The sequence below is a fragment of the Melanotaenia boesemani genome, chromosome 8, assembly GCF_017639745.1.
Source record: "Melanotaenia boesemani isolate fMelBoe1 chromosome 8, fMelBoe1.pri, whole genome shotgun sequence".
Classification (NCBI taxonomy): Eukaryota; Metazoa; Chordata; class Actinopteri; order Atheriniformes; family Melanotaeniidae; genus Melanotaenia; species Melanotaenia boesemani.
In genome coordinates this window covers 37566485-37627432 of record NC_055689.1, presented here as the reverse complement: position 1 = coordinate 37627432, position 60948 = coordinate 37566485, and the positions used below count along the sequence as shown (strand labels likewise).

Sequence of the window (60948 nt, the reverse complement as noted above, 5' to 3'; positions counted from 1 at the left end):
TGGGAAGCTGAGACCGAGGTTTATGAAACATGAGTCAGCTCTGACACGACTGCCTGAAACTGTGGAAACACGGTGAAAGAGCGCCCTCTGCTGGCTGTGGGCGTGTGATGCATCAGAGGGAAGGCGTTGACATGGCTTCCTCCCTGCACGTCGTCTCATCTCAGTGCTGAATAAAGGAAACGTTTCCTGCCAGATGTTCACATCTGCTTCTGTCGCTCATAGAAACGATGACAGGCCGCAGGTAGCACTGGTTTAGGGGACGGTGTGGTTTAAAGCTGACCATCTTTAATGACAGTAGTAGCTACTCGCAGCCAGCGGGACGGAGCGTATGAGGGAAGGTGCAGCGGGGTGATGGTGGGACTGACTTCATGCAGCTGTATTAAAATTCATTCTGAGACAAACGCTTGTGCGACTTGTGTGTGTGCTGCAGAAGGTGGTTCACGTGGGAGTGGGAGTGTGCACGTATGGAAGTGTGTAGAGGTGCGCACCCACCTGTGACAGACAAGTCAGGGTTTGGGCAGTAGCCATAGTTTGTTGAGCGCTACTCGTTTATTCATTCATCATTTTCTCTCTTTAAATCGCTGGTTTTCATTTTTCCATGTATCTCTGCGCTGTGATAGCGCTCCGAAATGCATCCTTGGATCTCAGCGTGTCCGTTAGCCTCCTGCTGCGTCACAAAGCTGCCAACCCGAGGACCCGACCTCCTCCAGTCTGCAGCTAAAAGGCTTGTTTTTAGAAACCGCAACAGAATATTTATGGATGTGAACGGGTAGATGTATGTGTATGTCTAACCGTGCAGCCTTCAGTCAGGCCGCGCAGCCTTCAGTCAGGCCGTGCAGCCTTCAGTCTAACCGCGCAGCCTTCAGTCTAACCGTGCAGCCTTCAGTCAGGCCGCGCAGCCTTCAGTCAGGCCGCGCAGCCTTCAGTCAGGCCGCGCAGCCTTAAGTCTAACCGCGCAGCCTTCAGTCAGGCCGTGCAGCCTTCAGTCTAACCGCGCAGCCTTCAGTCTAACCGTGCAGCCTTCAGTCAGGCCGCGCAGCCTTCAGTCTAACCGCGCAGCCTTCAGTCAGGCCGCGCAGCCTTCAGTCAGGCCGCGCAGCCTTCAGTCAGGCCGCGCAGCCTTAAGTCTAACCGCGCAGCCTTCAGTCAGGCCGTGCAGCCTTCAGTCTAACCGCGCAGCCTTCAGTCTAACCGTGCAGCCTTCAGGCTAACCATGCAGCCTTCAGTCAGGCCGCGCAGCCTTCAGTCTAACCGCGCAGCCTTCAGTCTAACCGCGCAGCCTTCAGTCTAACCGTGCAGCCTTCAGTCAGGCCGCGCAGCCTTCAGTCTAACCGTGCAGCCTTCAGTCAGGCCGCGCAGCCTTAAGTCAGGCCGTGCAGCCTTAAGTCTAACCGCGCAGCCTTCAGTCAGGCCGTGCAGCCTTCAGTCTAACCGCGCAGCCTTCAGTCTAACCGCGCAGCCTTCAGTCAGGCCGTGCAGCCTTCCGTCAGGCCGCGCAGCCTTCAGTCTAACCGCGCAGCCTTCAGTCTAACCGCGCAGCCTTCAGTCAGGCCGCGCAGCCTTCAGTCAGGCCGCGCAGCCTTCAGTCAGGCCGAGCAGCCTTCAGTCAGGCCGTGCAGCCTTCAGTCAGGCCGTGCAGCCTTCAGTCTAACCGTGCAGCCTTCAGTCAGGCCGTGCAGCCTTCAGTCTAACCGTGCAGCCTTCAGTCAGGCCGTGCAGCCTTCAGTCTAACCGCGCAGCCTTCAGTCTAACCGCGCAGCCTTCAGTCTAACCGCGCAGCCTTCAGTCTAACCGTGCAGCCTTCAGTCAGGCCGCGCAGCCTTCAGTCTAACCGTGCAGCCTTCAGTCAGGCCGCGCAGCCTTAAGTCAGGCCGTGCAGCCTTAAGTCTAACCGCGCAGCCTTCAGTCAGGCCGTGCAGCCTTCAGTCTAACCGCGCAGCCTTCAGTCTAACCGCGCAGCCTTCAGTCTAACCGCGCAGCCTTCAGTCAGGCCGTGCAGCCTTCAGTCAGGCCGCGCAGCCTTCAGTCAGGCCGTGCAGCCTTCAGTCTAACCGTGCAGCCTTCAGTCAGGCCGTGCAGCCTTCAGTCTAACCGTGCAGCCTTCAGTCAGGCCGTGCAGCCTTCAGTCAGGCCGTGCAGCCTTCAGTCTAACCGTGCAGCCTTCAGTCAGGCCGTGCAGCCTTCAGTCAGGCCGTGCAGCCTTCAGTCAGGCCGTGCAGCCTTCAGTCAGGCCGCGCAGCCTTCAGTCAGGCCGCGCAGCCTTCAGTCAGGCCGAGCAGCCTTCAGTCAGGCCGTGCAGCCTTCAGTCTAACCGTGCAGCCTTCAGTCAGGCCGCGCAGCCTTCCGTCAGGCCGCGCCGCCTTCCGTCGGGCCGCGCAGCCTTCAGTCGGGCCGCGCAGCCTCGAGTCTAACCGTGCAGCCTTCAGTCTAACCGTGCAGCCTTCCGTCAGGCCATGCAGCCTTCCGTCAGGCCGCGCAGCCTTCAGTCGGGCCGCGCAGCCTTCAGTCGGGCCGCGCAGCCTCGAGTCTAACCGTGCAGCCTTCAGTCTAACCGTGCAGCCTTCCGTCAGGCCGTCCGTTCCTCTCCAGGCTAAAAGGTTCCAGTCTGACAGATTATTGATCAGCTGATCGACTTTATTAAAACATCTTGACACATTTACATGTTTACAAGGACGCGCTCTGCAGCATGCAAGCAACAACTGATCAATATCTAATCAATACACATCAGCTGGAAAATGCAGCATGGTTACCATGGCAACAGCAATGATGATGATGATGGAGACTCGTGTTCCGACAGAAGAGAGTCTCAAACAGAAGTTTGTCATAAATAAACATTTATTTTAAATCCAGTGTGTTTCACTGGTTCTGCACAAGAACCACGTGAAGATCCAGATCCAGCAGAGTCCAGGTTCTGCCGGTCTAAGGTGAGGCATGTTAGGAACCCTGTACTGGAGTGAGCCAGAGAACCGGGTCTTCGTAGAACCAACAGATCAGGTTCTGGTTAGAAACTTCAGACCAGTAAATGGTTTTCTCTGGGTCTATGAATGATCCAGAACCCAGAGGTTTGTTCTCAGTCAGAATCCAGTGAGAGGTTCTGAGTCTGAGTTCATCCATGAGGAACGCTGGAACTCTAAAAAGAGCCCAACATGAAGAGCAGAACCAAGCAGAACTGAAGGGTTCTGCAGGTTCTACGTTCTCTAAGTGCAGAACATCTGTGGAACTCTCAGGGTTCTGGAGGAGGTGAGAGAACCGGCATCTGCTCCAAACATAAACTAAGATGTTAGATTAGCAACATCAATGTGTTTAAATGTGCTAGAGGTTCTACAGCTGTTCTGCGGGTTTGGACTGGATGCTGTGGTTCTGGAAGATCAGCTGGTTCTGTGGGATAGAACTGAGCAGAGCAGAACGTCTTTGGTTTCTCCAGCAGGAGGCTGACTGAAGAACGTCGTGTGGAACGGTTCTAGATGTGAAGCAGTACAACCAGAACCCAGCAGAACATCTTGTGCAGAAGGAGAAACGGAACCCTGACCAGAGGAGTCGGTTATGTCGGGGTTCTAGAAGGGCATTCCTCCAGAGATCTGGCGGGCCACCTGATCCTCCGGGCTCTCCTCCTTGTCCTTCCTTTCCTGGTTCCAGTCCTTCAGGCCCTCCGGCAGGGACGTGTCCTCGTCCTCGCCACCGGTTCCCTCCACAAACTCCTCATACGTCGACTTCTCTGCGAACGGCCGCTTGCCCAGCAGCTCCACCATGTCGTTTTTATCCAGAACCTCCTTTTCCAGCAGCCGCTGAGCCACCTGGAGAACGCCAAAGGAGGAGACGGATCAGAATCACAACCCAGAACATCACGTTGTTCCAGCTGGTTCTGAAGGAGAACACAGCCTGCAGAACATCAGCTGGAGTCTGAGAACTTATCTGCTGAGAACCATCAGCTCCAAAGTTCTGGTTCTGATTTGAGAGGAAGAACCAACATTTTTACAGATCTGAAACTTTCCAGCGATCAGTTCCACCTAGCTCAGGTGGAAGCTCAGAACCCAAACCTGGACCAGGGTCCAGCCTGTTCTCCAGCTGACGTTCTACCATCTACAGACCAGGATTCTGTTCTAGAAAAGCTCAGGAACATTTCAGAGACAGTTCCTTCTAGAGAACACCTGCAGGGAACCACAGAGAACACTGAACCACCCGGCTGAAACGGGTCCCACACAGAACCCACAGCTGGGAACCAGATCTGAACTGGATCTCGGTACCTTCTCCACCTCTGTCTTCTTGTCGTTCAGCAGCTTCTGGGTTCTCTGGTAGGCCTCGCTGATCAGGGTTCTGACCTCGGTGTCGATGAGGCGGGCCGTGGCCTCGCTGTACGGTTTCTCCAGGACCATCTCACCCTGCCGCGGCAGATCGAAGGACACCTGGCCCACCTTTGGGTTCATCCCAAACTGAACGATCTGCAGGAGGACACAGAGAGCGGCGAGTCAGGCGACCAGAACTGACAGGAACCAGTTCTGCCCATCTCCAGCTCACCTGAGCGTAGGCGCTCTGCGTGACCTTCCTCAGGTCGTCCTGAGCTCCGGTTGTGATGCGTCCAAAGAAGATCTCCTCAGAGACCCGGCCTCCCAGGGTCATGCACATCCGGTCCAGCAGCTGCTCTTTGGTGTACAGGTACTGCTCTTTGGGCAGGTACTGGGCGTAACCCAGACCCTTCCCCCTGGGAATGATGGACACCTGGACAGGTAACCAGGACACACAGACACACCTCAGGATAAACAACCCCATGGTTCCATAAGAACTGAGTTCTATGTGAACCAGGCCCTGTAAGAACTGGTTTCTGTCAGGACCAGGTTCCGTGAAAAACAGGTTCTGTAAGAACCGGGTCTTGTGAAAACTGGGATTTATGAGGACCAGGTTCAGTGAGGACCAGTTTCAGTTCTCCAGTAAAGTTATAGCACAAAAGGTGAAACCATGAGGTCCAATCCCATCCGCCCCTGCAGCCATGTGACCCTTCAGTTGGACTCTAGGGGTCATGTGGAACCTCCTCGGTCCCTGAAAGGAGATCTGGATGGGACTGAACCTCCTGCAGACCTTAAGCAAAGGGTCGGCGTGCTCCAGGAACCACCCAGCAACGGCATGACCGGCCTCGTGATACGCCACCGTCTTCTTCTCCTCCGGCTGCAGAACCTGAGTCTTCTTCTCCAGACCTGAACAAAGAACACATGAGATCACAAAAACCAGTTCTGCTGGATCTGGTTCTGGTTCAACTGTCTCACCTCCGATGACCCTCTCTATGGCCTGTTCAAAGTGTGTTTGGCTGATGGCGTCGGACAGGTGTCGGGCGGCGATCAGAGCAGCTTCGTTACAGACGTTAGCGATGTCGGCGCCTGGAAGACACAGAGGACGGAGAAATAACTTGGGTGGGACAGACAGGTGAGACCGGCAGACAGGTGAGACCGGCAGACAGGTGACACCGGCAGACAAGGTGAGACCCGCAGACAAGGTGAGACTGGCAGACAAGGTGAGACCGGCAGACAGGTGAGACCGGCAGACAGGTGAGACCGGCAGACAAGGTGAGACCGGCAGACACCATTACCTGAAGGTGATGTTACCTGAAAATCCAGGTGTGAGGGCGGCCATCTTTCTTGCCAGACCATCTTTGTCCATGTCCGTCTCCAGCTTCAGAGGACGCAGGTGGACTTTAAATATTGATGCCCGTCCTTTGATGTCTGGAGGACCTGAGGTGATGAAACAGAACCTGAGCCTAACTGGACCCTAGAACCTGCAGAGCTCACCTGAGCAGGTCCACCTCCAACTTACCGATATAGATCTGTCTGTCGAAGCGTCCGGGTCTCATCAGAGCCGGGTCCAGAATATCCGGTCTGTTGGTTCCTGCCAGAACCACCACATTGGTGGCAGTATTGAATCCTGGAACACGGAGAAGCAGAACGTCATGATCTGTGGTTCTGAGTCCAGAACCTGACATAAATGTTCCATAAAGCAGAATCTGCAGAACCCCCCGAACTCTGCAGAACCCCCCGAACTCTGCAGACCCCCTGAACTCTGCAGAACCCTCCGAACTCTGCAGAACCCTCCGAACTCTGCAGATCCCCCCGAACTCTGCAGAACCTCCCGAACTCTGCAGAACCTCCCGAACTCTGCAGAACCCTCCAAACTCTGCACACCCCCTGAACTCTGCAGAACCCCCCAAACTCTGCAGAACCCCCCGAACTCTGCAGAACCCCCCTGAACTCTGCAGAACCCCCCTAACTCTGCAGAACCCCCCTGAACTCTGCAGAACCCCCCTAACTCTGCAGAACCCCCCTGAACTCTGCAGAACCCCCCTAACTCTGCAGAACCCCCCTAACTCTGCAGAACCCCCCTGAACTCTGCAGAACCCCCCGAACTCTGCAGAACCCCCCTGAACTCTGCAGAACCCTCCAAACTCTGCACACCCCCTGAACTCTGCAGAACCCCCCAAACTCTGCAGAACCCCCCGAACTCTGCAGAACCCCCTTGAACTCTGCAGAACCCCCCTAACTCTGCAGATCCCCCCGAACTCTGCAGATCCCCCCGAACTCCCCAAACAGAGGTGACGGAGTGACGGAGCCATGGAGCGCTGTGCTGCTGGAACATTAAAAACCACTTAGAACCAGCTCTAGAACCAGCAGTGGAACCACTTTGGGAAAAAGTACGAATCATTCAAACCCCAACAGAACAGAACCTGACAGCATGATGAAAACTCACCGTCCATCTCCACAAGGAGCTGGTTCAGAGTGTTCTCCTGCTCGCTCTGTCCTCCAAAGTTTCCTCTTCCTCTCTTCCGGCCGACGGCGTCGATCTCATCGATGAAGAGGATGCAGGGAGCGTTCTTCCTCGCCATCACAAACAGGTCTCGGACCTGGACAGAAACCAGGATATTGACTTTGTTTCCTCTGGAACTATTCCTCCTTATCCTCCACCCTTTCTCCACCTGTCCTACCCTAGCAGCCCTTCCTCACCCTGGCGGGGCCCACGCCTACGAACATCTCCAGGAACTCTGAGCCGTTGACGGTGATGAAGGGAACGTTTGCTTCTCCAGCCGTCGCCTTGGCCAGCAGAGTTTTTCCAGTTCCCGGCGGTCCGGTCAGAATAGCTCCCTGTAGGACCACAGACATGCCGGAACATGTCACCACAAACATCACATGCTGGATCTTGTCACTAACACAAACAGTGAGGTTTATTTATTGGGAGGCTTTAACATTGACCAGAGTTCTTCTGTCCAATGAAATCCAAACGAATGAGTCTGCTGCTTGTGGTCTAAATTATAAATGAACCATTAGAGTGTCTACCTGTACCGACCATATCTTCACAAACATGTCACATCTCTGCACTGACTCTTCATCCTCTCCTGCAGGCTTCAGAGACCATAATTTAATAACTACAGTAAGAAAACTAAAATACCAAGAACTGGTCCAAAGATTATGAGAAAAAGAACATTTAATAAGTTTAATCTGGATAAATATGTAGAAGAGACAAAAAAAGCCTAACATTCCTGTCGAGGAAGACCCAGAAGAAGCTTTTCAGACATTTGATAAGTTGTTAAGAGACAGTGAACAAACATCACCTGTAAAGACGTTTACTGTGCGTAAGTTAAACGACGGTGATTTAAAACAACCAACGCTAAAAAGAGCTCAGGCTAAGCTGACTGCAGTCACACTGGCTTAAATATAACTTATAACCAAAAAACTCTGTAACTGAACAAAACAAAGTACAGAAGAAAAAATATTATAATGACAACATAAACTACTAATGACAGTACACAATTATGGAAAACTCTAAATCCTCTCCTGAAAGGCTTTACTTCTATATCCTCCTACCTGGAGACAAACTGTGGATTTATAACTAAATCTCATGATATAATCATTTAAACAATTATTTTTAAATAAAACTGATTCCTTTAGAAACACCTTAAAATTAACCAAAGAAAATATGTTTTAAATTAATAAATAAAATCATAAGTAATAAAAAATGCAATTTTACTTTCAAAAATATAAATTTATCGCTTGTGGAACTATTACTGTTAACATAGAAGGATAAACCTCCTGGACGATAAAACCTGGAGCCTCTGTCTTCGTTCCGAGTGGAACCCACCTCGTCTTTCATGTCACTCCGCTGCTAATCGCTCTCCACTGGCTTCCAGTTGCAGAGCATCAGATTCAAAGCTCTGCTTCTGGCTTACAAAACAATAACCCAAACGGCTCCGGTCTACCTCCACTCCTTAATCCAGAGCTACACTCCCTCTCCACAGTTATGCTCTGCCAGTGAAAGACGCCTAGTGCTCCCACCACAAGGTGGCGCCACATCAGTAGCTAGACTCTTCTCCTCTGTTGTTCCCCGGTGGTGGAACGATCTACCAAACTCCGTCCGATCTGCAGAGTCCTTATCCACTTTTAAAAGCAAGCTAAAGACTCAGTTGTTTAAGGAGCATTTCCACACTTAGCTTAACTCTTCTACTCAGAATGAGTTAGAAAGATTTGTCCAGATCTTTGGTTCAACCAGGTACTGAAGAAGCTGCTGCACTTATGTCCAAGATGATGTTTGATGAAATCATGATGTCGTATTTAAACAAAATGACTTAAAAAAAAAACTATAAAATCCTTAAACAAACACAAAAATAATAATTAGCACTGCTTCCAGCTCTACATGCAGCACCTGGACTCCACCTGGTCCACCTGGACTCCACCTGGTCCACCTGGACTCCAGCAGTCTGACTAATTACTTAATTATGACGTCCCTCTCGTTTGAATGCATGCTTGTGTTGTTCTTACTCTCAAATGTAAGTCACTTTGGATAAAAGCGTCTGCTAAATGACTGTAGAATAGAATAGAATAGAATAGAATAGAATAGAATATCAGTGTTTTAATGAAAATAAATTTATTTCAGTAATTCTTCTATCAAAAAATTAAAAAATGAAATTCACAGAAACAGTCGACAGATTAGTTTTCTCCCAATTCAGAGTAAATTAATGGAAAAAATGATGAATGAACAGATTATTTGATATTTTAAAGACAACGTATTAACATGTTATCAGCCTGCTTCCAGATAAAATTATTCCACGGCGACTGCTTTAACCCAGCTGATGGATGACTGCTTCTGGACTTTTATTACTTGACTTTGGGCTGAATTTGATGTCCTGTGGCTTTGTGGAACCAGCGCTACAGTTAATTATTAGTTCTTTGTGGGATAAACAGCTGGTTTATTATAACGGCCGCTACATGTAAACATGGAGGCCGCGGGGCAGTCGTCTCGGCCGTCTTCTGTTCACAAGATTTACCAATGATTTACCATCAGTGTTAAGAAAAGACGCGTTTCAGTGTTTGCTGAGGACACAACTGTAAACAAAGTCAACAAATGACAGGAAAACAAGAACTGAACATGTGGTGAACTGGGTGGACGGTAACTCCTTTTAAATGTTTCTAAAACTACAAGCGTAGTTATTGGTACAAATCATTCTCTAAGAGATAAACCTCAACTTAAAATAAATCTGTAAAGCAGCTGGGAGTGATAATAAACCATCCTGGTAAAACCACATTCGGTCTGTAAAAGATGCTCAGAATATCTAAGCAAACAATTAAAGATTAAAGGATATTAGAAAGAAAAAGCAGCGTGTTGCTCTGAAATGTGGTTTCAGGACAAATGTTGTTAAAATGCTTCGAATCTTCTGGTTATGGGTGAAGGACAGATTTATTTTCACTGATTCATTTTTAAATAATATTATTATGACAAAAACACGTCAACATTTTACCAGAAACTTCCATTTAGCAAAGACACACATAATTCCTGGACAAGGCGCATGGTAGGCCGTGTTTCACCCTACCGAAACGTAAACCCAGGTTAGGCCAACGTACATGTTTAGAGCCATGAAGCTCACTACCACCAAATATTACACAACAACGTTTACGTTTTAAAACGCATCTGAAAATATAAAAATAATCAGATTTAAACTGAATAACGTGCGAGTGTATTTCCGTATGATAGTATATAAGTATGACTACTTTGTAAATGAATGTATAAATTAGGACAATGTTTGGAAATTAATGTTTTATTAGTCGAAAAAGTGAGATGATCAAAACATTATTTTAATATTTAATTTGTAATCTGTGAAAAATGTGAGTTGTGTACTTTTTCTACTGTAAACTGACCCCAGGAAGAACATCTGATGCAGCATGCTGCTGATAAACATGAACCACTCCCCATCCAGGCCTCGATGATCCTGACCTCCAGGAAAAACCGCCTCCTACCATCTGGGAAAACGTACCTTAGGAATCTTGGCACCCAGGTCCTGATACTGTTTGGGGTTCTTCAGGAAGTTGACGAACTCCATGATCTCCAGCTTGGCCTCCTCGCAGCCGGCCACATCTTTGAACTTGACATCAATCTCGTCTTTCAGGATCTTGGCCGTAGTCTCGCGAACGCTGAACAGCCCCCCCATTCCCCTGCCGGGCCGCCCCGCCCCCGCCGGGCCCCGCCGCAGCATGAAGAGCAGAAAGCCGATGATGAGCACTGTGGGAAGCATGCTTAGCAGGAACGTCCTGCGGAAGAAAACAACATCGGAGGAGGTTAGCACTGGAGGACTGATCTGATCCAAGCTAGTCCGGCTCAGCGCTCCTTACCCGTCGCTTTCGGTGGAGTAGACCACTGGCAGGCGGTTCTCCCCCTCGATGCCGAGCTCGTACTGGGCCGTCTCCAGGTTCCTCTCGAACGTGTCCACGCTACCAATGTTAAACCAGACGTACTGCTGCAGACGCAAAACAGAGGAGGTGTCACTCCCAGAACCAAAATCCGGTTCCAGAACCTAGTTCTGGTACCAGAACCAGGGTCAAACCTGACACTGGAACCATAACATAGTACTGACTACGCACCCCGTCCACTGGCATCTTCCCCGGAGCGAAGACCACTTTGACGTAACGCTTGTTGACAACCTCCAACCGATCAACCTGGCAGATGACACAGAGACATCATCACAGCTGCAGCCAATCAGAAAACACCACCTGTTGAGGTATGAGTATAGGTGTGTGCAGTTATGTGCCCAGGTGTGTCTAGATTAGGGCTGGGTGGTGTGGTCTAAAACTGGCATCCTGATTTTTTTTTTTTTGCCTTTTCCTGATACACGATTTATACCTCGATGTTTTGTCTCCTCTAAAACTCTGTAAACAAAGAATTCAACATCATCAGCATAAAAACACACCAGTAGCATTTAAGCAAACTGTTTATTTTAGCTTTATTTTTCACTTTCAACCAACTTTTTATTCTGAACCAGAGACCTGCTCTCACTTAAGCCTGCCGCACACGAGAGCTATCTACTGAGCTAAAAGTCATTTGAGACTGTTTTCTCAGCAGAGAGCTCGCCATGTGCGCCTCATTTTCGCCGAACTTTCTACCTCGCGAGGCCTTGAGGTGAAAACCAAACACGTTTGATATTTTTTGCCTCGCAAGGCAAAAAACTCACCGTGTGCGTGCTACGAAAGTTACGTGCTGAGGGCAGAAATTCAAGTGACCAATCAAGAAGCGCCCTCCGCTCACATGATTCGCTCACATGGTTCCAAGATGGCGACCCACAGCGAAGTTGTTAATGACTACATTTTGGAAGATAAATTGGTCGAAATGTGGCCAGACTATCCCTGTTTATATGCCATCACCTCGCCGGACTTTAAAAACAGGGACAAGCGCGAGCAGGCATTCAAGGAGATGGCAGCAAGATTAGACCAGACAGGTACGAACTGTGCAACGTCATGGGTACCAGCTAGGTTTTCCAACTGCCCCGTATTAGCCGGGAGCTTGAAACATCCTGTGTACGGTGTTATATGACTGTAATTTGACTTGCCGAACTACACATGCATATAGACGGAACAGCTATACCAAGGCCAGAAAACCTCAAACAAGTGGAAGTGCCAGGAAACACCTGACCAAACGTTCCAAATGGCTTTTGGAAAAACTGCAATTTCTTGCTCCCTACATCGCTGCTCGGCCAACAATAACAAACTTGGATACGGTAAGTATTTCCTCAATAATGTATTTATTAATCACAATATTGCAACATATGTGTACATAAAAAATACAGTTGGAAAGATTCACCATAAGAAATGTACAGTGTCTGTCTAATCAGCTTTTGGACTTGTTGGAGGAGAAAAGGCCTGAACTGATTTTTGCCAACTAGAAACATAGGGAACTCTTTGGAGACAAATGACATTAGATTCATCCTACTGAATTCACACTACCTTAGTTTTGATTTCCTGTCTACTTTATACCATCACTGACTGACCATGTCATGCTGCCACGGCACAGCTCCATAGTCAGAATTGAAATAGTCAGTAAGGAGCTGCCTTTGTAACTTTGCATCAGCTTTGGGGTTTCGATCAGTAGTTGGCTGCTATCCTGTCAGGGGGGATCATTCCTCCATGCTCCAGCAGTCAGGGGATGGTTAGCAGTGTCTTCACTATCACAAATGCTGATGTAGGAAAGCTTGTTGTTTTCCACCATATAGTTATGTAGACAACAGGCAGCCAAAATGACTTGATGCACTTTATCAGGCCTGAGATTGATTGTTGTCAAAAACACCCTGAACCTGTTGGAGAGAATGCCACATGCATTCTCGACCACCCGTCTAGCCCTGGATAACCCATAATTAAAAATTTGTTTTTTGGTGGTCCAGGTTTCTGTGTGGGTACGGTTTCATCAGTGTTAGTGACAGTGGGAATGCGTCATCACCAACTATGTGGTAGTTAATTTTGCTGCTGGATATTCCATTTATCTCTTCAGCTGGTGGCAAATTCAGGGAGTTTTCACTCAGTGTTTCTTTAATGCTGAGTTTGCAAAAATGCCAGCATCTCCTGCACGACCAGTTGCCCCCACATCTACATATGGGGACTTGTAATCTGCATTTACAAGAGCTAAGAGTACAACACTGAAGAAATGTTTGTAGTTGAAGTACTCTGAACCACTGTTTTCAGGCTGTTGGATGGCAATGTGTTTGCCCTCAGTTGCTCCGACGCAACAAGGATAGTTCCACCTCTCCTTGAATTCCTTGGCCTGTTCACCTGTTGTTGTCCGGACCTGAAAAAAAAGAGATATTTAATGTTTGCTTTTAATTTAATAATTTCAGCCATCACCATCTGATACAGCTGGCAGTGAGGACGCCATTGATGTGCTAGATGATGGCCAAAGCGAAGACCCCAATGATGCATCTTCTGTCTTTAAAAGTGAAGCCGATGAAGGAGAAAGCAGTACAAGCACATCTACCCCCAAATTCACAAAACAACCCATCATACGAACAAACCATCTGAAACAGCAACGAGATGCTGAAGAATATCAGTTGATAAAAGGGTTGGCTGAGTCAGTTACTCAGAGAAACAAGGCACAAAAAAAATCAGTGGAAGATGATGCAGTTTGTGCATTTGGTCGGTATGTCACACAAACGTTGTCTGAGTTTGATCCATACACTAGAAACATGGCGCAATTCCATATTAATAATATTTTATTTCAGGCACAAATGGGAACACTTGGCCAAATTACACACCCCATCCGCCCAAGACCACCACCAATGTTTAACCACCAGCCACAACCATTTCATCCCCGACATGAGTGGGTGGGTCCCAAACAAGCTGTTTACCAAAATCATGTCTCAGGTGACAACGACCAAGTGTATGAAACACTGTAATATTTTCATTGCAAATGTTGTGTATACATACAAAGTTTATGTTTTTTACTTTGAGTTTTTGTGTGTGTGTGTGTCAGTGCCACTTCACAGCCTCCTCACCAGCGAGTGTCAGTGTGTGAGTCAGTGTGAATGTATTATTTTCCTCACCTCAGCTTTTGTTTGTCTTTTGATTTTTGTCGACCTCCCTAAACAGTGTGACACAGTTGAGACCTCTAAAGAAATTAAGACTAGGTCCATGTTATTGTTTACAATTCTGTTCATTGTTTGAAATGAATGTTTACAAACATTTTTCTTTCATTCATAGATGTCTTATGTGTGATTCTACTGTTCTATTTTTGGAACATATTAGGCTAATAGAGCATTTATTTTTGTAAACTGCTTTATTTAATAACTTGTTGCATCTGTAGTGCATACTGTTGTGTTTGAATAAAATGCAGTTCATTACCTTCATATACTGCTCCCTCATTGTGCTGTACAACACCTGGCATGTCTCATCAACAATATTTCAGACTGTCCTTTCTCCAGCCCTGAATTGAAATGCCAGACTTCCAAATGTTTCACCTTAAAATATACAAACATTAAAATCTTATGAGCTTTATGCTTTATGAAAGCATAATGTAGTTGTGATGGCCTTGCTTTTTCTAACAAAATTGACATAATTCTTTTTGGTAGAGCTAGCTACATATAAACATAGTAAACTAGGGCCAGCCACAGTCATCCTGCATGTAATGTAATTTACATTGTAAAAAACATACCTGTAGCCAGGAATCTGAGCGTGATGGCAAGCCTCTCTCCGGGACTGATACCCTGTCGCATCGTGGTATCAACTTTGAGGATCGATGGACCCACCATTTCCAACACCCTCTCGAAGGATTCTCTGTCCAGGCGGTGGTATTGCCGGAAGGATTCTGGGTCTTCGAGTCGCATCTCTTGGAGAAGATTAGCATAAACTCCTTGCCCTGTCCTGCTTTGCAGCCATGACCTCACCCATGTTCTCCTAACTTTAGAACGCCGGCGACGACGGCGCCTCATCAACAGAAGGAGTAGCAATATTTCCTCCATATCCACCTCTGTCTCCGTTTCATTCATTTCTGACAAGAGGGGGCTGCCATCTTGGAATCATGTGAGCGGAGGGCGCTTCTTGATTGGTCACTTGAATTTCTGCCCTCAGCACGTAACTTTCGTAGCACGCACACGGTGAGTTTTTTGCCTCGCGAGGCAAAAAATATCAAACGTGTTTGGTTTTCACCTCAAGGCCTCGCGAGGTAGAAAGTTCGGCGAAAATGAGGCGCACATGGCGAGCTCTCTGCTGAGAAAACAGTCTCAAATGACTTTTAGCTCAGTAGATAGCTCTCATGTGCGGCAGGCTTTAAAAACCAGTGTTTCCCCAACATCAACCACCACCACCCCTTCATTTTCTGCACCGCTTCATCCAGTTCAGGATCGCGGGGAAGCTGGAGCCTATTCCAGCAATTAACAGGCAAGAGTACAGACAGGTACACCTGGACAGGTACACCTGGACAGGTACACCTGGATAGGTCACCAGTCCAACACGGAGAGACAATCAACAGCTCACTCACTCCTAGGGAGAATTTAGAGATTAACCTAGCATGCACGTCATTGGACGGTGGGAGAAAGCCAGAGTACCCATGCAAACTCCACACAGAAAGGCCAAGGACCCAAACCAGAACCAGCCTGGGCAGCTCTAATGTGAAATGGCTAAATGTTCCACAGCTTTGAAGCAGCAACCTAAAAAGCTCCGTCAGCCCTGGATCCGAGCCTGGAGGATCTTCAGAAGGAGGTGTGTAGAGGACCTCCAAGTCCTGGCTGGAGCAGAAGCTCTGACAGATGCGAGGAAGACAAACCAGACTTTAAAATGAAGAAATAAAACTTTTTACCGAGTCCTAAAACTAACGAGAGCCGATGCAAAGTAGCAGCAGGGTCATGTGATCACGAGGCCTCCTCCTGTCTGAGCTGCTGTCGGTGCAAAGATGGCTGGGCCCAATACAGGGAGCTGCAAGGAGGTGGAGGAGAAGCAGCTGGAGGAGAAGGAGGAGGAGAAGGTGGAGGAGAAAAAGGAGGTGGAGGTGAAGCAGCTGGAGGAGAAGGAGGAGGAGAAGGTGGAGGAGAAAAAGGAGGTGGAGGAGAAGCAGCTGGAGGAGAAGGTGGAGGAGAAGCAGCTGGAGGAGAAGGAGGAGGAGAAGGTGGAGGAGAAAAAGGAGGTGGAGGTGAAGCAGCTGGAGGAGAAGGAGGAGGAGAAGGTGGAGGAGAAAAAGGATGTGGAGGAGAAGCAGCTGGAGGAGAAGGAGGAGGAGAAGGTGGAGGAGAAAAAGGAGGTGGAGGAGAAGCAGCTGGAGGAGAAGGTGGAGGAGAAGCAGCTGGAGGAGAAGGAGGTGGAGAAGAAGAAGGTGGAGAAGGAGGAGGAGAAGGTGGAGGAGAAACAGCTGGAGAAGGAGGAGGTGGAGGAGAAGAAGGAGGTGGAGTTTCCTGCTCCAGTGTTCTAAGAACTTCGTGTCCATCTGGAAACATGAACAGCTGAACGAGCCGTCGTCTCCTCCTCGTCGTCGTCGTATTACTGATTAAAATGTCTGCCATTCAGCTTCAACCTCTTAATGCTAACTAGCCAGCTAGCTGCCTGCTGCTAACTAGCTAGCTGCCTGCTGCTAACTAGCTAGCTAGCTGGCTGAAAATCCCACCAAGACGTTAAAACGCTGCTGTGATCGTTCATCCTCCATGTTCACCTTACAGTTTTATATCCTTCGTAACACGTCTCGGACACATCGAGTGAATCCAATAGATCGTCCAGCTCTGGTCTAGATGTGTCCAGGTGTGTGAGTAGGTGTGTTTAGATGTGTCCAGGTGTGTGTGTGTAGATGTGTTTAGATGTGTCCAGGTGTGTGTGTGTAGATGTGTTTAGATGTGTCCAGGTGTGTGTGTGTAGATGTGTTTAGATGTGTCCAGGTGTGTGTGTGTAGATGTGTTTAGATGTGTCCAGGTGTGTGTGTAGGTGTGTCCTCACCATGCCTTTGGATAGGTAGTTATTGACAAAGTCCTTCCAGGTGACCTCCCGTCCTCCGTCCCTCAGGAAGAAGTAGTAGGTGATGGTGGTCCAGAACGCCACGCCACTCAGCAAGTACATCCGGAATTCCTTATCATCCCAGGGAATGTCCCCCTGGAACAAAGACAGGTGGACACTGGACAACCACACCTGTCTCAGCAGGTGATCCACACCTGTTCAACTCACATCAGGCTGCTCCAGATTCAGAACCAGGAACTGACCTTCTGCAGCCGGCTGTACCAGTGTGAGTCCTCCTTACGTCCTCCTCGTTTCCCACCTCCTCCTCCTCCTCCGCCTCCTCCTCCTCCTCCTGACCTCCCAGCTGCTCTCTGAGTGTTGGAAGTTTTAGATTCTGAGAGGAGGGAATGATCCAACACACCAAAAGCATTAAGGCCAGAACCAGAACTGGAACCAAGCTGAAATGTGGAGCTTCTCTACCTTTAGCTTCAGAGTTCTTCACAGGTTTTTGACCTTCTGGAAAATATTTCTCAAAACCTGAAAACAGAAAAAATATGTTACAGCAGGACCACCTGACCCGGTTCTGTGGTTCTGAGTCCAGTATGAGCAGACGGATGCTGGTGCAGGGTCATCCGGACCTCAGAGACTCTTCAAAGGTGAAAGAAACCAGCAAACAGAGCCTGTGTGAGGAAAATCCGGAGCGAAGGACAGAAGCGGAACAGTAGAACCGAGGTGGTCTGGCCTGGATGAAGAACTGGACGACTGCCAACAGGGGGCAGTACAATGGCACACAGGGACCTCCTCCTCTACCTCCACCCACAGCCTGTCTCCTGAGACCTCCTCCACCTCTAGCCTGTCTCCTGAGATCTCCTCCAACTCTAGCCTGTCTCCAGAGACCTCCTCCACCTCTAGCCTGTCTCCAGAGTCCTCCTCCACCTCTAGCTTGTCTCCAGAGACCTCCTCCAACTCTAGCCTGTCTCCAGAGTCCTCCTCCACCTCTAGCCTGTCTCCTGAGATCTCCTCCAACTCTAGCCTGTCTCCAGAGACCTCCTCCACCTCTAGCCTGTCTCCAGAGTCCTCCTCCACCTCTAGCTTGTCTCCAGAGACCTCCTCCACCTCTAGCCTGTCTCCAGAGTCCTCCTCCACCTCTAGCTTGTCTCCAGAGACCTCCTCCACCTCTAGCCTGTCTCCAGAGTCCTCCTCCACCTCTAGCTTGTCTCCAGAGACCTCCTCCACCTCTAGCTTGTCTCCAGAGACCTCCTCCAACTCTGGCCTGTCTCCTGAGACCTCCTGCAACTCTAGCCTGTCTCCTGAGACCTCCTGCAACTCTAGCCTGTCTCCTGAGACCTCCTCCACCTCTAGCCTGTCTCCAGAGACCTCCTCCACCTCTAGCCTGTCTCCAGAGTCCTCCTCCACCTCTGGCCTGTCTCCAGAGTCCTCCTCCACCTCTAGCCTGTCTCCTGAAACCTCCTCCACCTCTGGCCTGTCTCCAGAGTCCTCCTCCACCTCTGGCCTGTCTCCTGAGACATCCTCCACCTCTGGCCTGTCTCCTGAGACCTCCTCCACCTCTGGTCTGTCTCCTGAGACCTCCTCCACCTCTGGTATGTCTCCAGAGTCCTCCTCCACCTCTGGCCTGTCTCCTGAGACCTCCTCCACCCACAGCCTGTCTCCTGAGACCTCCTCCACCTCTAGCCTGTCTCCAGCACCTCTAGCCTGTCTCCAGAGTCCTCCTCCACCTCTGGCCTGTCTCCAGAGACCTCCTCCACCTCTGGCCTGTCTCCTGAGACCTCCTCCACCTCTAGCCTGTCTCCAGAGTCCTCCTCCACCTCTGGCCTGTCTCCAGAGACCTCCTCCACCTCTGGCCTGTCTCCAGAGACCTCCTCCACCTCTGGCCTGTCTCCTGAGACCTCCTCCAAGTCTGGCCTGTCTCCTGAGACCTCCTCCACCTCTAGCCTGTCTCCAGAGTCCTCCTCCACCTGTGGCCTGTCTCCAGAGACCTCCTCCACCTCTAGCCTGTCTCCTGAGACCTCCTCCACCTCTAGCCTGTCTCCTGAGACCTCCTCCACCTCTAGCCTGTCTCCAGAGACCTCCTCCACCTCTAGCCTGTCTCCTGAGACCTCCTCCACCTCTAGCCTGTCTCCAGAGACCTCCTCCACCTCTAGCCTGTCTCCCTTCGGACTGCAGTTCCAGATTCAGGGGTTCTAGTGCTCCGCCTTTAAACTGGTGGTGTACCTGTTTTCTGAATCCAGAACCTGAATAGATGATCAGTTCTAACCGGTCTTGCTCACCTTTTGGGGGTCTGGAGCTCAGCCTCCTGTAGGCCCCCAGCAGGTCGCTCAGCAGGCTCCGTCCAATCACCACCTGTCCTGGACCAGCTGAAGACGTGACCTGAGGAGGACAAACCAGGGACCACAGGTGAGTCCATGGAAAGCACGCCATGTTTCGTCAACTGGTGTCCACCCTGCAGGTACACCTGTGACCAGGGTTTCCCACAGACCAGCATGTGGAGCAGAGCCACCGATCCGCCCGCCCCTCCTTGAAGCTGCCTCCAGCATAACATCTGGAAACGTCTACATCCGCTTTGTTGATGACTCGCAACTGCTCAATGTGGGTCACCCCGCCATCACTGACAGCTGATTGGCCCACCCCTCCTCTCCATGCACAGTGCTCGAGGCCGATCTAAAGACACCCTGAAGCAGAGGGGCATTTAGTACAGAGAAGACGGTCCACCGCAGCTGAGTCTACAACAGTTAGCATGATATGCTACGTTCAGACACACCTGCCCAAAAGTTACTGTAACTCAGAAAGCTAATGTTAGCCTGATGAGCTACATCTGACACTGGTAGCAGTTTATTTAGTGTTAAATAATATTTCTTTCTAGTTGCTGGGTGGGGGGGGGCTCCAGCTGCGTGGGCGGGGCTCCAGTTTGGTGGGAGGGGCTCCAGCTGTGTGGGCGGGGCTCCTGTTTGGTGGGAGGGGCTCCAGCTGTGTGGGCGGTGCAGAGGGACACCATCACGCTATTAACCAGGTGGACAAGGAGTTGCAGGAAATAAAGACGTGTGGACAGAAATGAGGACAAGAATATAAACATTGTGTAAGAATTAATAAAGGAAATCCTCCTCTTGTGTGTTTCGTTAGCGTAGCATCACTTCTGGACCTCCAGCCTCCAGTCTGGTCCCGCTCTGCTGGACTGAAGGACCAAAGCTACTTTCCACACTGACTGCTACATGCTGGCATCAGACTGGCTCCTTATTTATCTGGATGGTTTTATAACATGAAGTTTTGTTCCACAATGACAGAACATGTTTTAGTGGTTGAGCTTCTTATTAATATCATCTCTCTTTTTCCTGGAAATCCTGGTTTTCCCAAGCGTGGCTCTTAGGAGGATTAATATGGAATGTGTCTTTATTCATGTCTGCAAACAGCTTTAATATCTAAAATCCCAAAAGTTGACTATTTGGTGTACACCAGTTTTTGTTCCTACGCAAGCTTTAGAAATGAGGGCCCAGAGCAGGACCTCCTCTAACCAGGTGATGGACAGGTGACAGGAAGGATTTATATGCAGGGGCGGGTCTAGAAAAGTTCTGATGAGGGGGTCAGGCAGGGGCACAGATGAGAATTTCTTTTAAGGCCCAGATTTAGAAAATTATTTGCAGCTCATTGCAACTGAAGTGGTCATCAGGTGTTAAATGTGTAAAAAATAAGCAGCTGGTGATTTTTCAGTGTTGATGTGGAAAAACGTGTAGAAGTGTGTTACATGCTGCATTCACTGACACTTGGCTCATCTGAACTTACACCCAATATTTATTAGCAATGCATTACCTCTAACCTCCTGACCATGCCTTTCTATGCAGATCAACAGCCTTCCGATGGTAAAATAGGCATTTTGTTACTTGGTTATCCCCAAGCCACAGTTCTGGTTCAGAAGTTAATCCTGACGGTCCAGCCGTGTGAAACCGGAAGTGCTGAAAACATAGAATTAACAGCTTTAGCAGCTAAAGGGGACCTCACAAAACTAAACTAAACTCAATTAAACTAAACTAAAATTGAGCTGAATCATCTCAAATGCCTCTCGTGGCTCTAAAGGCGACTCTGGACAACAACAGCTCAGCATACAGGTGTGTATTTAATATGGCTGCGCGCACCCCGATGACCGGCTCCACCGACCACCACCTCACCGCTAGCTTCACTCCCTCCCCGGTGCCAGGGGAACACCACAGCAGCAACCTGGTCTGTTGGAAACACGAGTCATCGTCTCCTGTCTGACGTCACAAACTCAGTACAAGTAAAGATCACAGGTAACCGGGTCCCGGTTCAGCGGGCTATATGTTCGGACCACTGTCAAGGTTAGCATGTTAGCTTGTCCTCCACCTACCAGCCTGGGCGGAGTTCCGGAGGGCAGCAGCAACCGGAGCAGGCTCCTACAGCCGGTGGCCAGCCGCAGGTAGCGGTGAGCCATCCTCCCGGTAGACCGGAGCGGAACAAACGGAGCTAAACACGGGCCAAGTTCACGAGAGCTGTTCCGTAATCGCACCACGCCGCCATATTTACTCCACACTTCTTCTTCTACTGTTGTTTACAAGGCTGTTTGACCACTGCGCCGCCTGCTGGTGTTGTGCCGTAAAAAGCACCCCCTCTCAATGAGCCTTACCAAAAGCATGAACTAATCTGCTGATAAAAAGACATATATATATATATATATATATACAGAAAAAATTAGTTTGGAATGGCCTGTGGTCAAACAGAAATAATAGGACCAGGACCAACAGGGACAGATTTACTTGGGGGTGCATATTCTGGCTGGGCAGTCTGCCAGAATATGCTTTTCACGGCAGGGGTGCTTTTTTCGGCACGACACCGGCCATGGCGGGGTGGAGGTGCAGCTGGACGGGGCAGGCCATAGATATATATAGAACGCTAGATGCCTCGTCCGCGTTGCCAGCCAACAAAGTCGAACGTCCGTGCCTGGCGGCCATCTTACCACAGGTAGCTCTCTCACCCATAACGCTGTTGGTAGTGTAAAAGTACTTTTCAGAGGACCATAACTTGATCAAATTTCAACAGATTTTCAAACGGTTTGGTTTGTTATAAACATGGGTGGATGTAATAATTATACTCAATTGTTATTAATGATTATGTTGTCCTAAAAATAATGTTATGAAACAGGTAGATTAATATTTCCTATTACAAATAGGCTATAAGAAAGGCTCTATGTTGAAATCCCCACCCTCTACACAGATGTATATACTGTAGACACTGCATACTTGAATAATTGAGGCCTTGAGACCATACATGTAGGGGATAAACTTAACTGAACATTTTACCCACCTCTGACAATACTTCATCCGCCTCTCAATATAATGCATGCTCATAATGTACCATAATCACAGAATACACAATATAAATTTACCCCTTTCATGCGTAGCATCCACTACGGTGGACACCTATTTGACAGCTGTTTTCTAGTATATTCTTGGGTGGATATTTGTAATTTTGCCACTTCAGGGGACATCAGTGAGTCATGCAATACACTGTCACTTACTCTAGAATGAATATTTATATATGTAAATTCATACATTGTAATAACCAAACTTTCTTTAGTGATAAACAGGAAAATAAAAATGATAGCCATATTTTTATAGAATAGCCAGATAATATAAATATGAAAAGCTTATCTAATTAATAATTTTGAATAAACTGTCAAAATACATTTAAAAAATAAGGTAAAATATGATCAAGAAATAAAAAAGCATCACTGTATGTGTCTCTGGAAGTAAAATACTGTATGCAAAAAACATGTGGCACTGTTTCTTATAATTCATGCTTGAAAGGGTTAATACCACTAATATTGGTATAAACAGTAAACGGTAACCTTCAGCATTATCAAATGTCCTCAATGTACAGTATAATTTACATTTACATATATGAAATCATAGAAAACCAGTCTGAAACACATTGTTTAGAAATATTTAATTAGGAGCTGAAACTCGGTGTCCGAAGACCCAACATCCACATTGCGCTAATGCCTCGTTTTCTTGTGTCAAGACTACGATGATTAGCGCAGCCATAAGCTGCACAAAAGTCCGGCATGTTCTCTTTGAAAAACAAATTTCCTGTAGAAATAAGAATGGAAGATGTTTTAAACAAACCAAACCCAAATTGAAAATCATGTGCAACTTTAGTTATATTGAAAAGAAACACCAATTCTGCCTCTGACTTCGACGTAAAATTACTAGGTGCTAGCTAGCAGCCTAGCCATACACAACGTTGACTAAACCGTTTTCTGAAGAGAAAATCTGCGATTTCAACATGTCCAAGCATCCAGGATTATAACCACGTTAATACTGTTTCTAATAAATCCAACCATTTGTAAATCCGTCAAAATTTCATCGAGATAAGAATAATAATGTTTCAGCATATCACTGACCTTACCTTGGTTTACCTCAGGTTCGACAGATTCTGCCAGGAAGCGAACCTGTGGTAAGATGGCCGACCTGTGATGCCGTTTAAGACTCCGCCATAAGGCATCTAGCGTTCTATAAATATCTATGGGGCAGGCGGACAGAAAGGAAGAAAAACGAGATATTTCAGAGGAAGGACAGATCAGGTGGAGCCAGACCCCAGAACCAGTATCAACAGCCCCACAGCCCCCACCGTGGAGCTAGCCACACCAGGATCCGTTCTACCACCGCCACCAGACGGTAGACGGAACCTGGTCTGGCTTTAAGGTTTTGCTTTCTATATATTTTTTATTAAACCTTCCAAAATATCACAGTCCATGGTTTATCATTCCATTTTCAGAACATAAATAATACATCGCTTTAGACCGATGGAGCTGTGGAGAAAAAACAACCCAAAAACATGGAAGGGTTAGAAGAAAAATATCAACAGTTTTTCCGACTATTGGGACAGCAAATGGGTCTCTTGTAAAAAAAACTATGTTGGCTTTTTTAGATTTGATTGTAGTGATAATTTTTTCCTCTTAATTGGATGATTAAGACCTTTTACATTCCATGTCATCAGGGTACGGGTCCTTTAATATCTAACGTGGTGTGGAAGGTGATAGTGGATTGTGTACAAATGTCTCACATTTCACATCATTTCCTTGTTTTTATTCTGGACCGTTGGTGTCATCGTTTCCCATTTCTCTAGATTCTGTGCGTACACCTGCGTCAGAGTTGCCGAGAAGGTAGAAACATTTTCCCGTCAAGTTTGGTTTTCATAAATCCCAAAAGTTGGCATATGCCAGTTTTTCTTCCTATGCCAGCTTTGGAAATGAGGCCCCAGAACCAATCAGGGTCCAGCTCATAGACTGAATGTAAAAGATGGGCGGAGCCTCCGTGACGTCAACCGTAGGTTTCTGAAGAACTGAACTGAAGCTCATTGGGTGTTTCCACCGTCACCATCTTGTCGTATATCGTCATTCACGGAAAATCTAAAAAACGGGCAAACCTTTGTGGTAAAACCCTGTGTAAAGTACTAAAAACTGCAGTTCCCCCCTCATCCACTAGGGGCTCCACAACAGAGCAAATCCCCACACACTCCTATATAAAAAAAAACAACTTCACAGCAGAAACAAACATGTTTAAAGCCGCCTTAGCTTTAGCCCACCTACCTCCGTTAGCTGGTTAGCTACTGTTAGCTACTGTTAGCTCGGTTAGCTCGGTTAGCTCTTAGCTACAGGCAGCTCGGAGTTTGATGGGTGTCAATCATCCACCCCCACCTTCACAGTCTCCCTCTCAGCTCCACCTCTTTACCCATTTTTGGATTTTCCAGGACTAAAGACACGCGTGACGCTACAAAGATGGTGACGGTGGGAACGCCCAATGAGCTTCACTTTTGCGCTTCAGAAACCTGCGGGTGACGTCACGGACGCCCCGCCCATCTTTTATATACAGACTATGGTTTGAAGATGTCTGCCTGTGTGTGTGTGTGTGTGTCAGTGTGTGTGTGTTTGTGTGAGAGAGAGAGAGAGTGTGTAGTGAAGAGCTTTTTAAAACTTGTTTAATTAATGCAATGACAATAAAAAAATATATATGATAATGATGATGATGGTGATAATGATGATGATGGTGATGATGATTATGGTGATGATGATGATGGTGATGATGATGATGATGATGGTGATGATGATGATCAGAGGAACGTTTCCAGGTCATTTTAAATGTACATATGTGTCCATTTCCACATGTGTGTAGTAATCCTGACCACCTGAACGGAAGTTGCCCCCTGCCGTGGAAATGTTTTACAAACAGAAAACATGAAACTCGTGTGGATTTTTTCCCTTGGAGGATAAATACTGCATCTTTTGTTAAATTAATCCCAGTACGGACAAAGACTTCTTGATCCAGTTTCTTTCCCTCCTGGAAAATGTCGTCTTCCTGAGAGAAAACTGGATGTCTCACTTTATTTTCATTACTTATCACTGTAATTATAGCTCTTGTAATAAAACCTGGTTTAAGTTATAGACAAGGCAAGACAGTTTATTTGTACAGTACGTTTCATGTACAGGACAATTCAAAGTACTTTACATAAAACAAAGACATTACAGATATTTAGAAATAGTAAAAGGCATCAACACATAATCACAATAAAATAATAAATTACATTAAAATGATTAAAAGCAAGATAAGTTAAAAAAGTTAATGTGCAGATTTCATGTATAGGTGCATGAGAAAAGAAAAGTTTTTAACCTGGATTTAAAAATGTCTACATTTTGGTGAAAGTTTAATCTCCACTGGCAGTTTGTTCCACTTGTTTGCAGCATAACAGCTAAATGCTGCTTCTCCATGTTTAGTCTGGACTCTGGTCTGGACTCTGGTCTGGACTCTGGTCTGGACTCTAGTCTGGACCCTGGTCTAGACTAGTTGACCAGATTCTTTGGATCTAAGAGCTCTGCTAGGTTTATATTCTCTGAACATATCACAGATGTATTCTGGGCCTAAACCATTCTGGGATGTAAACAAGCAGAAGGGTTTTAAAATCTATTCTGTGACTGACTGGAAACCAGTGTAAAGATTTCAAAACTGGTGTGATGTGTTCAGATCTCTTAGTCCTGGTTAAAACTCTAGCAGCAGCGTTCTGGATGAGCTGCAGATGTTTAATGCTCTTTATAGGAAGTCCTGTTAAAGACCATTACAGTAATCCAGTCTACTGGAGATGAATGCATGGATGAGTTTCTCTTGGTCTTTCTGGGAGACTAAACTTTTAATTCTGTTGATGTTTCTGAGCTGGTAAAAAGCTTCTTAGTGAAGCTTTGATGTGGCTGCTGAAAGTCAGGTCTGAGTCTATCAACACTCCCAGGTTACGAACTTGGTCGGTGATTTTAAGAACCCGAGTCTTCAGGTGTTTGCCAATGCTGACCCTCTTCTCTTTCTACCAAACAGAATAATCTCAGTTTTGTCTTCATTTAATTGTAGAAAATTCTCCCTCATCCAGGTGTTTATTTGCTCCAGACTCTGACACATTAAGTCTATTGGACTGCAGTCATCTGGTGACAGAGACATAAAGTTGTGTATCATCTGCATAACTTTGATAATTAATGCTATAGTTCTGTAATATTTTACCCAAAGGGAGCAGATACAAGTTGAACAGAAGAGGTCCAAGGACTGACCCCTGGGGGACTCCACAAGTCATGGCCACTCGCTCGGATTCATAGCTGCCGATCGTAACAAAATAACTCCGGCCTTCTAAATAGGACCTGAACCAGTTAAGGACCGCTCCAGAAAGTCCAACCCAGTTTCCAGCCTGTGCAACAGGATTCTGTGATCTACAGTATCAAACGCAGCACTGAGATCCAGCAAAACCAGGACTGATACTTGACCAGAACCAGGACTGATACTGGACCAGAACCAGGACTGATACTAGACCAGAACCAGGACTGATACTGGACCAGAACCAGGACTGATACTAGACCAGAACCAGGACTGATACTTGACCAGAACCAGGACTGATACTTGACCAGAACCAGGACTGATACTAGACCAGAACCAGGACTGATACTTGACCAGAACCAGGACTGATACTAGACCAGAACCAGGACTGATACTTGACCAGAACCAGGACTGATACTAGACCAGAACCAGGACTGATACTTGACCAGAATCAGGACTGATACTTGACCAGAATCAGTATTCAACCTAATGTTATTTAACACTGTGACCAGAGCTGTTTCAGGGCTGTGATGAGGTCGGAAGCCGGACTGAAATTTATCAAGATTTCCACTTTCATTTAAAAAGTCATGAAGCTGGTGAAATACAACTTTTTCAATAATCTTGGAAATAAAAGAGGTTAGAGACGGTCCATAGTTGTTCATTATAGAGGCGTCTAGAGTCCTTTTCTTTAGGAGGCTTAATAGCAGCTATCTTTAGTGACTTGAGAAAAACGCCTGATGCCAGTGAGCTGTTAACTATCAGTAGGAGATCACTTTCTACTGAGGTAAAAACTGTTTCTTGTAGGATTTTTAAATCAACCATTTTAAATTGCGACATGACATCAGAATTATTTCCAGGTTTTAGACTCAAACTAGTTTTCTTGTTTGACTGTGGAATTAATATTTTGCGTAATTGTTTTAATTTTTTGGCTAAAAAAGTTGGTAAATTGGTTTTATTTCTCAGTGGAAAGGAGCTCTGGGCTTATCTGTATAGGAGGATTAGTAAGTTTTTCAATCATAGCAAACAGAGTGCGAGAATTGTTGACATTCCTGTTAATCATTCCAGATAAATGCAGCTCTCTGGCCTTCACAGCTCATTGTTATAGTTACGCAGGCTTTGTTTGTACAGCTCAGAGTGAATTTGAAGTTTATTTTTCCGCCATTTCCGCTCAGTTTTTCTGCTTTCTCTTTTTAGGCTGGTGACCACAGTGGTGTTTCTCCATGGTGTTTTCTGTTTGCTCAAAGTGCTCTTGGTTCTTATCGGTGCAAGAGCATCCATTACATTCAAGATTTTCAGATTGAAATGATCCAGGAGTCCATCAACTGACTCTGCTCTGGTTGTTGGTAACATAGCTATGGCCTCCACAAACTTAGCACTTGTTCTTTCATTAATGTACCTCTTCCTAACCGAGGAGCAGGTTGGATGGACATTCTGAGTGATCAGTAAATCAAACAAAATACAAAAATGGTCAGAAAGGCCGAGTCAGCGACCACAACAGAAGAAATATCAACACCCTGAAATAACCAGGTCCAGAATGTGACCTCGAATGTGGGTCTGTTCTTTTACATGTTGCCACAAACCAAACATCCAATATGGAAGAAAATTCCTTTACTTGTCATGTTATCTATGTGGATGTTAAAATCCCCAGTTAAGATGAAATGGTTAAAATCAGTAGAGACAACCGACAAGAATTCAGAAAGTTCATCAATAAAATTTACACAGTGTCCTGGACGTCTGTAGATGATTAGAAATAATCAGGTATAATGTGCTAGTCTCCGCGGACCCGCCAGGTGTCGCTGTCGGAGCGGCGGCGCGCCTCCAGGTGCATGCCGGGTACAGCAGGATGGCGTCTGCGGACTGTGTGGAGGAATGAAGCGACTGACCGCTGACGGTTTCCCCGCTGAACCCGCACTACCGGCGGCATCAAGTGTTTCACAGAGAGGAGCTTCCGACGTCACTGAGCTATGAGGTAACTTTACCGCCGCTTTCAGGCGCGTGTCTTCCGTGGAACGCGCGCTGGCCCGGGTCACAACCCGGCGAACCGCCCGGTGATCAGGTAGCTGTGCGGGCAGAAGGGCAGGATGAAGCTAGCAGGCTAGTGGAGCTAGCTTAGCTTAGCCCGCTGCTGTCAGTTAGCGGCTAACAGCAGCCTGTTAGCATCACAGTTTAACGTCATTTTAACCTGACGTCACCTTCTTCGCAGGACATCAGGAGCGAAGTGTGTGCGTCAGTTCTGACACTGAGACTGAGGTTCGCTTCAGTGCACGTTAACGTTAGACTGCGGCCCGGTGACCTGATAGGTTATTGATCAGACCTGATCAGGCGGCTAACTGGTGGTTAGCTTACAGTCCCCGAAGCTTCCAGACGGTTTAAAACTGAGAGAGGAGCTTCAGACCCCCTTTCAGCGTTTAAGGGGATTCATGTGGACATTTAAGAACAGGTTCATGCTCACAGGTGCCCCTGTCCGTCCTCTCTCTCGTCAGCTGACTGTGACGTCATCAGGAAGTTGACATCAGACTCCTGTCTTCTCTTTTTATTCCTTCTCAACTAGAGGAGGAGGTGATGTAAAGTGGTAAATGGGTTTATGGGATAAGCAGTGTGTGTCACACCGGGAGGAAGCCGTTACCATGGTTACCGCCTGTGACATCCTGTCACTTCTCAGACTCGCGAACGAGTGATAAAATGTTCTGGGATCAGACAGAACCTCTGTCCCCGTTTCCTCTGAGATGAAGAAAGTGTTTTCAATCCGTTCATTTACCATCGGCTCCGGACGAGATGGTAAAAATAACTTTACGATGTCTTTTTCATGTTGTTCGAGTTTTAAAGCATCTACTGAAAAGGAAAGAAACTAGAGATTAGTTACTAACACACAAAGTAAACTAGAAGCACCCAGAGACCAGACCTCCAGAGACCAGACCTCCACCCAGACATGGTTTGCTTTTTTAGACCAGTGACTGGAACATTATCTGATGAGTTAGAAGGTCTCATGGCAACTTTAAACCCCTTCTCCTCATAGCGAATCCAGACCATGGTCCGGATCAGCCCCAGAGTCTAATCCCTTCTTATCACTTCCTCCTGAAAATGTAATCAAAATCCACCCGTAAGCGTTTGAGTTATGCTGCTGATAAACAAACCGAACGCATGATGAAGGTAAAATGAAATGAAATCAGATGAGAATCTTGTTTTCTTCTAGTGAGAAAGTGCTTTGCTGGCTTCGGTTCAGCGCTGTGGGAAGCAGCTTTATCTCCAAAGGAAGGTTTTCTTGAAGAGAACGGCTCGAACTAACGTCGCTTCTGAACCCATGATGAATATCGTACATGTACAGCTTCAGAATCTCCATAAAAAGGAGGTTAAAGGAGCTTTTGTCTATTCGGATGTGAAAAGGCACCTACATGCCCAGAATCAGCCTCTCGTTAGGATGATGCCAGATTCTTACATCAGCTCCAGGAATAGCGTTCTTTCTTTGGAACAACTTTCTGCCCCTTTGTGAGATTTTTCTGAGCCTGCAGTAGAAGCAGAGTGTTTTTGGCAGTAACCATATTTCTGACCATGCGTGGCGGTAGCGTGTCATGGCGGCGGAGTGGAGTAGTGGCGGCAGCGTGGCGGCGGCGTGGAGTAGTGGCGGCAGCTTGGGAGCGGCGTGGAGTAGTGGCGGCGGCAGTTTATTGGTAGCCCTTCTTTAGCAGGACAGTAGGCTGTTGCATTTGTTATGTCGCTGTGTCTCTTGGTTTTTTGGCTAGAGAACGCCGGCTGTATGGACTGTTGCTGCAGCGCCGGCCCTCCCCCGGTTGTTTTAGATGGACAATCAGCCCTCCTTTCAGACATTGTGCCTGCTCTAGTGGGTGGCTCTGCTTCAGGCGATAGAAAAGGTTGGTGGGATTTCCAGATTTTGTGGGAACATGCTTTCTGCACAGTTTACGGTGCACGCTACTCTTTTTTTTGTCACACTACAAATAACTGAAATACCTCCACACTACAGGACTTCTTGGGCCCGTCCTTTCAACACTGTCTTCGTCCTTTGAAACCTGATCTCCCTCCTTTTTAGTAACCTGGTCACCCAAGTTCTCGGTCAGTTTTTCTCCAGACGGAACGTTAATGTTCTCCGTTGCCGAGTCGGCTGCTGCAGCCAAACATCCACATGGTAACACGTCCGCCTAACGCGGCACGGCTCTGTTCCCAGAGTGATTGGTTCAGCACGGCCATACTTAATTCGGATTGGCTATAAAAAAAACGGACAAATGAGTTCTACCACAGTAGTCTCACATTTATATTGAGAAAAAGTAATTTCGTCATACGTGTCGTTACGGTTTTATGGCCCTAAACCAGAGCAGAGCTGGCTCAGTGTGGAAGGTGTAGCTTGCAGGAGATGGCAGGACAAATGGACCCTGAGAAAGGTTTGAAGGGGATAAAACTCCTAGCATTGCAAGTTTTTACAGAAGTGGAGGTCTGAGCATGGACAGAGAAGTGGGATAGAATGTGTCAGGTCCAGTTTCCAATGCAAAAGAAAGCAGGAAAGAGGATGGAGTCCGTTCAGGTTCCTCACCAAAACAGTGCAGCGGCGTGGAAAGCCACCACATTCCCACATCTCCTGAAGGTAAAATGCTGCTGCTCATACTCCGTTTCAGGAAAGGTCCAACCAGCCAGACCTAGACTTACAGAAGCTGTAGGAAAGCCTGCTGAGCAGAGAAGTAAATGTTGACGACCAGCAGGGCTCCAGACTTGCTGCTTTTACCAGGGTCACAAGCAGAAATTTCCTCTCATTTTCACTGTATTAGTGATAAAAACTTGAACAATAAATTCATTTATTTGTGCAGCAGTTGACATAAAAAACATCTTACTGGCTGTACTTATATAAGGCTTTTATCCACATATACGTCACACACACATTCACACACACTGATGGTAGAAGCGGCCACGCAAGGCGCTAAGAACGACCCATCAGGAGCTTTTAGGGGTTTGGTGTCTTGCTCAGAGACATGAGCTCTCCGGGATTGAACCGGCAACCCTTGGGCTGCAGGACGACCGCTCGACCCACTGAGCCATGCCGCCCCTCTAATATACTACTAGTACTAGTACTAGTATACTAGTACTAATATTAATACTAGTACCAATACTGATGCTAATACTAATACTAATACTAGTACTAGTACTAATACTGATGCTAATACTAATACAAGCAGACAAAGAACTTGTCAAATCAAATCAGATTTGATTGGATTTCAAAATGTTATTAAGTGGATGAAGCGGATTTCCTGGTCTGTGGTTAAACACATTTCTGTAGGAAACGATTCGAACGGTTGTCTTCAGCTCATCACAGGACCAAATCCTGAGTGAAGTAATCCTGGATTCAGGAAGGAAAAAAGAGATGGATATTTTTTGGTTATAACTAATCGGTACGTTTGCTTCTTCAGATTTTCTCTCCACTTTAAATTACTTGATATTGGAAATGAAAGTCTAGCAAAGCTGCAAAAAGCTCCCGTCTCACAGGGACCTGAGGTTGTCTTTTAAGTCCCTGCCAGTCGGAATCAAACCTGCGCCTTGCTCCAGCGGTTCTGACCTGTATCCCCCCCCCATACAGGAGTGGAGTGCTGTTGCCGGCAGGCGGTCTGGCTCTTGGACTATGCTGTGTTTGTCTACTGGGTGGTGCCTCCTGAGCCGAGCTCGCCCCCCCCGCCTTACTGCTCAGTCCATCACCATGTACACCACCCGCCTCTACAGCGCCGGAGGGGGAGGTGGAGGAGGTGGGGTTAAACAGGGGCGAAGAGCGGGGCTGGCAGTGCTCGAGTCACCCCACCCTGCTCACCCCCACCACCCACACCCAGCGCCGCCTCCCCCCACCTACCCACTGTACCAGGCCCACCCCGACGTCCACCGAGGAGGCCACTTCCACCATCACTACCACCCTCATCCGCAGCCCCACTTGGCCCCACCCCCCCTGGCCCAGCACTACCACACCTCCATCCCTTCTTACGGGGGCGGAGCTTCAGCCGGAGGGCCAGCCAGCGGGAGCAAGAAGAAAACATGGAACTTCATCCATGAGAAGATGAGCTACGACACCTTCTTCACCATGAAGCGCCTGATCGAGCGCTCGCGGCGGCCTGACGAGGTCCTGCGCTGGGTCACCCAGAACCCCGCCAAGATCTCCCACAACCACTACCCTGTCGCTCTTCAGAAGATCGGACAGCTGCTGCAGGCCACACCCCTGCCACGCACCACCGGGGACGATGGTGTGGTTTCTGGAGATGGAGCATCGCAGGAGAACGGGCGGCAGATTCTGGAACATCAGGACTTCCAGACGCTCTGCGCCGCCATCGTTAGCGACTGTGCCAAGTTTGACAACTTCAGCATCGTCAACTGTCTGTACGCCGTGGCCGCGCTTGGTGAGTCTGTGCACGCCGCCCAAAAACACGCCCACTCTGACTCCACTCACCACCATCTCCTATACACTCAGGTATGTCCAGTGATTCCCAGGTGGTTCAAGTCCTGGAGGCTGAGTCCCAGTCCAGACTGAACCAGTTCAACCAGAAGGACGTATCCATGGTGTTCAGTTCCAGCATGAAGCTCCACCCGGGCAGCCAGCACCCACTGACAGAGGCCTGCCTGGCGGGCCTGGAGAAGAACCTGGAGCGAGAACGCCACCCTCAGACGCTCTTCCTGCTGCTGTCTTACTACCGGCTCAAGTGGCGCTCGCTGCACCCTTCAGAACCGACTGCTGGTACTGGTGCTGGTACCAGTCCTAACGCCTGCACGCCTCCAAACCCAGAACAGCTGCTCGCCAACAGGTAGGGACGCGCCTAGCCAGGTCAATCCAGTGTCTCAGAGCGGGGTTTACGTGTCTCAGATCGGGGTTCTACGTGTCTGAGATCGGGGTTTACGTGTCTGAGATCGGGGTTCTACGTGTCTGAGATCGGGGTTCTACGTGTCTCAGATCGGGGTTCTATGTGTCTCAGAGCGGGGTTCTACGTGTCTCAGAGCGGGGTTCTACGTGTCTCGGATCAGGGTTTACGTGTCTCAGATCGGGGTTCTACGTGTCTCGGATCAGGGTTTACGTGTCTCAGATCGGGGTTCTACGTGTCTCGGATCAGGGTTCTACGTGTCTCAGAGCGGGGTTCTACGTGTCTCGGATCAGGGTTTACGTGTCTCAGAGCGGGGTTCTACGTGTCTCGGATCGGGGTTCTACGTGTCTCGGATCGGGGTTCTACGTGTCTCGGATCAGGGTTCTACGTGTCTCGGATCAGGGTTTACGTGTCTCGGATCAGGGTTCTACGTGTCTCAGATCGGGGTTTACCTGTCTCGGATCAGGGTTTACGTGTCTCGGATCAGGGTTCTACGTGTCTCGGATCAGGGTTTACGTCTCTCGGATCAGGGTTTACGTGTCTCGGATCAGGGTTCTACGTGTCTCGGATCGGGGTTCTACGTGTCTCAGATCGGGGTTCTACGTGTCTCAGATCGGGGTTTACGTGTCTCAGATCGGGGTTCTACGTGTCTCGGATCAGGGTTTACGTGTCTCGGATCGGGGTTCTACGTGTCTCGGATCAGGGTTTACGTGTCTCGGATAAGGGTTCTACGTGTCTCGGATCAGGGTTCTACGTGTCTCGGATCAGGGTTTACGTGTCTCGGATCAGGGTTCCACGTGTCTCGGATCAGGGTTTACGTGTCTCAGATCAGGGTTCTACGTGTCTCAGATCAGGGTTTACGTTTCTCAGATCAGGGTTCTACGTGTCTCAGATCAGGGTTTACGTGTCTCCTGTCCTCAGAAAGATCCTCCGTCTAGTCAAACACACCCTGTCCAGTGTCAGCGGAGTCCGGGACCAGGAGATGGCGCTGCTGGACGAAATGCTGGCGGCGTGCGTTTGTGAGGCGAGCAACAAGAGTCTGGAGCTGATCTTCAGTTCTCACCTGTTCTACCAGAACCGACAGGAGAAGTTCATCGGCAGCCTCGCAGGTGGTCCGGGTCTTACCTGTAAATCTGGATCAGTCCAGATGTGTCATCAAAACCAGCTGTCCTCATGCCTGCAGTTTCCCTCTCCTTTACAGAGGAGTTGCCTAAAAAAGTGGACAGCATCACGCCATATACGATGGCTCTGATCGCCAAATACGTCGCCCGCCATCGACTCAGAGAGACCCGCCTGCTGGACACCATTGCCGACTTCCTGGTGAAGAAGGCAGAGTATCTGGACAGTAAGGTGAGGAGCGCTCAGCGCTGCCATGCAGCTGAAACGGACCTGTCTGCAGGTGTGTTCTGTCTGTTCTCAGGTGATCCAGAAGCTGGTGTTCCCGTTGAGCAGGATGAGCTACCGGCCATTCAACGAGCAACAGTTCTTCTCTCGATTGGAGGAGGTGGTGGAGCTGAAGGCGCTCAGCTCGCCGCTCGCCACCGTCAACATCCTCATGTCTCTGTTCCAGTTGGGACATTTTCCCGGCCTGGTTCTGCACAGAGTCTTCTCCTCGGCCTTCATCAGCAACGTCACCAGTCAGTACCCACATGCTTCTGCTTTAACATCAGTTTAACCAGTTTAAACAATTTAACACCAATTTAACCAGTTTAACACCAATTTAACCAATTTAACACCAGTTTAACACCAGTTCAACCAGTTTAACACCAGTTTAGCCAATTTAACACCAGTTTAACTAATTTAATACCAGTTTAACCAATTTAACACCAGTTTAACCAATTTAACACCAGTTTAATTAATTTAACACCAGTTTAAGCAATTTAACACCAGTTTAACCAATTTAACACCAGTTTAACCAGTTTAACACCAGTTTAACTAATTTAACACCAGTTTAACCAATTTAACACCAGTTTAACCAGTTTAACACCAGTTTAACTAATTTAACACCAGTTTAAGCAATTTAACACCAGTTTAACCAGTTTCACACCAGTTTAACCAATTTAACACCAGTTTAACCAGTTTAACACCAGTTTAACCAATTTAACACCAGTTTAACCAGTTTAACACCAGTTTAACCAATTTAACACCAGTTTAACACCAGTTTAACTAATTTAACACCAGTTTAACCAGTTTAACACCAGTTTAACTAATTTAACACCAGTTTAACCAGTTTAACACCAGTTTAACACCAGTTTAACACCAGTTTAACTAATTTAACACCAGTTTAACACCAGTTTAACCAGTTTAACTAGTTTAACCAGTATGACCCACCTACCCACAGACAGCCCCTACGCTCTGATCGTCAGGAGGTACCTCTCTCTGCTGGACGCCGCCGTGGAACTGGAGTACCGAGACTACACAGGTCCTCGTCTCCAGGATGCCCACAAGGTGCTGATGTTTGACCACGCCCTCACCGCCGATGAGGTCAACCGCAAATACAGGTAACTCACACCTGTTCAGAGGTTCCAACATTTCACCTTTTTTGGATGTGGTCAGCAAGGTTCCGCCTGATTTTGACTGGTTCTGACTGGTTCTATCAAGGTTCTGACTGATTCTGACTGGATCGGAGATTTTATTTTTAGGCCATATCGCCCAGCCCTAATCTGACTGGATCTAGCAGGATGTGACTGGTTCTGACTGGTTCTAAGAGGTTCTGACTGGTTCTAAGAAGTTCTGACTGGTTCTAAGAGGTTCTCACTGGTTCTATGAGGTTCTGCATGGATCTAAGAGGTTCGTCTCTGATCTCAGCTATAAAGGTCTGGTGGCAGAAGCTCTGCGACAGCTGGTTGGAGAACAGAACTACAAACAGGACGAGGTGCTGGCCCCGGGGTACTACACAGGTACTACACCACACTACACTGTACTGCACAGCTCTACCACCAGCAGTACTACAACCAGTACTACAGTAAGTACCCCCATCAGTACTATGCTTTACTAACCCGGGTACGTCTTCTCTCTGCAGACTTTGTCCTCTGGCTCGATGGTTCTGGTCGGGTTCTGCCCATCAGGTCTGGATCTGGTCTTCCTGTGAATGTTGATCCTCCATCCTGTGTTGCTATGGTGACTAAGGCATCTGATGATGCGGTTGCCACGGTGACGTCAGACCTGCAGAAGTTCTCTCCGTTTGTGGCTTTGGAGGACGGTGCCGAGCAGCCGTGTGACGTGGCTGAAGGCACGGGCGGATCAGTGGAGGCTCGGTCCTTCTTGCCCCCCCACATCTGCAGCACAGTGGGGACTACCACGGTCTCGGGCCCCCCGCGGGCCAGCACCAACAGCGGGCCCCTGGACTATGGCCCCTACTATGTCCCCGCAGGAGAGTACTATTCCAGTCTGGCTAAGGAGCAGTCTGTGGAGAGCCAGGACAGTTCCACGCTGAGCAGCCCCCCCTCTGACAGCCTGGCTCCTCCGGGGAACCAGGGACCTGCAGGGGCCACCGCCCCACACTCCCTCCTGCAGTTCTCCATTGGTAAGATCCTGGAAGAAGAGGGGGCCACGGGGGTCCAGGGGACAGACCGTGAATTGGCAGGTTTCTACGAAGGGGTGACGTACTGCGAGGGGTCCGGGCCCAACAGGGGGCTCCCGTCCCCCCCAAAGCTCCACCCTGCAGACCAACCAGAACATCTGCCAATCGACCAAAGGCAGATCCAGAGGTGAGTCCAGCTCAGAGTCTGACCAGCAGTTCCAACAGGACCAGGTCTAACCAGCCGTCTCTGTTTCCCACAGGGTCATCATGTCTGTCAATGACAAGTGGCACTACTGCCACAACTCTGAGGTTCTGGTCGGGTCCAGGGCCATGAGGGATCGGCACCTGAGACTGCTGGGATACGTCATTCTGCAGGTGGGTCCAGAACTGGACTGGTCTGATCTGAATGATCCGGGTCGCTGTGCGTCTAAAACCTGGGAGAACTGGGTCAGTTGGTGGGTTCAGAACCGGACCCATGTGACCCGAAAGGGCCGGGACTTAGCGTCAGAAACCTGAAAGAATGAACGTACTATTTTTTTTTAGGAACAGTGAAGTCGTTTTTTTCGTCGGTGAAGGCGGCGTTTTCTGATGACGGTAAAGGCGGCGTTTTCTGACGACGGTAAAGGCGGCGTTTTCTGACGACGGTGATGGCGGCGTTTTCTGACGACTGAAGGCGGCATTTTCTGACGACGGTGATGGCGGTGTTTTCTGACGACGGTGAAGGAGGCGTTTTCTGACGACTGAAGGCGGCGTTTTCTGACGACGGTGAAGGCGGCGTTTTCTGACGACGGTGATGGAGGCGTTTTCTGACGACTGAAGGCGGTGTTTTCTGACGACGGTGAAGGCGGCGTTTTCTGACGACGGTGATGGCGGCGTTTTCTGACGACTGAAGGCGGCGTTTTCTGACGACTGAAGGCGGCGTTTTCTGACGACGGTGAAGGCGGCGTTTTCTGACGACGGTGATGGCGGCGTTTTCTGACGACTGAAGGCGGCGTTTTCTGACGACGGTGATGGCGGCGTTTTCTGACGACTGAAGGCGGCATTTTCTGACGACGGTGATGGCGGCGTTTTCTGACGACGGTGAAGGAGGCGTTTTCTGACGACTGAAGGCGGCGTTTTCTGACGACGGTGATGGCGGCGTTTTCTGACGACTGAAGGCGGCGTTTTCTGACGACAGTAAAGGCGGCGTTTTCTGACGACGGTGATGGCGGCGTTTTCTGACGACTGAAGGCGGCGTTTTCTGACGACGGTGATGGCGGCGTTTTCTGACGACGGTGATGGCGGCGTTTTCTGACGACTGAAGGCGGCGTTTTCTGACGACGGTAAAGGCGGCGTTTTCTGACGACGGTGATGGCGGCGTTTTCTGACGACTGAAGGCGGCGTTTTCTGACGACTGTGAAGGCGGCGTTTTCTGACGACGGTGAAGGCGGCGTTTTCTGACGACTGTGAAGGCGGCGTTTTCTGACGACGGTGATGGAGGCGTTTTCTGACGACGGTGAAGGAGGCGTTTTCTGACGACGGTGAAGGCGGCGTTTTCTGACGACTGAAGGCGGCGTTTTCTGACGACTGAAGGCGGCGTTTTCTGACGACGTCGATGGCGGCTTTTTCTGACGACTGAAGGCGGCGTTTTCTGACGACGGTGAAGGCGGCGTTTTCTGACGACGGTGAAGGAGGCGTTTTCTGACGACTGAAGGCGGCGTTTTCTGACGACGGTGATGGCGGCGTTTTCTGACGACTGAAGGCGGCATTTTCTGACGACGGTGATGGCGGCGTTTTCTGACGACGGTGAAGCAGGCGTTTTCTGAGACTGATGGCGGCGTTTTCTGACGACTGTGAAGGCGGCGTTTTCTGACGACGGTGAAGGCGGCGTTTTCTGACGACGGTGAAGGCGGCGTTTTCTGACGACTGTGAAGGCGGCGTTTTCTGACGACGGTGATGGAGGCGTTTTCTGACGACGGTGAAGGAGGCGTTTTCTGACGACGGTGAAGGCGGCGTTTTCTGACGACTGAAGGCGGCGTTTTCTGACGACTGAAGGCGGCGTTTTCTGACGACGTCGATGGCGGCTTTTTCTGACGACTGAAGGCGGCGTTTTCTGACGACTGTGAAGGCGGCGTTTTCTGACGACGGTGATGGCGGCGTTTTCTGACGACGGTAAAGGCGGCGTTTTCTGACGACGGTGATGGCGGCGTTTTCTGACGACGGTAAAGGTGGCGTTTTCTGACGACGGTGATGGCGGCGTTTTCTGACGACTGAAGGCGGTGTTTTCTGACGACGGTAAAGGCGGCGTTTTCTGACGACGGTGATGGCGGCGTTTTCTGACGACTGAAGGCGGCGTTTTCTGACGACGGTAAAGGCGGCGTTTTCTGACGACGGTAAAAGCGGCGTTTTCTGAGACTGATGGCGGCGTTTTCTGACGACTGTGAAGGCGGCGTTTTCTGACGACGGTGATGGCGGCGTTTTCTGACGACGGTAAAGGCGGCGTTTTCTGACGACGGTAAAGGCGGCGTTTTCTGACGACGGTAAAGGCGGCGTTTTCTGACGACGGTGATGGAGGCGTTTTCTGACGACGGTGAAGGAGGCGTTTTCTGACGACGGTGAAGGCGGCGTTTTCTGACGACTGAAGGCGGCGTTTTCTGACGACTGAAGGCGGCGTTTTCTGACGACTGAAGGCGGCTTTTTCTGACGACTGAAGGCAGCGTTTTCTGACGACGGTGAAGGCGGCGTTTTCTGACGACGGTGAAGGAGGCGTTTTCTGACGACTGAAGGCGGCGTTTTCTGACGACGGTGATGGCGGCGTTTTCTGACGACTGAAGGCGGCATTTTCTGACGACGGTGATGGCGGCGTTTTCTGACGACGGTGAAGCAGGCGTTTTCTGAGACTGATGGCGGCGTTTTCTGACGACTGTGAAGGCGGCGTTTTCTGACGACGGTGAAGGCGGCGTTTTCTGACGACGGTGAAGGCGGCGTTTTCTGACGACGGTGATGGCGGCGTTTTCTGTCGACTGAAGGCGGTGTTTTCTGACGATGGTAAAGGCGGCGTTTTCTGACGACGGTAAAAGCGGCGTTTTCTGACGACGGTGATGGCGGCGTTTTCTGACGACTGAAGGCGGCGTTTTCTGACGACTGTGAAGGCGGCGTTTTCTGACGACGGTGATGGCGGCGTTTTCTGACGACGGTAAAGGCGGCGTTTTCTGACGACGGTGATGGCGGCGTTTTCTGACGACTGAAGGCGGTGTTTTCTGACGACGGTAAAGGCGGCGTTTTCTGACGACGGTGATGGCGGCGTTTTCTGACGACTGAAGGCGGCGTTTTCTGACGACGGTGAAGGCGGCGTTTTCTGACGACGGTGATGGCGGCGTTTTCTGACGACTGAAGGCGGCGTTTTCTGACGACGGTAAAGGCGGCGTTTTCTGACGACGGTGATGGCGGCGTTTTCTGACGACTGAAGGCGGCGTTTTCTGACGACGGTAAAGGCGGCGTTTTCTGACGACGGTGATGGCGGCGTTTTCTGACGACTGAAGGCGGCGTTTTCTGACGACTGTGAAGGCGGCGTTTTCTGACGACGGTGAAGGCGGCGTTTTCTGACGACGGTAAAGGCGGCGTTTTCTGACGACGGTGATGGCGGCGTTTTCTGACGACGGTAAAGGCGGCGTTTTCTGACGACGGTGATGGCGGCGTTTTCTGACGACTGAAGGCGGTGTTTTCTGACGACGGTAAAGGCGGCGTTTTCTGACGACGGTGATGGTGGCGTTTTCTGACGACTGAAGGCGGCGTTTTCTGACGACGGTAAAGGCGGCGTTTTCTGACGACGGTAAAGGCGGCGTTTTCTGACGACGGTAAAGGCGGCGTTTTCTGACGACGGTGATGGCGGCGTTTTCTGACGACGGTGAAGGAGGCGTTTTCTGACGACTGAAGGCGGCGTTTTCTGACGACGGTGAAGGCGGCGTTTTCTGACGACTGAAGGCGGCGTTTTCTGACGACGGTGATGGCGGCGTTTTCTGACGACTGAAGGCGGCGTTTTCTGACGACGGTAAAGGCGGCGTTTTCTGACGACGGTGATGGCGGCGTTTTCTGACGACTGAAGGCGGCGTTTTCTGACGACGGTAAAGGCGGCGTTTTCTGACGACGGTAAAGGCGGCGTTTTCTGACGACTGAAGGCGGCGTTTTCTGACGACGGTAAAGGCGGCGTTTTCTGACGACGGTAAAAGCGGCGTTTTCTGACGACGGTGATGGCGGCGTTTTCTGACGACTGTGAAGGCGGCGTTTTCTGACGACGGTGAAGGCGGCGTTTTCTGACGACGGTGAAGGCGGCGTTTTCTGACGACTGAAGGCGGCGTTTTCTGACAACTGAAGGCGGCGTTTTCTGACGACTGAAGGCGGCGTTTTCTGACGACGTCGATGGCGGCGTTTTCTGACGACGTCGATGGCGTTTCCTGACGACGTCGATGGCGGCGTTTTCTGACGACTGAAGGCGGCGTTTTCTGACGACGTCGATGGCGTTTTCTGACGACGGTGAAGGCGGCGTTTTCTGACCTGGGTCTGGTCTGTAATGGACTCAGATGGCCCTGTAGGATCTCATGTGGCGTTCTGTCTGTTTTGTCTCTTCTCAGCTGCCTTACCATGAGCTGGAGAAGCTGAATGGCATCGAGGAGGTGAAGCAGTATCTGCACCAGAAGCTGCTGGAGGTTCCACGGTGACCCACCGGTCTGGTGGGGGTGGGGTGCAACTTCCACAGGATCTAAGAAGCACATTGTTTTTTAACAAAGCTGATTAATTCCTTCCTCCATCAATCAGTAAATGCGATCAGTGGGGGACCGCAGGTGGACTCGTCCTCCCACCAAGCTGTGCAGCTGATTAAAGGACCATTCTGCTGTTTTTACTCAAGCCTGCATATCTACTGGACTGAACGTTTGTTTGTCCTGTGTTCTGTCGACCTCCCACTGCTGCGTTCAGGTGCATCCACAGGTGTGTTCTCCCGTGCAGGTGCGACACATTCTAGTTACATCACAGTTTAAGGTGAAAGCAGCAAAGTGGTCCTTACGGGAGTGGTCTGGTTGATCGCTGTGTGGATGTGGTTTTTTTTGGGGAGGGGAGTTCTGTTTGATAAAGTTTGGTAACCATGGTAACGACGCTGCATGTGGGACTGTTTTGTAAAATGTGCCAAAGGCTGGAGGGGGCGGTAGCTGACCGTTGTGGTCAAAGTTCAGATTATTTATTTGTGTATCAGGTGATGGACAGAAGGATGTTTATATTCTATAAATCTATAAAACAAACATTACAAGACTGCCTGTGTCATTATTTACTGTTACACCCAACTGTGATGATGTCACTATGATGTCATGAAAACAGACAACACGGGTGAGAAAAAGTGCATTTATTAGTCATCTTTTCTGCAGCGGAGTGAAGACTCAGGCTCCGCCCCCTGCAGGTCACACTAGAACGCCCAAATAAGGAAAAGCAGGAAACCGTTGTCAGCTGGTCAGATAAAAAAACCAACAAACACTCCTTTAAAAACAAACACAGGTAACAAAAGCTCCGCCCACTTCTCCCAACGCTGCCTCTCATTGGTCTGCCAGATGGATTGGCATGAGGAGGCGTGGCCTGCACTGCCTGTCCTCTTCAATGAAGGGGCAGAGCTAGTCTGAGTCTGAGTCGCTGGATTCGTCTGAGGACGTCTGATCTTCATCGTCCTCTTCCTCATCATCTTCATCGTTCTGAGGACACAGGAAGTGAAAACGTCAATGAATGAATAAACATCAGCTGATTAAAGAGGGAGGAGCATCTGGCCCTCAGACACACGTCAAACCAGATCATACCCGAATTATAACACGACTACAACATGGGAGCTAGTACGAAGCCGGCCTGGAAAGTCGTGGCCGCGGAGCGCTAATGAACCAGATGCGTGACCTGGAGGTCCAGGGACAGGAAACAGAATCCAGGCTTCAGTAACTGGCCTGGAGGAAATAAAATTTAAAGCTTTATTTTGAGCTGAATGCATATGAAAGTAATTTTCTGGATCTTGGAAGCAACCTGCTTGCCTGGTCACGAGCAGGCTAGCTGCATGGGATAAATCTCCACGGTAACGGAAGCTGAACCTGAAACGACCATCATCTTTCTCACCTCGTCTTCGTCCTCGCTGTCGGTGCTTCCTGACGTCTCGTCGTCTTCGTCCGAGTCTGATGAGCCGCTCTTCTCCTCCTCCTCGTCCGAGTCTGACATGTCCTGCTGGAAGGCGGACAGACAGACAGTTTTACAGCGTGCAGACTGACAGACGGTGCCCAGGGTTCGTGGTCACCGTGGTTACCTTGGCTCGGTATGCCATGGCCCGTTTTCCCACGCTAACCCCAGGCGCAGCTGTCCTGGATACCCCTGCCTTCCCCTTTGCCGTCATGCGGACTTTTGCCACCGGGCTGCTGCGGACTTTAGTGGAGCTGCGACGTTTCTGTAAAACAACAGACATGTTGACAAACGACACAACCCCCCAGGAACCAGGTCTGGACTGATCCGGACTCACCGAGGAGGTGAACTCCTTGTAGGCAGCTCGATCCTGCGGAGACAGGGACTGAGGAGGAAGAGGAAGAGCCGTGAACAGACTGATTGCCCTGCAGAGCTGTGGTTGTCATGACAACAGCTCACCTTGACCCAGGCCTCCAGCTCGGCCTTGTACTCCACCTGCTGCTCCTCCACCAGCTTCTTGTACTTGTCCTTCTGGGTCTGGCTGAGCTTCTGCCAGCGCTTCCCGATCTCCACCATCCGCTCCTTCAGGCTGAAGTGGTTCAGCTCCCCGTTGGTCAGCAGCTCCTGGGAGAACATCTGGTAGCCGCTCCTGGAGGACGCACATGGGGGGCAGGTCATCCATCCGTTCATCCATCCTACTGTTCATCCGTCCGTTCATACATCCTACTGTTCATCCGTCTGTTCATCCATCTGTTCATCCATCCGTTCATCCATTCTACTGTTCATCCGTCCGTTCATCCATCCTACTGTTCATCCGTCCGTTCATCCATCCTACTGTTTATCCAGCCGTTCATCCATCCTACTGTTCATCCGTCCGTTCATCCATCCTACTGTTCATCCGTCCGTTCATCCATCCTACTGTTTATCCAGCCGTTCATCCATCCTACTGTTCATCCGACCGTCCATACATCCTACTGTTCATTCATCCATCCATCCTACTGTTCATCCGTCCGTTCATCCATCCTACTGTTCATCCGTCCATTCATCCATCCTACTGTTCATCCATCCATCCATCCATCTGTTCATCCATCCTACTGTTCATCCATCTATCCATCCTACTGTTCATCCGTCCATTCATCCATCCTACTGTTCATCCATCCATCCATCCTACTGTTCATCCATCCATCCGTTCATCCATCCTACTGTTCATCCATCCATCCATCCTACTGTTCATCTGTCCATTCATCCATCCTAGTGTTCATCCGTCCGTTCATCCATCCTACTGTTTATCCGTCCGTTCATCCATCCGTTCATCCATCCTACTGTTTATTGGTCCGTTTATCCATCCTACTGTTCATCCGTCCGTTCATCCATCCTACTGTTCATCCATCCATCCATCCTACTGTTTATCCATCCGTTCATCCATTCATCCATCCATCCTACTGTTCATCCATCCATCCTTCCATCCATCCGTCCGTCCTACTGTTTATCCGTCCTTTCATCCATCCTTCCATCCATTCATCCGTCCATCCATCCGTTCATCCATCCATCCATCCTACTGTTCATCCATCCTACTGTTTATCCGTCCGTTCATCCATCCTACTGTTCATCCGTCTGTTCATCCATCCGACTGTTCATCCGTCCATTCATCCATCCTACTGTTCATCCGTCCGTTCATCCATCCTACTGTTTATCCAGCCGTTCATCCATCCTACTGTTCATCCATCCATCCATCCTACTGTTCATCCGTCCGTTCATCCATCCTACTGTTCATCCGTCCATTCATCCTACTGTTCATCCGTCCATTCATCCATCCTAGTGTTCATCCGTCCATTCATCCATCCTAGTGTTCATCCGTCCATTCATCCATCCTACTGTTTATCCGTCCGTTCATCCATCCTACTGTTTATCCGTCCGTTCATCCATCCTACTGTTCATCCGTCCGTTCATCCATCCTACTGTTCATCCATCCATCCATCTTACTGTTTATCCATCCGTTCATCCATCCTACTGTTCATCCATTCATCCATCCATTCATCCATCCTATTGTTCATCCATCCATCCGTCCTACTGTTTATCGGTCTGTTTATCCATCCTACTGTTCATCCATCCGTCCGTCCTACTGTTTATCCGTCCATCCATCCGTTCATCCATCCATACGTCCGTTCATCCATCCTACTGTTCATCCGTCCGTTCATCTGTCCTACTGTTCATCCATCCTTCCATCCATCCGTCCATCCATCTGTCCATCCATTCATCCATTCTACTGTTCATCCATCCATCCATTCATCCATCTATTCGTCTATCATCCATCCTTCCAACCATCCATCCGTCCGTCCGTCCATCCGTCCGTTCATCCATCCTACTGTTTATTGGTCCGTTTATCCATCCTACTGTTCATCCATCCATCCATCCTGCTGTTTATCCGTCAGTTCATCCATCCTACTGTTCATCCATTCATCCATCCATTCATCCATCCTACTGTTCATCCATCCATCCTTCCATCCATCCGTCCGTCCTACTGTTTATCTGTCCGTTCATCCATCCTTCCATCCATACGTCCGTCCATCCGTTCATCCATCCTACTGTTCATCCGTCCTACTGTTTATCCGTCCGTTCATCTGTCCTACTGTTCATCCATCCTTCCATCCATCCGTCCATCCATCCATTCATCCTACTGTTCATCCGTCCGTTCATCCATCCTACTGTTCATCCATCCATCTGTCCATCCATTCATCCATCCGTCTGTCCGGCCATCCTTCCATCCATCCATTCGTCCATCATCCATCCTTCCAACCATCCATCCATCCATCCATCCTTCCATCCAGCCATCCGTCCGTTCATCCATCCTACTGTTCATCCATCCGTTCATACATCCTACTGTTCATCCATCCATCCATCCTACTGTTCATCCGTCCATTCATCCATTCTACTGTTCATCCATCCTACTGTTCATCCGTCCGTTCATCCATCCTACTGTTCATCCATCCATCCATCCTACTGTTCATCCGTCCGTTCATCCATCCTACTGTTCATCCATCCATCCATCCTACTGTTCATCCGTCCATTCATCCATCCTACTGTTCATCCGTCCGTTCATCCATCCTACTGTTTTTCCGTCCGTTCATCCATCCTACTGTTTATCTGTCCGTTCATCCATCCTACTGTTCATCCATCCATCCATTCATCCGTCCATCCTTCCATCCATCCATTCGTCCGTCCATCGTTCCATCCATCCGTCCATCCATCCATTCGTCCATCATCCATCCTTCCATCCATCCGTCCGTCCATCCATCCGTCCATTTGTCCATCATCCATCCTTCCATCCATCCATCCATCCATCCTTCCATCCAACTCACACTGGAGGTTTCTTCGGTTCTCCATCAAACTTTGGCTTCCTCTGAGCTGACGGGGGGGTCCTCATCTCCAGGAGCTCCCTCTGCAGACGCCAGAGGTCAGGAGGAGGAGTCAGAGAGCAGAGGGAGGGGTCAGAGGGGGGAGCCAGAAAGGGTTCAGAGGTCAGTGGGAAGTCAGCTGTCAGGGGGAGGAGTACGAGGGAGGGGTCAGGGGGTTGGAGTAATGAGGGGATACGATGACTCAGCAGGTTCAAAATGAAAGGAAGTGTTTAATGTTTTATGACTGCAGTTTTCTGGGACTTCCGTCCCGCCTTTCCTGAAAAGTGAGTGTTATTGATTGAGAGATGGTTAAGTGGGGTCAGTGTGGGGGGCGTGGCTCACTGACCACGGGTCGGTACTGAACCTCGTAACGCTTCTGGTCCTCTGCTGCTTTCTTGATCCACGGGATCTTCTCCTTCTTCTCCATGGACTTCCAGGCTGCCTCCATCGCTGTCTGTGCCTTCCTGCGATCGCTCTGTAGGTCGATTCACATGACCAGAAACGGGTCAATCAAGAAAACCTCAGAACCACCTGCTGGGGAACATTTATTATTCACTCACTCTGTATTTAGCCAGGTAGTCTCCCACCACACTGTGCTGCCACATCTCCTCAGCTGTCTTTGGGGTTTCTGGAAGCTTCACCGTCTTCTTTCCATCCCGTCTCGGCAATCCAGCAGGAACCCAGGCCTCAGGCTCCGCCTCCCGACAGCGCTCCTGACATCATAACAAACCACAGACTAGTCAGGACCACCTGTACCAGAAATACCAGACTCTGATAATCTAACTTCCTGCTTCATGTGCAGCCACAGGAGGTAGGGAGAAGAGGACCGGAGATCCAACCAGTGACCTCTCAGATGACCAGTCAGGTAATTGGTCAGGTGACCAATCAGCTGACTGGTCAGGTGACGTGGTGACATAAGGTCTATGACAGCTGACACTGAAGCAATGAACCAGAAGAAGATGATCGACGTCCGACCTTTATAGATGGAGACTTTGCTCTGTGAGGGCTGGCAGCCACGCCCACACCTAGTCTGGCCCCGCCCATCTTCTCCTCTGACAGGACTCTGTCTCGTTCCTCCTCAGGAAGACTCTGGAAACAGACCAACCAGAATGTTTAAGGTTAGGATTCTCACTATGGATGTTGTCTTTGTTCTGGTTCTGGTTCTGGTCTCACCTCCAGGAAGCGCTGCAGGTCCAGATCATACTGCTTCTTTTTCTAGAAAAACACAGGATGGTGTCAGAGAGCAGACTTTGCTCAGGACCCTGCATGGTAATGTGTTCTGGTAACATGTTCTGGTGCTGACCTGCTCGCAGCGCTTCTGGAACATGTCCTTCTCCTTTTGGGTCATCATCTTCCACTGCTTGCTGCAGAGAACCATGCGCTCCGTGCTCGGGACGTCTTTCATGTTGACCATCAGCTCCGCACAGTACAGAGAGTATCCGTTGCTAGGAAAACATAACTCAGGTTAGCATCTTCATCATGAGTCTCTGTACAGGGTCCAGCATGAGATGCTACAGCCCAGCAGATGTTTGCAGACAGCAGGAAGCAGCAATGCTAGCATGTAGCACAGCAACATGACTAGCAGGAAGCAGCAATGCTAAGATGTAGAAATGCTAGCATGTATCACAGCAACATGTCTAGCAGGAAACAGCAATGCTAACATATAGCAATGCTAGCATGTAGCACAGCAACATGACTAGCAGGAAGCAGCAATGCTAGCATGTAGCACAGCAACATGACTAGCAGGAAGCAGCAATGCTAACATGTAGCAATGCTAGCATGTAGCACAGCAACATGACTAGCAGGAAGCAGCAATGCTAGCATGTAGCACAGCTACGTGACTAGCAGGAAGCAGCAATGCTAGCATGTAGCACAGCAACATGACTAGCAGGAAGCAGCAAGGCTAACATGTAGCAATGCTAATGTGTAGCATACCAACATGACTAGCAGGAAGCAGCAAGGCTAACATGTAGCATAGCAACATGGCTAGAAGGAAGCAGCAATGCTAGCAATTAGCACAGCCTTATGACTAGCAGGAAGCAGCAATGCTAAGATGCAGCAATGCTAGCAATTACCACAGCATTATGAGTAGCAGGAAGCAGCAATGCTAAGATGTAGAAATGCTAGCATGTATCACAGCAACATGGCTAGCAGGAAGCAGCAATGCTAACATGTAGCAATGCTAGCATGTAGCACAGCAACATGACTAGCAGGAAGCAGCAATGCTAACATGTAGCACAGCAACATGACTAGCAGGAAGCAGCAATGCTAGCATGTAGCACAGCAACATGACTAGCAGGAAGCAGCAATGCTAGCATGTAGCACAGCAACATGACTAGCAGGAAGCAGCAATGCTAGCATGTAGCACAGCAACATGACTAGCATCAAGCAGCAATGCTAAGATGTAGCAATGCTAGCATGTAGCACAGCAACATGACTAGAAGGAAGCAGCAATGCTAACATGTAGCAATGCTAGCATGTAGCACAGCAACATGACTAGCAGGAAGCAGCAATGCTAACATGTAGCACAGCAACATGACAGGAGAAACTCAGCTAAAAGACTCTAGCAAGCATCGGCATCCAGACCAAACACAGTCCAGACCCCAGTGGTTCTACAGTAATGTAGAAACCAGGAGAACAGCTCTGTCTATTCTAGAGCTTTTTCTAAACACAAACCAGGTGTCACATGACAGCAGAGACGCTGCTGGCTCCAGAGACGTCTGTCTCATCACGGTGGGACTGAAACTCTGGAGCTAGCAGCCAGAACCAGAAACCAGGTCTTACTGTTGCTGTTTGTGGTGAAAAGTTTGATTCCAGCTCTAAAAACTCTGCTACTGTGTTCTCCTATGACTCTGACTCTTTGATTGACATGAACCTGCTGGTTTCCATGGAGATGAAGAAGGTTTGTAGTGAAGGATTCCCTCTTCCTATCAGAGATTATGTTGGACTTCACTCCTATCAGGATCCTCATGCTGGTTCTAAGGTGAATGTGGGGCTATCCCTGGATCCTCCTGACTCTGACCATTGATTGAGGTGTCCATCATCATCATCATCATCATTATCATCGGCTGATGGCTTCCTGAGATTCTCTATGCTGCCAAAAGGATTCACTTATTATTTGGCTCTTAGTTCCAGTGACAGGAACTCTGAATGTTTCAGCATACCAAGAGATTTTGGACAATTCCATGCTGCCGGCTTTGTGGGAACAGTTTGGAAACGGCACCAGAGCACAAAGCAGGACCTCACACATGCTTCTGGAGGAAGGTCAGAAATTCCTAGAAACGCTCCTGAACCCGTGGAATGCCGTCCTAGCAGAGCTGAAGCTGTTACAGCTGCAGAGGGAGGGCCAGCGGCATACCGAACTCCTTTCATTACGAACAGAACAGACGTCTACGAGAGTCCAGGCAGGTGAGCCAGTACTTCCGTGTGTGGTGTATTTACCTGCGTAACTTTATTAAACACCTGGAAACCTGCTCAGGTTCACTTTTATCTTCTACTATAGCACAGTTCCTCACCAGATATTACTTTACTCATTCCTATTACTTCAATCATTACTATGATTACTTTATCTCACTATTAGGATTACTTACTCCTAGGAGTACTATACTCTTTCCTAGGACTACTTTACTTATTCCTTACTCATTAAATCTGCTGTGACATCACAGATGATGTCAGCTGGGGTGCACTCAGGAGGACTTGTCCATATAAGGAAATCCACAAAATATGACATGATGGTGGCCAAGTTTAGAATTGAAGATATTTGGATAAATGGAGGGGAAAACAGGAAATGAGAAAATTTAGTTTGTAACCACTTCAGTTACCTTATTTTTTAGGGTTTGTTGCCGTTTATTTAGCCCTCTCAGCTCCGGGTGAACGGCTGATCTCATTAGATCTACATTAAGTCCATTTTGCCAGAAACTAGTTAAGTACTAATTCTGTGGTAAAGACTCACGGTGGAGGTTTCGTTGGCCGTCCATCAAACTTGTCCTTCAGCTGCCTCTCGGCCTTGGTGAGGACGGAGCGAACGTGATCGTCGGAGTTGGTGTCTGGATGAGCTTCATGGTACGCTCTCATGCTGTCCTATAATAGAAAGTCCAACTGTCAAACCCTGGATATTCATCTGGAGAAAGCAGCCTCTTATCATCTCTTCAGAAGATCCTCCATGATGGTGGAGGAGGGACACGAAGAACAGAGGACTGGAGGACGTAGATTCAGCAGAAAGACAGTCTGGTTCAGTTCTGGTACCTCATAGTCTTTCTGGAGCTCCAGGGCCTTGCTGATCCACTTGAGTCTCTTCTTGTCAGATAGCTGGGACCACTGTCTCCTCAGAACCTCCTTTAGCTCCTTCTGACTCACCTGCAGGTAGACAGGGCCAGAGTTCGGTTATAGGTAGGGATTGGGTATCGGTTAGGATTAGGTAGTCAGCTGTGATGGTCAAAGCAAACCAGACTTGTTTGTACCTCTGGGTGCAGCTTCATGTAAGTCTTCTTCTCATGGTTGTACCACAGCTGTTGGGGGGTTTTGGGTTTTTCTGGTAGGTCCGACTTCTTCCTCTCCTCAATCAGCTCTGGGTGCTCCTCCCTGCAGATCAGCGTACATTAGCATCGCTAATCACCAACAAACTAAGATTCCACACAGTGACGAGTCGGCTACGGGTTAGTCGGTCCTTACCAGGTGACGGTCGGCCGGGGGTTAGTTGTCAGTAAAGGTCAGACTAGGGTTAGTCGGTCGTTACCAGGTGACGGTCGGTCGGTGGTTAGTCGGTCGTTACCAGGTGACGGTCAGCCTGTGGTTAGTCGGTCATTACCAGTTAAAGGTTGGGTGGGGGTTAGTCGGCCGGTGGTTAGTCGGTCGTTGCCAGGTGACGGTCGGCCGGGGGTTAGTTGTCGGTAAAGGTCAGACTAGGGTTAGTCGGTTGTTACCAGGTGAAGGTCGGCCGGTGGTTAGTCGGTCGTTACTAGGTGACAGTCGGCCGGGGGATAGTCGGTCGTTACCAGGTGACGGTCGGCCGGGGGTTACTCAGTCATAGGTAGTGGTTGGTTGTCAGAATCTGGACTCACTTGAAACGGGCCATGTTCTTCTCAAACTCCTCTTTCTCTCGCTTGAACTCTGTGATGTATTTTTGCTGCAGAAAAAGAAAAAGAACATATTGTTAGACATGTGTATATGATCAGGAGGTTCTCGTTCGGGTGGTGGTCTGTCCACACCTTCTTCTTGTCAGGAAGCTCCTTATACTTCTTGGACAGGATCTTGGTTAGGTCCAGGTTGCTCATCTCTGGGTGGATTTTGGCATATTTGGCTCGTTTCTCCATAAAAAAGCGAAAATACGGAGTCAGAGGTTTCTTCGGGAAGTCTGGATGAGTCTGAGTATGACAGAGGTCAGAGGTCATCAGCCTGACTAGAGTAACTCGAGTTCTAGTTTATTTCTTTTTCTCATGTTAAAATACATCGAGTCATGTTTCCACCCAGGCGGCCATGTTAGAAACTGTTGCAGCAACCGCCTACAAATACGACAGAAACATCAGTTTTAATAACGACGTCTGAGGAGGAGAAGGAGGAGAAACAGGTGGAGAAGGAGGTGGAGGAAGCTGTCCAACCAGCAGACAGAGGCAGACAGAGACAGAGAGACGTTCGCCATCGAGTGGATCTGACGTTCGCCATCGAGGGGATCTGACGTTCGCCATCGAGGGGATCTGACGTTCGCCATCGAGTGGATCTGACGTTCGCCATCGAGGGGATCTGACGTTCGCCATCGAGTGGATCTGACGTTCGCCATCGAGTGGACCTGACGTTCGCCATCGAGGGGATCTGACGTTGGCCATCGAGGGGATCTGACGTTGGCCATTGAGTGAATCTGACGTTCGCCATCGAGGGGATCTGACGTTGGCCATCGAGTGCATCTGACGTTGGCCATCGAAGGGATCTGACGTTCGCCATCGAGAGGATCTGACGTTCGCCATCGAGTGGATCTGACGTTGGCCATCGAGGGGATCTGACGTTCGCCATCGAGAGGATCTGACGTTGGCCATCGAGGGGATCTAACATTGGCCATCGAGTGAATCTGACGTTGGCCATCGAGTGAATCTGACGTTCGCCATCGAGGGGATCTGACGTTGGCCATCGAGGGGATCTGACGTTGGCCATCGAGAGGATCTGACATTGGCCATCGAGTGAATCTGACGTTCACCATCGAGTGGATCTGACGTTGGCCATCGAGGGGATCTGACGTTCGCCATCGAGATGATCTGACGTTGGCCATCGAGTGAATCTGACGTTCGCCATCGAGTGAATCTGACGTTGGTCATCGAGGGAATCTGACGTTCGCCATCGAGTGAATCTGACGTTCGCCATCGAGTGAATCTGACGTTGGCCATCGAGAGGATCTGACGTTCGCCATCGAGTGGATCTGACGTTCGCCATCGAGTGGATCTGACGTTCGCCATCGAGTGGATCTGACGTTCGCCATCGAGTGAATCTGACGTTCGCCATCGAGTGAATCTGACGTTCGCCATCGAGGGGATCTGACGTTGGCCATCGAGTGCATCTGACGTTGGCCATCGAAGGGATCTGACGTTCGCCATCGAGAGGATCTGACGTTCGCCATCGAGTGGATCTGACGTTGGCCATCGAGGGGATCTGACGTTCGCCATCGAGAGGATCTGACGTTGGCCATCGAGGGGATCTAACATTGGCCATCGAGTGAATCTGACGTTGGCCATCGAGTGAATCTGACGTTCGCCATCGAGGGGATCTGACGTTGGCCATCGAGGGGATCTGACGTTGGCCATCGAGAGGATCTGACATTGGCCATCGAGTGAATCTGACGTTCACCATCGAGTGGATCTGACGTTGGCCATCGAGGGGATCTGACGTTCGCCATCGAGATGATCTGACGTTGGCCATCGAGTGAATCTGACGTTCGCCATCGAGTGAATCTGACGTTGGTCATCGAGGGAATCTGACGTTCGCCATCGAGTGAATCTGACGTTCGCCATCGAGTGAATCTGACGTTGGCCATCGAGAGGATCTGACGTTCGCCATCGAGTGGATCTGACGTTCGCCATCGAGTGGATCTGACGTTCGCCATCGAGTGGATCTGACGTTCGCCATCGAGTGAATCTGACGTTCGCCATCGAGTGAATCTGACGTTCGCCATCGAGGGGATCTGACGTTGGCCATCGAGTGAATCTGACGTTGGCCATCGAGTGAATCTGACGTTGGCCATCGAGTGAATCTGACGTTGGCCATCGAGTGGATCTGACGTTGGCCATCGAGAGGATCTGACGTTCGCCATCGAGTGGATCTGACGTTCGCCATCGAGGGGATCTGACGTTGGCCATCGAGGGGATCTGACGTTGGCCATCGAGTGAATCTGACGTTCGCCATCGAGGGGATCTGACATTGGCCATCGAGGGGATCTGACGTTCGCCATCGAGGGGATCTGACGTTGGCCATCGAGTGAATCTGACGTTCGCCATCGAGGGGATCTGACATTGGCCATCGAGGGGATCTGACGTTCGCCATCGAGGGGATCTGACATTGGCCATCGAGTGAATCTGACGTTGGCCATCGAGTGGGTCTGACGTTCGCCATCGAGTGAATCTGACATTGGCCATCGAGGGGATCTGACGTTGGCCATCGAGGGGATCTGACGTTCGCCATTGAGGGGATCTGACGTTCGCCATCGGGGGGACATATAACCGACCATATAGGCGCCTGAAATAAAAATAAAACAGTTGTTTTCTCTTATTATTAAAAAGAATTCCTGGTGTTGGAGTTTAGATTTTTCCGGTATGTTCAGCCAAGCTGCAGACGGTCCAGGCGTCTTTCCTCCAAACACAATCCTGATAACTGATGGCGGAGCTGTGGACGTACGAAGCGGGGACCAACACGCCACCTACGTATATATGTCTTTGGTATGACTCTAAGTCCCAGGTTCATCAGATCCAGGACCATCAGGTGCTGATCTAATGAGCTCACCTTCAGCTTCTTTCCTTTGTACGGGTTCTTCACAAACTCGATAGCGTCCACGATGAGCTCCGTCATCGTTCTGTACTTTCGAATCTGAAAAGCAGACAGTGATGAAACCCAGCACTTCCAGAAGATCCAGAACCTATGGAGTCAGGGTTCTTCTGGTGACAGTTTGGGTTTGACCCAGCTAAGACCTGTTCTCCTGTCACACGCCACCTAGTGGAGGCAGATCCACACTTCACCCACCGGTCTGAGCATCCTACAACTAAATATACAAAACCTCTAAATTCATGGCTGAAACGTAAAACTTCAGCTGCTCTTTATGAAGCCAGGACGCTGCTACTCAGGAAGTTTTATACAAGGATTGAGGAGTACAGAAACCCGGTAAATGACTGGAAAGATCTGGAGGGAAACCAGCGTACCAGAGCAGAACTTCTTCTTCTGACGGTTGGTTCTGTTCTTACATCGTTTCCAGGAGGAATGTCTGTTCAGTCTGAGATGTTGACCTGGTTTAGACCAGTCTGGCCAGCAGGGACCAACACCATCAGTTAACCATGAATTCTGAATGAGATTTATTTATTTAACCCACATGTCCTCTGATCTGCCTCCCTCTGGTCCACTCACAAAACACTGCTGTAAAATCAAACATTTTTTCTTTTGTTTTCCAGAAATCAGACCTGCTCCAAACTTTCCAACATTCAATCATTTTCAGGATTTAACCATTTAAATGTCAGTTTCCTGATATGAATTATTGATTCATCATTTAAAAAACATACAAAACAAGTTTTCAGAGGGATGGGGCGTTGGTGGTGGTTCCAGTTCTGGATGTGATGTCATCATATTGTGTCGTACCAGATTCTCCTTTTCGGAACCTTCGTGGCCAAAATATGTCCTATTGACTTCCATTAAAACGACATGTTTAAATCTCACCGTCATTCATGTTTTGATCATTCAGTCTCTAATGTCAGCATTTCATTTGGAAGAAAGATATTTGATATTTTTACTGGTTTCCACCAGATTTAACTGGTTTTACATGACAGACAGATGCAGGAAATCCTGGGTTATATTATGGAGTCATACGACCACTGGGGGGCGTTGTGACGGATCGGTGTGGCCAGCCCCCCTCGATTTTTAGGATGTAGAAAAAAAATTCTGTTTCCGTGTTAGTTTACTGAATTTAAAGGGTTAAAAACCTAAAACCGTTTGAATGTTTAGAAGATTCAATTTTATGAAAAATTTTATTTTATGAAAAGAAGCAGAAAAATATTTACGCTTGATGACTTTCCAGCAGTTTCTTGTGCGTGGACATTTTAGGCCGTTAAAGTCACCAGAGGGAGTAAAAAACATGAAACCAGAATGAAAGTCATACGAGACAAAGAGGATGGAGCTGCTGCGTCTTCCCGGACGGAGGACAGACGGGTTAAATGTCTCAGACAGACCAGGATCCTCCGGTCCAGCCTCTATCAGGGAAGCCGAGGAACCAGAGACGGCCCCACAGTCCAGTCTGTTTGAACCTGGCAGCTAAAACCACTTCCAGCTCCTCCTCCTCGTTCAGCAGGAGGAGCTGCAGGTGACCTCGTCTCACCTCGGTGGAGACTTTCTGCCACTTCTGCCGACACATGTCTCCAGTGAAGCTACCGAAGCCGACCTTCTCCCAGTCGAAGTGGGACTCTGTGGTTTTGTACTTCATGGCGTCTCCGTCCGGCAGCAGGCTGCGGATCCTCTCCAGCAGCGTGAGGCAGTCCTCCTTAGTCCAGTCATCTGCAGACAGAGACAGCAGTCAGGACGCCGCACAGCCACGCCGCACAGCCACGCCGCAACCTCCTGGTTACCTGCTTCACTCTTGATCCTGGCGCTCTGAGACGTGGAGACGCCACTGCTGCTGCCGTTCATCCTGACGGAGCAGACTCCGCCCCCTCGTCCTCTAAACACACAGACAGGTAACAGTCAGCTGTTTTACACCTGGTGTCCAGTTGGCAGTCTGAATCCGCCCACATGCCCACTAACCCCCAACCCAGACCCCTGACACCCCACTGCCCTCACTCAAATGACTGGCAGATCTGGGACCAGCTGTAGATGTCAGCTAGAGGAGCATTTAAACCAGAGATGTCAAACATGCGGCCTGGGGGCCGAACAGGACCCCAGAGACTCCAGTATGGCCCCCAGGAGGAGTTAGGCACGTATGAAAATAACATGTTAGAGATTAACCGTAATTATTTAATGAAAGTGAGTAACTTCGGGTCCATCGGTCATTCAGAATATTTCTCATGTTTTCTTCCTGTTAGCAGTTTTCTACCTGCAGTCGTAGAATAAGTTACTTTTTTTACCTGGTACCGTTACTCACCTGAGGTCGAATGACTTCACACACACACACGGACCGTTTCTGGAGGAGACGCAACATGCTACGCTGCTACCTCAGCCAGAGAAAAGTCTGGTCCAGAGAAGCATGTTGCAGAGGATCAGAACTGGACCTGCTGTCATGAGCAATAAGGGGATTAATTACATGGTAAGAAAAAATGAGCGCGATGAGTTTGCCGGCCGCGATAAATTTCGTTTTATTTTTTTCTATCGTACTTCACCGTAGACTGTATGACAGCAGGTTTCATGTGGATACCCGGACTGAACGCTCTGCTTTCTTGAGGAGTGATCTCTGTTGTGTCGTACGTTGCAGCAGGACACCGCGGTGAAGCTCTAACCTGTACGAGCCGGTACGCCAACTCTCACGCGTCGGCCGTAAGACTCACGTTGTTAAGTGGTTCCTTACGCTAAACCTCCGATTTCTCACACTGAAATACACATCGAGAGCAACGGCAGCTAATGGAGAAGTTCGGGAGGATTCCCAGTGAGCCGTGTTACTTTTGGGCCGGTGTCAGTGGTGCAGCAGCGCGGCGGTTCATTAGCTGCTCATAGGTCAGTCTGACACGCAGTGGTGACGGAGATATTTTAGCTCTACAAACAGCAACGATCTGCAGTCTATTTTTTCTGGTTTTTTAATAAAATGGTACTAACTGGCAGTTTTACCGGGTTTCCCTGTCTGAGCTCATGTTTAATATTTTTTAATATATTGTTTGATGGAAAGTTTTATTTACAGAACAGACTTTATTTTCTATCATATTTATTGTTTTTGGTTTTCATTCATTGGTAATGAGGCTGAGAGTCGGTTTTATTTATTGTTTTGTCATTTAAAATTTCTTCCAGTAAAATGTTCTGAAATGAAAGTTTATTGATCTTTGGTTACTTGCATTATTAAGGCATCGTCATTATATTAGCTGGAAATTGTCTTAAAAGGAAAACATTATCGCTTTGTGTAATATTGTCACTTATCGCGATAATTTCTGAGAAAATTTATCGCACATCAAAATTTGTTATCGTGACAGGCCTAATCAGAACCAGGACCTGGATCACTTCCTGGAACTATGCCAACACTGCGTTCATCATACCTTAAATAGTACCGCTGGTAAAAAAAGAAGTTGCGTTAACACGTCGAAGACATCGTCCTGTCCTGTGACGGACCAATGGAGACGTGGCTGTGATCCTGATATCTGCTGTTAAGCCAGTTTCTAGATTTCCTCCTGCTGACAGAAGTTTGGACCCACCTGGACCCACCGAACCCTGAAGAACCTCTGAACACTGCCACTGTCTGAACTTCAAGGACATAAAACCAGTTCCAGTCTGCTGGTTCTGGTCTCTTGGTTCTGGTCTCGGGGTTCAGGCCTCCTGGTTCTGGTCTCTTGGTTCTGGTCTCGGGGCTCAGGCCTCCTGGTTCTGGTCTCTTGGTTCCGGTCTCCGGGTTCTGGTCTCTGGGTTCAGGCCTCCTGGTTCTGGTCTCGGGGTTCAGGCCTCCTGGTTCCGGACTCCGGGTTCTGGTCTCTGGGTTCAGGCCTCCTGGTTCTGGTCTCTTGGTTCTGGTCTCGGGGTTCAGGCCTCCTGGTTCCGGACTCCGGGTTCTGGTCTCTAGGTTCAGGCCTCCTGGTTCCGGTCTGAATGAGCAGTTCGGGCTGCAGCGGTTCTGTGAGGCTTCGCGCTCTAAAGGACCCAGAACCGCGTTCGGGGGGGGGGGGGGGGGGGGGGTCGGCGGTGCGGGTCTTCGCTGCGGATCGTCCCGGTTCGGAGCGGTACCGGCGACCGGAGGCCGTGAGCGCGCACCGCAAGATCGTCCGCAGGTCCCGTTAAGGGAACCAGGCGGGCCGTCAGGCTCCAGCTGCCCCGGTAATGGCGTCCGTCCTCCGGCAGGAGTCAGCACGTAGCTTCCGCTGGCACGCGCAGAGCTCACGAGCGTGAATATTTTAGTCGGAATCTCATAAAGTTTGATAAAGGGAGGGAAGAGAAACAGCTGACCGACCTCCGGACACCGAACCTCCGCGAGCTTTGACACGTGGAGCCGATAATCGCATTATTCCACAAAACTGCTGAAATCAGGACAAAACGTCGACAGACGCGTTTAATTTTCCGCTAAAATCTCCGTTAAACCGCAAATGCGGGTTTCTGGGGCAGAATTCCGCCGATTCGCCGCAGATTTCGGTGTTTTGGCTGCTGAGCGGCGCGACGCGCAGCTGCTGCCCCACAAGCCTTCACTGCGAAGCCGCCATGAATGTTCGGAGGACTCGGGGACAAACGAGCAGAAAACCCCAGAAATCGGTTGAAAATCAGAAGCGACTACTCACCTGCTGGTTCGGATAGAGACCCGGGTTGTTCCCGAACAGCACCGAGCTCGTTTGGCTTATTTTGGGACTTTAGAAGTGCGTCTTTTTCAGCCGTAAACCCCGGGGAGTCAGGTCGAAACGAATCCGACAAAAGGAGCGTCTAGTCCGGTATGAAACTCCGCCCAGCGCCGCAGGGGGAGGAACTCCGGGGAAAAACATGAGGACAAAGGCGGAGGATGAAACCAGAGACAGCGGTCAGAGCAGCAGCCAAAGCCGCTGGAAGCCGCGCAGCATCCTCACATTTTATCTGGTTTTCACACATTAACTCCCTTTTATCTCAATTTTAACTGCGCCCCACGTCCTTTTCGCGGATCCACGCGCTGGTTTCCACCTGGTCCGGGTCCAGATGCTCCACCGGCGGGGTGCTGGAGGAGCGGGGAACCGAAGGCTGGCAGAGATGCGGAGGACGGCGGTGGGCCGGTTGTTCCAAGACCCGAGAGGAAGCACCAAAGTCGATATGAAGTGGTGAGGTGTGGCATCAGCGCGAGGCGTCCTCCACGGCCTGGTGGGCGGCTCGGAGACTGCCGAGTTACCCGCATCACGCGGGACCGAAGCCCGCGTCCACATGGCACAATGCCCGCTGACAGCCACCGACCCCGGGTCTGAAGTCCTGGTGGAGCCGCGAAGATCGATGCACGAACTGATCCGTTTATCTCTGAAACATCAGAGTCCGCAGGGGGGGCGCGTGCGCGCGTTTGCTTGTAGGAAAACTTAGTTTTTTGTTTTTAATAAAATTATTTCTTATCTGAATCTGAAGTTTGTTGTCTTTATTAATCACGTGATCAAAAACCTGTCATGACCCACGTGACGCGTCCACCCGGAAGCCCTGACGGAAAGACATGTCCTCCATTTGGTCCTTCCTGGGGTACAGGCTGTCCGACAGGGTCTAGACCTGGTTTCAACGTCCACTGATCAGACAGGGTTAGACAAACGGAACCACAAGGGCCCTGGAGGCCGCACTACCGCCCCCTGCCGGTCCGAAGGTTGGAAACCTCTGAGCAGGACCCGCCTCAGATTTTATTTGTCCACATATCTTTCTTTAGTTTTCTTGTTATGCTACAAAACAACTTCAACAAACATCCTGACATATAAAGCTGCTGATGTCAGTATTAAGAATATTCAGTGGTCTCGGTCTCTGGGACCCACATGAGAGACAAGCAAAGTCTTTCCAAACCAATGCAGTCTGCTGGTTCCTGGTTCCTTCAGCATCTAGACTTCCAGCTCAGTGCAGCAGCTGCCCTGGCTGGATGGAGTCCAGTAGTCCGGTCTGGTCCTGAGTTCCGGGCGGTTCTGCTGCGTAATTCTTCAACTAAACATGAATTTCAGCAGACGGATGATGGAGTCAGACCAGTGTTATTTACATCCTCACCAGCCGTTTCATCTTCCTGGACATCACCTCTCCGGGCGTTTTATTTGTCCGTGTTGACTCTTCGGAGGAAGGCATCAGGAAATGATGAAAGAAGGAAACTTCCCTCCATCCTGTCTCTTTAGATTTAAATGACATGTATCTTGTACACAGGTGATGGAAGGTGAGCAGCACTCTGTCGATGTAGAAATCCTCGACTCTCTGGATGCTCTTCATGTTCCACAAACTAAATCTTCCATCTTTTTTCCAGGTGTGAACTATGAGAGCGCTAAAGAAACAACCGCATGTTTCTCCGAGATGTGTTTTTCAGAAATGGGTCTGTTAACATCCTGAGAGTATAGCTGCATATTTGAAGCAGGGGTAGGACTCAATTAAAAAATTATTAAAGGTTTTGCACTGAATTTTTTAATCATGTAACAATATTTCCCTCAAAAGCAACATTTTTTTAATTGAAATGTATTTTAATGGACGACTGAATCAGGTAATAGATGCAGACAATATTGTAAACTCTGATCTATTAATGTCTGGAAAATGCGTGTAACTACATTTCAATTCAAAACAGTGGAAAAATAGATAAAATATCCCTGGTCTAGAATAAGCAGACCTAAAGTTAAGAGTCATTTTAGT

The 60948-nt window shown here is 49.2% G+C and overlaps 3 protein-coding genes across 6 annotated transcripts; 1 reads left to right on the top strand and 2 right to left on the bottom strand.

Annotated features, from left to right (window-relative positions):
• Positions 1 to 2611: 2611 nt before the first annotated feature.
• On the bottom strand, positions 2612 to 21272 carry afg3l2 (AFG3-like AAA ATPase 2). 2 transcript variants are annotated; one of them, XM_041991536.1, is made up of 18 exons: positions 21073 to 21272; positions 18986 to 19085; positions 17178 to 17234; positions 16961 to 17091; positions 16701 to 16853; positions 10887 to 10961; positions 10638 to 10762; positions 10283 to 10556; positions 6984 to 7121; positions 6730 to 6883; positions 5803 to 5910; positions 5595 to 5720; positions 5259 to 5369; positions 5074 to 5189; positions 4516 to 4716; positions 4245 to 4439; positions 3528 to 3794; positions 2612 to 3491 (listed from the first exon to the last, which is right to left on the bottom strand). In XM_041991536.1, exons 1-17 carry the CDS (start codon positions 21154 to 21156, stop codon positions 3555 to 3557), a joined length of 2388 nt encoding a protein of 795 aa, XP_041847470.1. In that variant the 5' UTR covers positions 21157 to 21272; the 3' UTR covers positions 2612 to 3491; positions 3528 to 3554. The 2 variants fall into 2 exon arrangements, with proteins under 2 accessions (XP_041847470.1, XP_041847468.1); XM_041991534.1 differs by having other exon boundaries at positions 2612 to 3794.
• Positions 21273 to 28177: 6905 nt separating this feature from the next.
• fastk (Fas-activated serine/threonine kinase) lies at positions 28178 to 41982 on the top strand. Its single transcript, XM_041991533.1, has 11 exons — positions 28178 to 28319; positions 31929 to 32730; positions 32802 to 33132; positions 34108 to 34295; positions 34388 to 34536; positions 34607 to 34823; positions 35528 to 35687; positions 35995 to 36086; positions 36209 to 36896; positions 36970 to 37084; positions 41320 to 41982. The coding sequence occupies exons 2-11, from the start codon at positions 31971 to 31973 to the stop codon at positions 41404 to 41406; spliced, it is 2787 nt and encodes a 928-aa protein (XP_041847467.1). The 5' UTR covers positions 28178 to 28319; positions 31929 to 31970; the 3' UTR covers positions 41407 to 41982.
• Positions 41983 to 42068: 86 nt separating this feature from the next.
• Positions 42069 to 59698, bottom strand: ubtfl (upstream binding transcription factor, like). Of its 3 annotated transcripts, none has more exons than XM_041991538.1 (20): positions 58917 to 59698; positions 56085 to 56176; positions 55838 to 56013; positions 54262 to 54345; positions 51489 to 51644; positions 51342 to 51406; positions 50742 to 50862; positions 50527 to 50637; positions 50234 to 50361; positions 47585 to 47726; positions 47455 to 47496; positions 47257 to 47370; positions 46842 to 46994; positions 46628 to 46756; positions 46246 to 46325; positions 43346 to 43535; positions 43224 to 43271; positions 43014 to 43151; positions 42830 to 42931; positions 42069 to 42423 (listed from the first exon to the last, which is right to left on the bottom strand). In XM_041991538.1, the coding sequence occupies exons 2-20, from the start codon at positions 56143 to 56145 to the stop codon at positions 42346 to 42348; spliced, it is 2118 nt and encodes a 705-aa protein (XP_041847472.1). In that variant the 5' UTR covers positions 56146 to 56176; positions 58917 to 59698; the 3' UTR covers positions 42069 to 42345. The 3 variants fall into 3 exon arrangements, with proteins under 3 accessions (XP_041847472.1, XP_041847473.1, XP_041847471.1); XM_041991539.1 differs by having other exon boundaries at positions 42830 to 42934; positions 46646 to 46756; positions 58917 to 59687; XM_041991537.1 differs by having other exon boundaries at positions 42830 to 42934; positions 58917 to 59686.
• Between the last annotated feature and the right edge of the window lie 1250 nt (positions 59699 to 60948).

What these genes read in the sequence shown, in the direction of transcription:
- afg3l2 (XM_041991534.1), bottom strand. Translation starts at nt 21,156, where the DNA reads ATGGCTCACCGCTACCTGCGGCTGGCCACCGGCTGTAGGAGCCTGCTC. An exon ending in TACTCCACCGAAAGCGACGG is followed by an intron (nt 10,557 to 10,637) that starts GTAAGGAGCGCT and finishes TTTCTTCCGCAG; the next exon opens with GACGTTCCTGCTAAGCATGC. An exon ending in ACGCCGACCCTTTGCTTAAG is followed by an intron (nt 4,717 to 5,073) that starts GTCTGCAGGAGG and finishes TTACCTGTCCAG; the next exon opens with GTGTCCATCATTCCCAGGGG.
- fastk (XM_041991533.1), top strand. Translation starts at nt 31,971, where the DNA reads ATGCTGTGTTTGTCTACTGGGTGGTGCCTCCTGAGCCGAGCTCGCCCC. An exon ending in CTTCATCAGCAACGTCACCA is followed by an intron (nt 34,824 to 35,527) that starts GTCAGTACCCAC and finishes ACCTACCCACAG; the next exon opens with ACAGCCCCTACGCTCTGATC. An exon ending in GAGGTCAACCGCAAATACAG is followed by an intron (nt 35,688 to 35,994) that starts GTAACTCACACC and finishes CTCTGATCTCAG; the next exon opens with CTATAAAGGTCTGGTGGCAG.
- ubtfl (XM_041991537.1), bottom strand. Translation starts at nt 56,145, where the DNA reads ATGAACGGCAGCAGCAGTGGCGTCTCCACGTCTCAGAGCGCCAGGATC. An exon ending in ACATGAAGCTGCACCCAGAG is followed by an intron (nt 50,638 to 50,741) that starts GTACAAACAAGT and finishes GTCTACCTGCAG; the next exon opens with GTGAGTCAGAAGGAGCTAAA. An exon ending in ACCTGCAGCGCTTCCTGGAG is followed by an intron (nt 47,371 to 47,454) that starts GTGAGACCAGAA and finishes GTCTGTTTCCAG; the next exon opens with AGTCTTCCTGAGGAGGAACG.